Source organism: Fistularia commersonii, unplaced genomic scaffold, assembly GCF_037954325.1.
Source record: "Fistularia commersonii isolate RoL2024-O1a breed Wild unplaced genomic scaffold, RoL_Fcom_v1.0 HiC_scaffold_38, whole genome shotgun sequence".
Lineage (NCBI taxonomy): Eukaryota > Metazoa > Chordata > Actinopteri > Syngnathiformes > Fistulariidae > Fistularia > Fistularia commersonii.
The window spans coordinates 823,509-895,597 of record NW_028233996.1 but is presented as its reverse complement, the minus strand read 5'-3'; positions in this window follow the sequence as shown (position 1 = coordinate 895,597).

Genomic DNA, 72,089 nt, shown 5'->3' with positions numbered 1-72,089 from the left:
CTTTAATGGGATCAAACTGACTTTGACATATATTGTGCAGAATCATATCCTAAACAACATATTTCAGCAGCAGAAACCAGCTTGATGAAATTCATTAGTTATTTCCACTCATAATCAAAAATGCTTCAACTCGGTGAGATAAGCACTTTTTGAACGAATGGCTATATCTTTTGAACTTGTGAAGGGATTACACTGAATTTGACATATATTGTGCAGAATCCTGTCCTAAACAACATATTTCAACCGTAGAAATGTACTTGATGAAATTCATTAGTTATTGCCACTCCTAATCAAAATTGCTTCAACTCGGTGAGATAAGCACTTTTTGCACGAATGGCTATATCTTTTGATCTTGTCGCTGGATTACACTGAATTTGACATGTGTTCTGCAGAATCATGTCCTAAACAACATATTTCAACAGCAGAAACCAGCTTGATTAAATCCATTTGTTATTTCCACTCTCAATCAAAAACGCTTCAACCCGATAAGATAAGCAGTTTTTGAACGAATGGCTATGTCTTTTGAACCTGTAATGTGATTACACTAAATTTGACATATATTGTGCATAATCATATCCTAAAAAACATATTTCAACAGCAGAAACCAGCTTGATGAAATTCATTGATTATTTCCACTCCGAATCCAAAAACGCATCAACTCGGTGAGATAAGTACTTTTTGAACGACTGGCGATATCTTTTGAACCTATGAAGGGATTACACTGAATTTGACATATATTGTGCAGAATCATGTCCTAAACAACATATTTCAACAGCAGAAACCAGCGTGATGAAATTCAAAAGTTATTTCCACTCCTAATCAAAAACGCTTCAACTCGGTCTCATAAGCACGTTTTGAACGGATGGCTATATCCTTTCAACCTGTAATGGGCTCACAAGAATTTGACGTATATTGTGCAGAATCATGTCCTAAACAACATATTTCAACAGCAGAAACCAGCTTGATGAAATTCAATAGTTATTTCCGCTCCTAATCAAAAACTCTTCAACTTGGTGAGATAAGCAATTTTTGAACGAATGGCTATATCTTTTGAAACTGTGATGGGATTTCACTGAATTTGACATATATTGTTCAAAATCATATCCTAAACAACATATTTCAACAGCAGAAACCAGCTTGATGAAATTCATTGGTTATTTCCACTCAGAATCAAAAACGCCTCAACTCGGTGACATAAGTTCTTTTGGAATGACTGGCGATTTCTTTTGAACCTATGAAGGGATTACACTGAATTGGACATATATTGTGCAGAATCATGTTCTAAACAACATATTTCAACAGCAGAAACCAGCTTGATGAAATTCAAAAGTTATTTCCACTCCTAATCAAAAACGCTTCAACTCGGTGAGATAAGCACTTTTTGAACGAATGGCTATATCTTTTGAACCTGTGATGTGATTACACTAAATTTGACATATATTGTTCAAAATCATATCCTAAACAACATATTTCAACAGCAGAAACCAGCTTGATGAAATTCATTGGTTATTTCCACTCAGAATCAAAAACGCCTCAACTCGGTGACATAAGTTCTTTTGGAATGACTGGCGATTTCTTTTGAACCTATGAAGGGATTACACTGAATTCGACATATATTGTGCAGAATCATGTCCTAAACAACATATTTCAACAGCAGAAACCAGCTTGATGAAATTCATTAGTTATTTCCACTCCTAATCACAAACGCCTCAACTCGGTGAGATAAGTCCTTTTTGAACGAATGGCTATATCCTTTGAACCTGTAATGGGATCACACTGACTTTGACATATATTTTGCAGAATCATATCCTAAACAACATATTTCAACAGCAGAAACCAGCTTGATGAAATTCATTAGTTATTTCCACTCCTAATCAAAAACCCTTCAACCCGATAAGATAAGCAGTTTTTGAACGAATGGCTATATCTTTTGAACCTGTGATGTGATTACACTAAATTTGACATATATTGTGCAGAATCATATCCTAAACAACATATTTCAACAGCAGAAACCAGCTTGATGAAATTCATTAGTTATTTCCACTCCGAATCAAAAACGCCTCAACTCGGTGAAATAAGTTCTTTTGGAACGACTGGCGATATCTTTTGAACCTATGAAGGGATTACACTGAATTTGACATATATTGTGCAGAAATATGTTCTAAACAACATATTTCAACAGCAGAAACCAACTTGATGAAATTCAAAAGTTATTTCCACTCCTAATCAAAAACGCTTCAACTCGGTGAGATAAGTACTTTTTGAACAAATGGCTATATCTTTTGAACTTGTGAAGGAATTACACTGAATTTTACATATAGTGTGCAGAATCATGTCCTAAACAACATATTTCAACAGCAGAATCCAGCTTGTAGAAATTCATTAGTTATTTCCACTCCTAATCAAAAAAGCTTCAACTCGGTGAGATAAGTTCTTTTGGAACGACTGGCGATATCTTTTGAACCTATGAAGGGATTACACTGAATTTGACATATATTGTGCAAAAACATGTTCTAAACAACATATTTCAACAGCAGAAACCAGCTTGATGAAATTCAAAAGTTATTTCCACTCCTAATCAAAAACGCTTCAACTCGGTGAGATAAGCAATTTTTGAACGAATGGCTATATCTTTTGAAACTGTGATGGGATTTCACTGAATTTGACATATATTGTTCAAAATCATATCCTAAACAACATATTTCAACAGCAGAAACCAGCTTGATGAAATTCATTGGTTATTTCCACTCAGAATCAAAAACGCCTCAACTCGGTGACATAAGTTCTTTTGGAATGACTGGCGATTTCTTTTGAACCTATGAAGGGATTACACTGAATTTGAAATATATTGTCCAGAATCATGTCCTAAACAACAAATTTCAAGAGCAGAAACCAGCTTGATGAAATTCAAAAGTTATTTCCAATACTAATCAAAAACTCTTCAACTTGGTGAGATAAGCAATTTTTGAACGAATGGCTATATTTTTTGAACCTGTGATGGGATTTCACTGAAGTTGACATATATTGTGCAGAATCTTGTCCTAAACAACATATTTCAACAGCAGAAACCAGCTTGATGAAATTCATTAGTTATTTCCACTCCGAATCAAAAATGCTTCAACTCGGTGAGATAAGCACTTTTTGATCGAATGGCTATATCTTTTGAACTTGTCACTGGATTATACTGAATTTGACATATTTATTGCAGAATCTTGTCATAAACAACATATTTCAACAGCGGGAACCAGCTTGATGAAATTCATTAGTTATTTCCACTCCTAATCAGAAACATCTCAACTCGAAGAGATAAGCACTTTTTTCACGAATGGCTATATCTTTTGATCTTATCGCTGGATTACACTTAATTTGACATGTGTTTTGCAAAATCATGTCCTAAACAACATATTTCAACAGCAGAAACCAGCTTGACGAAATCCACCAGTTATTTCCACTTCTAATCAAAAACGCTTCAACCCGATAAGATAAGCAGTTTTTGAACGAATGGCTATATCTTTTGAACCGGTGATGTGATTACACTAAATTTGACATATATTGTTCAGAATCATATCCTAAAAAACATATTTAGACAGCAGAAACGAGCTTGATGAAATTCATTGGTTATTTCCACTCCGAATCAAAAACGCCTCAACTCGGTCAGATAAGTTCTTTTGGAACGACTGGCGATTTCTTTTGAACCTATGAAGGGATTACACTGAATTGGACATATATTGTGCAGAATCATGTTCTAAACAACATATTTCAACAGCAGAAACCAGCTTGATGAAATTCAAAAGTTATTTCCACTCCTAATCAAAAACGCTTCAACTCGGTGAGATAAGTCCTTTTTGAACGAATGGCTATATCCTTTGAACCTTTAATGGGATCACACTGAATTTGACATATATTGTGCAGAAACATGTCCTAAACAACATATTTCAAGAACAGAAACCAGCTTGATGAAATTCAAAAGTTATTTCCACTCCTAATCAAAAACGCTTCAACTCGGTGAGATAAGCATTATTTGCAAGAATGGCTATATCCTTTGATCTTGTTGCTGGATTACACTGAATTTGAAATATTTTCTGCAGAATCATGTCCTAAACAACATATTTCAACAGCAGAAACCAGCTTGATGAAATTCATTAGTTATTTCCACTCCGAATCAAAAATGCTTCAACTCGGTGAGATAAGCACTTTTTGATCGAATGGCTATATCTTTTGAACTTGTCACTGGATTATACTGAATTTGACATATTTTGTGCAGAATCTTGTTCTAAACAGCATATTTCAACAGCGGGAACCAGCTTGATGAAATTCATAAGTTATTTCCACTCCTAATCAGAAACGTCTCAACTCGGTGAGATAAGCACTTTTTTCAAGAATGGCTATATCTTTTTATCTTATCGCTGGATTACACTTAATTTGACATATGTTTTGCAGAATCATGTCCTTAACAACATATTTCAACAGCAGAAACCAGCTTGATGAAATTCATTAGTTATTTCCACTCCTAATCACAAACGCTTCAACTCGGTGAGATAAGTCCTTTTTGAACGAATGGCTATATCCTTTGAACCTGTAATGGGATCACACTGACTTTGACATATATTGTGCAGAATCATATCCTAAACAACATATTTCAACAGCAGAAACCAGCTTGATGAAATTCATTAGTTATTTCCACTCCTAATCAAAAACGCTTCAACTCGGTGAGATAAGGCCTTTTTGAACGAATGGCTATATCCTTTGAACCTGTATGGGATCACACTGACTTTGACATATATTGTGCAGAATCATATCCTAAACAACATATTTCAACAGCAGAAACCAGCTTGATGAAATTCATTAGTTATTGCCACTCCTAATCAAAAATGCTTCAACTCGGTGAGATAAGCACTTTTTGAACGAATGGCTATATCTTTTGAACTTGTGAAGGGATTACACTGAATTTGACATATATTGTGCAGAATCATGTCCTAAACAACATATTTCAACAGTAGAAATCTACTTGATGAAATTCATTAGTTATTTCCACTCCTAATCAAAATTGCTTCAACTCGGTGAGATAAGCACTTTTTGCACGAATGGCTATATCTTTTGATCTTGTCGCTGGATTACACTGAATTTGACATGTGTTCTGCAGAATCATGTCCTAAACAACATATTTCAACAGCAGAAACCAGCTTGATTAAATCCATTAGTTATTTCCACTCTCAATCAAAAACGCTTCAACTCGATAAGATAAGCAGTTTTTGAACGAATGGCTATGTCTTTTGAACCTGTAATGTGATTACACTAAATTTGACATATATTGTGCAGAATCATATCCTAAAAAACATATTTCAACAGCAGAAACGAGCTTGATGAAATTCATTGGTTATTTCCACTCCGAATCAAAAACGCCTCAACTCGGTCAGATAACTTCTTTTGGAACGACTGGCGATTTCTTTTGAACCTATGAAGGGATTACACTTAATTGGACATATATTGTGCAGAATCATGTTCTAAACAACATATTTCAACAGCAAAAACCAGCTTGATGAAATTCAAAAGTTATTTCCACTCCTAATCAAAAACGCTTCAACTCGGTGAGATAAGCACTTTTTGAACGAATGGCTATATCTTTTGAACCTGTGATGTGATTACACTAAATTTGACATATATTGTTCAAAATCATATCCTAAACAACATATTTCAACAGCAGAAACCAGCTTGATGAAATTCATTGATTATTTCCACTCCGAATCCAAAAACGCATCAACTCGGTGAGATAAGTACTTTTTGAACGAATGGCGATATCTTTTGAACCTATGAAGGGATTACACTGAATTTGACATATATTGTGCAGAATTATGTCCTAAACAACATATTTCAACAGCAGAAACCAACTTGATGAAATTCAAAAGTTATTTCCACTCAAAATCAAAAACGCTTCAACTCGGTGAGATAAGCACTTTTTGAACGAATGGCTATATCTTTTGAACCTGTGATGTGATTACACTAAATTTGACATATATTGTTCAGAATCATATCCTAAAAAACATATTTCAACAGCAGAAACGAGCTTGATGAAATTCATTGGTTATTTCCACTCCGAATCAAAAACGCCTCAACTCGGTCAGATAAGTTCTTTTGGAAGGACTGGCGATTTCTTTTGAACCCATGAAGGGATTACACTGAATTGGACATATATTGTGCAGTATCATGTTCTAAACAACATATTTCAACAGCAGAAACCAGCTTGATGAAATTCAAAAGTTATTTCCACTCCTAATCAAAAACGCTTCAACTCGGTGAGATAAGCACTTTTTGAACGAATGGCTATATCTTTTGAACTTGTGAAGGGATTACACTGAATTTGACATATATTGTGCAGAATCATGTCCTAAACAACATATTTCAAAAGCAGAAACCAGCTTGATGAAATTCATTAGTTATTTCCATTCCTAATCAAAAACGCTTCAACTCGGTGAGATAAGCACTTTTTGAACGAATGGCTATATCTTTTGAACTTGGGAAGGGATTACACTGAATTTGACATATATTGTGCAGAATCATGTCCTAAACAACATATTTCAACAGTAGAAATCTACTTGATGAAATTCATTAGTTATTGCCACTCCTAATCAAAATTGCTTCAACTCGGTGAGATAAGCACTTTTTGCACGAATGGCTATATCTTTTGATCTTGTCGCTGGATTACACTGAATTTGACATGTGTTCTGCAGAATCATGTCCTAAACAACATATTTCAACAGCAGAAACCAGCTTGATTAAATCTATTAGTTATTTCCACTCTCAATCAAAAACGCTTCAACTCGATAAGATAAGCAGTTTTTGAACGAATGGCTATGTCTTTTGAACCTGTAATGTGATTACACTAAATTTGACATATATTGTGCAGAATCATATCCTAAAAAACATATTTCAACAGCAGAAACCAGCTTGATGAAATTCATTGATTATTTCCACTCCGAATCCAAAAACGCATCAACTCGGTGAGATAAGTACTTTTTGAACGAATGGCGATATCTTTTGAACCTATGAAGGGATTACACTGAATTTGACATATATTGTGCAGAATTATGTCCTAAACAACATATTTCAACAGCAGAAACCAGCGTGATTAAATTCAAAAGTTGTTTCCACTCCTAATCAAAAACGCTTCAACTCGGTGATATAAGTACTTCTTGAACGAATGGCTATATCTTTTGAACTTGTGAAGGGGTTACGCTTAATTTGACATATATTGTGCAGAATTATGTCATAAACAACATATTTCAACAGCAGAAACCAGCTTGATGATATCCATTAGTTATTTCCACTCCGAATCAAAAACTCTTCAACTTGGTGAGATAAGTCCTTTTTGAAAGAATGGCTATATCCTTTGAACCTTTAATGGGATCACACTGAATTATACATATATTGTGCAGAATCATATCCCAAAAAACATATTTCAACAGCAGAAACCAGCTTGATGAAATTCATTAGTTATTGCCACTCCTAATCAAAAATGCTTCAACTAGGTGAGATAAGCACTTTTTGAACGAATGGCTATATCTTTTGAACTTGTGAAGGGATTACACTGAATTTGACATATATTGTGCAGAATCATGTCCTAAACAACATATTTCAACAGTAGAAATCTACTTGATGAAATTCATTAGTTATTTCCACTCCTAATCAAAATTGCTTCAACTCGGTGAGATAAGCACTTTTTGCACGAATGGCTATATCTTTTGATCTTGTCAATGGATTACACTGAATTTGACATGTGTTGTGCAGAATCATGTCCTAAAAAACATATTTCAACAGCAGAAACCAGCTTGATTAAATCCATTAGTTATTTCCACTCTCAATCAAAAACGCTTCAACTCGATAAGATAAGCAGTTTTTGAACGAATGGCTATGTCTTTTGAACCTGTAATGTGATTACACTAAATTTGACATATATTGTGCAGAATCATATCCTAAAAAACATATTTCAACAGCAGAAACCAGCTTGATGAAATTCATTGATTATTTCCACTCCGAATCCAAAAACGCATCAACTCGGTGAGATAAGTACTTTTTGAACGAATGGCGATATCTTTTGAACCTATGAAGGGATTACACTGAATTTGACATATATTGTGCAGAATTATGTCCTAAACAACATATTTCAACAGCAGAAACCAGCTTGATGAAATTCAAAAGTTATTTCCACTCAAAATCAAAAACGCTTCAACTCGGTGAGATAAGCACTTTTTGAACGAATGGCTATATCTTTTGAACCTGTGATGTGATTACACTAAATTTGACATATATTGTTCAGAATCATATCCTAAAAAACATATTTCAACAGCAGAAACGAGCTTGATGAAATTCATTGGTTATTTCCACTCCGAATCAAAAACGCCTCAACTCGGTCAGATAAGTTCTTTTGGAAGGACTGGCGATTTCTTTTGAACCCATGAAGGGATTACACTGAATTGGACATATATTGTGCAGTATCATGTTCTAAACAACATATTTCAACAGCAGAAACCAGCTTGATGAAATTCAAAAGTTATTTCCACTCCTAATCAAAAACGCTTCAACTCGGTGAGATAAGCACTTTTTGAACGAATGGCTATATCTTTTGAACTTGTGAAGGGATTACACTGAATTTGACATATATTGTGCAGAATCATGTCCTAAACAACATATTTCAAAAGCAGAAACCAGCTTGATGAAATTCATTAGTTATTTCCATTCCTAATCAAAAACGCTTCAACTCGGTGAGATAAGCACTTTTTGAACGAATGGCTATATCTTTTGAACTTGGGAAGGGATTACACTGAATTTGACATATATTGTGCAGAATCATGTCCTAAACAACATATTTCAACAGTAGAAATCTACTTGATGAAATTCATTAGTTATTGCCACTCCTAATCAAAATTGCTTCAACTCGGTGAGATAAGCACTTTTTCAACAAATGGCTATATCTTTTGATCTTGTCGCTGGATTACACTGAATTTGACATGTGTTCTGCAGAATCATGTCCTAAACAACATATTTCAACAGCAGAAACCAGCTTGATTAAATCTATTAGTTATTTCCACTCTCAATCAAAAACGCTTCAACTCGATAAGATAAGCAGTTTTTGAACGAATGGCTATGTCTTTTGAACCTGTAATGTGATTACACTAAATTTGACATATATTGTGCAGAATCATATCCTAAAAAACATATTTCAACAGCAGAAACCAGCTTGATGAAATTCATTGATTATTTCCACTCCGAATCCAAAAACGCATCAACTCGGTGAGATAAGTACTTTTTGAACGAATGGCGATATCTTTTGAACCTATGAAGGGATTACACTGAATTTGACATATATTGTGCAGAATTATGTCCTAAACAACATATTTCAACAGCAGAAACCAGCGTGATTAAATTCAAAAGTTGTTTCCACTCCTAATCAAAAACGCTTCAACTCGGTGATATAAGTACTTCTTGAACGAATGGCTATATCTTTTGAACTTGTGAAGGGGTTACGCTTAATTTGACATATATTGTGCAGAATTATGTCATAAACAACATATTTCAACAGCAGAAACCAGCTTGATGATATCCATTAGTTATTTCCACTCCGAATCAAAAACGCTTCAACTCGGTGAGATAAGTCCTTTTTGAAAGAATGGCTATATCCTTTGAACCTTTAATGGGATCACACTGAATTATACATATATTGTGCAGAATCATATCCCAAAAAACATATTTCAACAGCAGAAACCAGCTTGATGAAATTCATTAGTTATTTCCACTCCTAAACAAAAACGCTTCAACTCGATGAGATAAGCATTATTTGCAAGAATGGCTATATCTTTTGATCTTGTTGCTGGATTATACATAATTTGAAATATTTTGTGCAGAATCATGTCCTAAACAACATATTTCAACAGCAGAAACCAGCTTGATGAAATTCATTAGATATTTCTGCTCCGAATCAAAAACGCTCAACTCGGTGAGATAAGCACTTTTTGATCGAATGGCAATATCTTTTGAACTTGTCGCTGGATTATACAGAATTTGACATATTTTGTGCAAAATCTTGTCCTAAACAACATATTTCAACAGCAGGAACCAGCTTGATGAAATTCATTAGTTATATCCACTCCTAATCAAAAACGCTTAAACTCGGTCTCATAAGCGTGTCTTGAACGAATGGCTATATCCTTTGAACCTGTAATGGGCTCATAAGAATTTGACATATATTGTGCAGAATCATGTCCTAAACAACATATTTCAACAGCTGAAACCAGCTTGATGAAATTCAATAGTTATTTCCGCTCCTAATCAAAACCTCTTCAACTTGGTGAGATAAGCATTTTTTGAACGAATGGCTATATGTTTTGAACATGTGATGGGATTTCAATGAATTTGACATGTGTTTTGCAGAATCATGTCCTAAACAACATATTTCAACAGCAGCAACCAGCTTGATGAAATCCATCAGTTATTTCCACTCCTAATCAAAAACGCTTCAACCCGATAAGATAAGGAGTTTTTGAACGAATGGCTATATCTTTTGATCCTGTGATGTGATTACACTAAATTTGACATATATTGTGCAGATTCATATTCTAAAAAACATATTTCAACAGCAGAAACCAGCTTGATGAAATTCATTGATTATTTCCACTCTGAATCCAAAAACGCTTCAACTCGGTGATATAAGTACTTTTTGAACGAATGGCGATATCTTTTGAACCTATGAAGGGATTATACTGAATTTGACATATATTGTGCAGAATCATGTCCTAAACAACATATTTCAACAGCAGAAACCAGCTTGATGAAATTCATTAGTTATTTCCACTCCTAATCAGAAACGTCTCAACTCGGTGAGTTAAGCACTTTTTGAACGAATGGCTATATCTTTTGGACTTTTGATGGGATATCTCTGAATATGACATATATTGTGCAGAATCTTGACCTAACAACATATTTCAACAGCAGAAACCAGCTTGACGTAATTCATTGGTTATTTCCAATACTAATCAAAAATTCTTCAACTTGGTGACATAAGTACTTTTTGGACGAATGGCTATATCATTTGAACCTGTAATGGGATTTCACTAAATTTGACAAATATTGTGCAGAATCATGTCCTAAAAAACATATGTCAACAGCAGAAACCAGCTTGATGAAATTCAAAAGTTATTTCCACTCCTAATCAAAAACGCTTCAACCCGGTGAGATAAGTACTTTTTGAACGAATGGCTATATCTTTTTAACTTGTGAAGGGATTACACTGAATTTGACATATATTGTCCAGAATCTTGTCCTAAACAACATATTTCAACAGCAAAAACCAGCTTGATGAAATTCATTAGTTATTTCCAATATTAATCAAAAACTCTTCAACTTGGTGAGATAAGCAATTTTTGAACGAATGGCTATATTTTTTGAACCTGTGATGGGATTTCACTGAATTTGACATATATTGTGCAGAATCTTGTCCTAAACAACATATTTCAACAGCAGAAACCAGCTTGATAATATCCCTTTGTTATTTCCACTCCTAATCAAAAACGCTTCAACTCGGTCTAATAAGCACGTTTTGAACGGATGGCTATATCCTTTCAACCTGTAATGGGCTCACAAGAATTTGACGTATATTGTGCAGAATCATGTCCTAAACAACATATTTCAAAATCAGAAACCAGCTTGATGAAATTCAATAGTTATTTCCGCTCCTAATCAAAAACGCTTCAACTCGGTGAGATAAGTACTTTTTGAACGAATGGCTATATCTTTTGAACTTGTGAAGGGATTACACTGAATTTGAAATATATTGTCCAGAATCATGTCCTAAACAACAAATTTCAAGAGCAGAAACCAGCTTGATGAAATTCAAAAGTTATTTCCAATATTAATCAAAAACTCTTCAACCTGGTGAGATAAGCAATTTTTGAACGAATGGCTATATTTTTTGAACCTGTGATGGGATTTCACTGAATTTGACATATATTGTGCAGAATCTTGTCCTAGACAACATATTTCAACAGCAGAAACCAGCTTAATGAAATTCATTAGTTATTTCCACTCCGAATCAAAAATGCTTCAACTCGGTGAGATAAGCAGTTTTTGATCGAATGGCTATATCTTTTGAACTTGTCACTGGATTATACTGAATTTGACATATTTTGTGCAGAATCTTGTCCTAAATAACATATTTCAACAGCGGGAACCAGCTTGATGAAATTCATTAGTTATTTCCACTCCTAATCAGAAACGTCTAAACTCGGTGAGATAAGCACTTTTTTCACGAATGGCTATATCTTTTGATCTTATCGCTGAATTACACTTAATTTGACATATGTTTTGCAGAATCATGTCCTAAACAACATATTTCAACAGCAGAAACCAGCTTGACGAAATCCATCAGTTATTTCCACTCCTAATCAAAAACGCTTCAACCTGATAAGATAAGCAGTTTTTGAACGAATGGCTATATCTTTTGAACCTGTGATTTGATTACACTAAATTTGACATATATTGTTCAGAATCATATCCTAAAAAACATATTTCAACAGCAGAAACCAGCTTGATGAAATTCATTGGTTATTTCCACTCCGAATCAAAAACGCCTCAACTCGGTGAGATAAGTTCTTTTGGAACGACTGGTGATTTCTTTTGAACCTATGAAGGGATTACACTGAATTGGACATATATTGTGCAGAATCATGTCCTAAACAACATATTTCAACAGCAAAAACCAGTTTGATGAAATTCATTAGTTATTTCCTTTCCGAATCAAAAACGCTTCAACTCGGTGAGATAAGCACTTTTTGAACGAATGGCTATATCTTTTGAACTTGTGAAGGGATTACACTGAATTTGACATATATTGTGCATAATAATGTCCTAAACAACATATTTCAACAGCAGAAACCAGCTTGATGAAATTCATTAGTTATTTCCACTCCTAATCACAAACGCTTCAACTCGGTGAGATAAGTCCTTTTTGAACGAATGGCTATATCCTTTGAACCTGTAATGGGATCACACTGACTTTGACATATATTGTGCAGAATCATATCCTAAACAACATATTTCAACAACAGAAACCAGCTTGATGAAATTCATTAGTTAATTCCACTCCAAATCAAAAACGCTTCAACTCGGTGAGATGAGCAATTTTTGAACGAAATGCTATATCTTTTGAACTTGTGAAGGGATTACACTGAATTTGACATATATTGTGCAGAATCATGTCCTAAACAACATATTTCAACAGTAGAAATCTACTTGATGAAATTCATTAGTTATTGCCACTCCTAATCAAAATTGCTTCAACTCGGTGAGATAAGCACTTTTTGCACGAATGGTTATATCTTTTGATCTTGTCGCTGGATTACACTGAATTTGACATATGTTCTGCAGAATCATGTCCAAAACAACATATTTCAACAGCAGAAACCAGCTTGATTAAATCCATTAGTTATTTCCACTCTCAATCAAAAACGCTTCAACCCGATAAGATAAGTAGTTTTTAAACGAATGGCTATGTCTTTTGTACCTGTGATGTGATTACACTAAATTTGACATATATTGTGCAGAATCATATCCTAAAAAACATATTTCAAGAGCAGAAACCAGCTTGATGAAATTCATTGATTATTTCCACTCCGAATTCAAAAACGCTTCAACTCGGTGAGATAAGTACTTTTTGAACGTATGGCGATATCTTTTGAACCTTTAATGGGATCACACTGAATTTGACATATATTGTGCAGAATCATATCCCAAAAAACATATTTCAACAGCAGTAACCAGCTTGATGAAATTCAAAAGTTATTTCCACTCCTAATCAAAAACGCTTCAACACGGTGAGATAAGTCCTTTTTGAAAGAATGGTTATATCCTTTGAACCTTTAATGGGATCACACTGAATTTGACATATATTGTGCAGAATCATATCACAAAAAACATATTTCAACAGCAGAAACCAATTGATGAAATTCATTAGTTATTTCCACTCCTAAACAAAAACGCTTCAACTCGGTGAGATAAGCATTATTTGCAAGAATGGCTATATCTTTTGATCTTGTTGCTGGATTACACTGAATTTGACATATTTTGTGCAAAATCTTGTCCTAAACAACTTATTTAAACAGCAGGAACCAGCTTGATGAAATTCATTAGTTATTTCCACTCCTAATCAAAAACGCTTAAACTCGGTCTCATAAGCATGTTTTGAACGAATGTCTATATCCTTTGAACCTGTAATGGGCTCACAAGAATTTGTCATATATTGTGCAGAATCATGTCCTAAACAACATATTTCAACAGCAGAAACCAGCTTGATGAAATTCATTAGTTATTTCCACTCCTAATCAAAAACGCTTCAACTCGGTGAGATAAGGCCTTTTTGAACGAATGGCTATATCCTTTGAACCTGTAATGGGATCACACTGACTTTGACATATATTGTGCAGAATCATATCCTAAACAACATATTTCAACAGCAGAAACCAGCTTGATGAAATTCATTAGTTATTTCCACTCCGAATCAAAAACGCTTCAACTCGGTGAGATAAGCACTTTTTATCGAATAGCTATATCTTTTGAACTTGTAGCTGGATTACACTGAATTTGACATGTGTTTTGCAGAATCATGTCCTAAACAACATATTTCAACAGCAGTAACCAGCTTGATGAAATCCATCGGTTATTTCCACTCCGAATCAAAAACGCTTGAACTCGGTGAGATAAGCATTTTTTGAACGAATGGCTATATCTTTTGAACCTATGAAGGGATTACACTGAAGTTGACATATATTGTGCAGAATCATGTCCTGAACAACATATTTAGACAGCAGAAAGCATCTTGATTCTTTCATTAGTTATTTCCACTGCGAATCATAAACGCTTCAACTCGATGACATCAGCACTTTTTGATCGAATGGCTATATCTTTTGAACTTGTGTCTGGATTACACTAAATTTGATATATATTGTGCAGAATCACTTCCTAAACAACATATTTCAACAGCAGAAACCAGCTTGACGAAATCCATCATTTATTTCCACTCCTAATCAAAAACGCTTCAACCCGATAAGATAAGCAGTTTTTGAACGAATGGCTATATCTTTTGAACCTGTGATGTGATTACACTAAATTTGACATATATTGTGCAGAATCATATCCTAAACAACATATTTCAACAGCAGAAACCAGCTTGATGAAATTTACCTGTTAATTCAACTCTGAATAAAAAACACTTGAACTCGGTGAGATAAGTACTTTTTGAACGAATGGCTATATCTTTTGAACCTGTTAAGGGATTACACTGAATTTGACATATGTTGTGCAGAATCATGTCCTAAACAACATATTTCAACAGCAGAAACCAGCTTGATGAAATTCATTAGTTATTTCCACTCCTAATCACAAACGCCTCAACTCGGTGAGATAAGTCCTTTTTGAACGAATGGCTATATCCTTTGAACCTGTAATGGGATCACACTGACTTTGACATATATTGTGCAGAATCATGTCCTAAACAACATATTTCAACAGCAGAAACCAGCTTGATGAAATTCATTAGTTATTTCCACTCCTAATCAAAAACGCTTCAACTCGGTGAGATAAGGCCTTTTTGAACGAATGGCTATATCCTTTGAACCTGTAATGGGATCACACTGACTTTGACATATATTGTGCAGAATCATATCCTAAACAACATATTTCAACAGCAGAAACCAGCTTGATGAAATTCATTAGTTATTGCCACTCCTAATCAAAAATAGTTCAACTAGGTGAGATAAGCACTTTTTGAACGAATGGCTATATCTTTTGAACTTGTGAAGGGATTACACTGAATTTGACATATATTGTGCAGAATCCTGTCCTAAACAACATATTTCAACAGTAGAAATCTACTTGATGAAATTCATTAGTTATTTCCACTCCTAATCAAAATTGCTTCAACTCGGTGAGATAAGCACTTTTTGCACGAATGGCTATATCTTTTGATCTTTTCAATGGATTACACTGAATTTGACATGTGTTCTGCAGAATCATGTCCTAAAAAACATATTTCAACAGCAGAAACCAGCTTGATTAAATCCATTAGTTATTTCCACTCTCAATCAAAAACGCTTCAACTCGATAAGATAAGCAGTTTTTGAACGAATGGCTATGTCTTTTGAACCTGTAATGTGATTACACTAAATTTGACAAATATTGTGCAGAATCATATCCTAAAAAACATATTTCAACAGCAGAAACCAGCTTGATGAAATTCATTGATTATTTCCACTCCGAATCCAAAAACGCATCAACTCGGTGAGATAAGTACTTTTTGAACGAATGGCGATATCTTTTGAACCTATGAAGGGATTACACTGAATTTGACATATATTGTGCAGAATTATGTCCTAAACAACATATTTCAACAGCAGAAACCAGCTTGATGAAATTCAAAAGTTATTTCCACTCAAAATCAAAAACGCTTCAACTCGGTGAGATAAGCACTTTTTGAACGAATGGCTATATCTTTTGAACCTGTGGTGTGATTACACTAAATTTGACATATATTGTTCAGAATCATATCCTAAAAAACATATTTCAACAGCAGAAACGAGCTTGATGAAATTCATTGGTTATTTCCACTCCGAATCAAAAACGCCTCAACTCGGTCAGATAAGTTCTTTTGGAAGGACTGGCGATTTCTTTTGAACCTATGAAGGGATTACACTGAATTGGACATATATTGTGCAGTATCATGTTCTAAACAACATATTTCAACAGCAGAAACCAGCTTGATGAAATTCAAAAGTTATTTCCACTCCTAATCAAAAACGCTTCAACTCGGTGAGATAAGCACTTTTTGAACGAATGGCTATATCTTTTGAACTTGTGAAGGGATTACACTGAATTTGACATATATTGTGCAGAATCATGTCCTAAACAACATATTTCAAAAGCAGAAACCAGCTTGATGAAATTCATTAGTTATTTCCATTCCTAATCAAAAACGCTTCAACTCGGTGAGATAAGCACTTTTTGAACGAATGGCTATATCTTTTGAACTTGGGAAGGGATTACACTGAATTTGACATATATTGTGCAGAATCATGTCCTAAACAACATATTTCAACAGTAGAAATCTACTTGATGAAATTCATTAGTTATTGCCACTCCTAATCAAAATTGCTTCAACTCGGTGAGATAAGCACTTTTTGCACGAATGGCTATATCTTTTGATCTTGTCGCTGGATTACACTGAATTTGACATGTGTTCTGCAGAATCATGTCCTAAACAACATATTTCAACAGCAGAAACCAGCTTGATTAAATCTATTAGTTATTTCCACTCTCAATCAAAAACGCTTCAACTCGATAAGATAAGCAGTTTTTGAACGAATGGCTATGTCTTTTGAACCTGTAATGTGATTACACTAAATTTGACATATATTGTGCAGAATCATATCCTAAAAAACATATTTCAACAGCAGAAACCAGCTTGATGAAATTCATTGATTATTTCCACTCCGAATCCAAAAACGCATCAACTCGGTGAGATAAGTACTTTTTGAACGAATGGCGATATCTTTTGAACCTATGAAGGGATTACACTGAATTTGACATATATTGTGCAGAATTATGTCCTAAACAACATATTTCAACAGCAGAAACCAGCGTGATTAAATTCAAAAGTTGTTTCCACTCCTAATCAAAAACGCTTCAACTCGGTGATATAAGTACTTCTTGAACGAATGGCTATATCTTTTGAACTTGTGAAGGGGTTACGCTTAATTTGACATATATTGTGCAGAATTATGTCATAAACAACATATTTCAACAGCAGAAACCAGCTTGATGATATCCATTAGTTATTTCCACTCCGAATCAAAAACGCTTCAACTCGGTGAGATAAGTCCTTTTTGAAAGAATGGCTATATCCTTTGAACCTTTAATGGGATCACACTGAATTATACATATATTGTTCAGAATCATATCCCAAAAAACATATTTCAACAGCAGAAACCAGCTTGATGAAATTCATTAGTTATTTCCACTCCTAAACAAAAACGCTTCAACTCGATGAGATAAGCATTATTTGCAAGAATGGCTATATCTTTTGATCTTGTTGCTGGATTATACATAATTTGAAATATTTTGTGCAGAATCATGTCCTAAACAACATATTTCAAAAGCAGAAACCAGCTTGATGAAATTCAAAAGTTATTTCCACTCCTAATCAAAAACGCTTCAACTCGGTGAGATAAGCACTTTTTGAACGAATGGCTATATCTTTTGAACTTGTGAAGGGATTACACTGAATTTGACATATATTGTGCAGAATCATGTCCTAAACAACATATTTCAAAAGCAGAAACCAGCTTGATGAAATTCATTAGTTATTTCCATTCCTAATCAAAAACGCTTCAACTCGGTGAGATAAGCACTTTTTGAACGAATGGCTATATCTTTTGAACTTGGGAAGGGATTACACTGAATTTGACATATATTGTGCAGAATCATGTCCTAAACAACATATTTCAACAGTAGAAATCTACTTGATGAAATTCATTAGTTATTGCCACTCCTAATCAAAATTGCTTCAACTCGGTGAGATAAGCACTTTTTGCACGAATGGCTATATCTTTTGATCTTGTCGCTGGATTACACTGAATTTGACATGTGTTCTGCAGAATCATGTCCTAAACAACATATTTCAACAGCAGAAACCAGCTTGATTAAATCTATTAGTTATTTCCACTCTCAATCAAAAACGCTTCAACTCGATAAGATAAGCAGTTTTTGAACGAATGGCTATGTCTTTTGAACCTGTAATGTGATTACACTAAATTTGACATATATTGTGCAGAATCATATCCTAAAAAACATATTTCAACAGCAGAAACCAGCTTGATGAAATTCATTGATTATTTCCACTCCGAATCCAAAAACGCATCAACTCGGTGAGATAAGTACTTTTTGAACGAATGGCGATATCTTTTGAACCTATGAAGGGATTACACTGAATTTGACATATATTGTGCAGAATTATGTCCTAAACAACATATTTCAACAGCAGAAACCAGCGTGATTAAATTCAAAAGTTGTTTCCACTCCTAATCAAAAACGCTTCAACTCGGTGATATAAGTACTTCTTGAACGAATGGCTATATCTTTTGAACTTGTGAAGGGGTTACGCTTAATTTGACATATATTGTGCAGAATTATGTCATAAACAACATATTTCAACAGCAGAAACCAGCTTGATGATATCCATTAGTTATTTCCACTCCGAATCAAAAACGCTTCAACTCGGTGAGATAAGTCCTTTTTGAAAGAATGGCTATATCCTTTGAACCTTTAATGGGATCACACTGAATTATACATATATTGTTCAGAATCATATCCCAAAAAACATATTTCAACAGCAGAAACCAGCTTGATGAAATTCATTAGTTATTTCCACTCCTAAACAAAAACGCTTCAACTCGATGAGATAAGCATTATTTGCAAGAATGGCTATATCTTTTGATCTTGTTGCTGGATTATACATAATTTGAAATATTTTGTGCAGAATCATGTCCTAAACAACATATTTCAACAGCAGAAACCAGCTTGATGAAATTCATTAGATATTTCTGCTCCGAATCAAAAACGCTCAACTCGGTGAGATAAGCACTTTTTGATCGAATGGCAATATCTTTTGAACTTGTCGCTGGATTATACAGAATTTGACATATTTTGTGCAAAATCTTGTCCTAAACAACATATTTCAACAGCAGGAACCAGCTTGATGAAATTCATTAGTTATATCCACTCCTAATCAAAAACGCTTCAACTCGGTCTCATAAGCGTGTTTTGAACGAATGGCTATATCCTTTGAACCTGTAATGGGCTCATAAGAATTTGACATATATTGTGCAGAATCATGTCCTAAACAACATATTTCAACAGCTGAAACCAGCTTGATGAAATTCAATAGTTATTTCCGCTCCTAATCAAAACCTCTTCAACTTGGTGAGATAAGCATTTTTTGAACGAATGGCTATATGTTTTGAACATGTGATGGGATTTCAATGAATTTGACATGTGTTTTGCAGAATCATGTCCTAAACAACATATTTCAACAGCAGTAACCAGCTTGATGAAATCCATCAGTTATTTCCACTCCTAATCAAAAACGCTTCAACCCGATAAGATAAGGAGTTTTTGAACGAATGGCTATATCTTTTGATCCTGTGATGTGATTACACTAAATTTGACATATATTGTGCAGATTCATATTCTAAAAAACATATTTCAACAGCAGAAACCAGCTTGATGAAATTCATTGATTATTTCCACTCTGAATCCAAAAACGCTTCAACTCGGTGATATAAGTACTTTTTGAACGAATGGCGATATCTTTTGAACCTATGAAGGGATTATACTGAATTTGACATATATTGTGCAGAATCATGTCCTAAACAACATATTTCAACAGCAGAAACCAGCTTGATGAAATTCATTAGTTATTTCCACTCCTAATCAGAAACGTCTCAACTCGGTGAGTTAAGCACTTTTTGAACGAATGGCTATATCTTTTGGACTTTTGATGGGATATCTCTGAATATGACATATATTGTGCAGAATCTTGACCTAACAACATATTTCAACAGCAGAAACCAGCTTGACGTAATTCATTGGTTATTTCCAATACTAATCAAAAATTCTTCAACTTGGTGACATAAGTACTTTTTGGACGAATGGCTATATCATTTGAACCTGTAATGGGATTTCACTAAATTTGACAAATATTGTGCAGAATCATGTCCTAAAAAACATATGTCAACAGCAGAAACCAGCTTGATGAAATTCAAAAGTTATTTCCACTCCTAATCAAAAACGCTTCAACCCGGTGAGATAAGTACTTTTTGAACGAATGGCTATATCTTTTTAACTTGTGAAGGGATTACACTGAATTTGACATATATTGTCCAGAATCTTGTCCTAAACAACATATTTCAACAGCAAAAACCAGCTTGATGAAATTCATTAGTTATTTCCAATATTAATCAAAAACTCTTCAACTTGGTGAGATAAGCAATTTTTGAACGAATGGCTATATTTTTTGAACCTGTGATGGGATTTCACTGAATTTGACATATATTGTGCAGAATCTTGTCCTAAACAACATATTTCAACAGCAGAAACCAGCTTGATAATATCCCTTTGTTATTTCCACTCCTAATCAAAAACGCTTCAACTCGGTCTAATAAGCACGTTTTGAACGGATGGCTATATCCTTTCAACCTGTAATGGGCTCACAAGAATTTGACGTATATTGTGCAGAATCATGTCCTAAACAACATATTTCAAAATCAGAAACCAGCTTGATGAAATTCAATAGTTATTTCCGCTCCTAATCAAAAACGCTTCAACTCGGTGAGATAAGTACTTTTTGAACGAATGGCTATATCTTTTGAACTTGTGAAGGGATTACACTGAATTTGAAATATATTGTCCAGAATCATGTCCTAAACAACAAATTTCAAGAGCAGAAACCAGCTTGATGAAATTCAAAAGTTATTTCCAATATTAATCAAAAACTCTTCAACCTGGTGAGATAAGCAATTTTTGAACGAATGGCTATATTTTTTGAACCTGTGATGGGATTTCACTGAATTTGACATATATTGTGCAGAATCTTGTCCTAGACAACATATTTCAACAGCAGAAACCAGCTTAATGAAATTCATTAGTTATTTCCACTCCGAATCAAAAATGCTTCAACTCGGTGAGATAAGCAGTTTTTGATCGAATGGCTATATCTTTTGAACTTGTCACTGGATTATACTGAATTTGACATATTTTGTGCAGAATCTTGTCCTAAATAACATATTTCAACAGCGGGAACCAGCTTGATGAAATTCATTAGTTATTTCCACTCCTAATCAGAAACGTCTAAACTCGGTGAGATAAGCACTTTTTTCACGAATGGCTATATCTTTTGATCTTATCGCTGAATTACACTTAATTTGACATATGTTTTGCAGAATCATGTCCTAAACAACATATTTCAACAGCAGAAACCAGCTTGACGAAATCCATCAGTTATTTCAACTCCTAATCAAAAACGCTTCAACCTGATAAGATAAGCAGTTTTTGAACGAATGGCTATATCTTTTGAACCTGTGATTTGATTACACTAAATTTGACATATATTGTTCAGAATCATATCCTAAAAAACATATTTCAACAGCAGAAACCAGCTTGATGAAATTCATTGGTTATTTCCACTCCGAATCAAAAACGCCTCAACTCGGTGAGATAAGTTCTTTTGGAACGACTGGTGATTTCTTTTGAACCTATGAAGGGATTACACTGAATTGGACATATATTGTGCAGAATCATGTCCTAAACAACATATTTCAACAGCAAAAACCAGTTTGATGAAATTCATTAGTTATTTCCATTCCGAATCAAAAACGCTTCAACTCGGTGAGATAAGCACTTTTTGAACGAATGGCTATATCTTTTGAACTTGTGAAGGGATTACACTGAATTTGACATATATTGTGCATAATAATGTCCTAAACAACATATTTCAACAGCAGAAACCAGCTTGATGAAATTCATTAGTTATTTCCACTCCTAATCACAAACGCTTCAACTCGGTGAGATAAGTCCTTTTTGAACGAATGGCTATATCCTTTGAACCTGTAATGGGATCACACTGACTTTGACATATATTGTGCAGAATCATATCCTAAACAACATATTTCAACAACAGAAACCAGCTTGATGAAATTCATTAGTTAATTCCACTCCAAATCAAAAACGCTTCAACTCGGTGAGATGAGCAATTTTTGAACGAAATGCTATATCTTTTGAACTTGTGAAGGGATTACACTGAATTTGACATATATTGTGCAGAATCATGTCCTAAACAACATATTTCAACAGTAGAAATCTACTTGATGAAATTCATTAGTTATTGCCACTCCTAATCAAAATTGCTTCAACTCGGTGAGATAAGCACAATTGCACGAATGGTTATATCTTTTGATCTTGTCGCTGGATTACACTGAATTTGACATATGTTCTGCAGAATCATGTCCAAAACAACATATTTCAACAGCAGAAACCAGCTTGATTAAATCCATTAGTTATTTCCACTCTCAATCAAAAACGCTTCAACCCGATAAGATAAGTAGTTTTTAAACGAATGGCTATGTCTTTTGTACCTGTGATGTGATTACACTAAATTTGACATATATTGTGCAGAATCATATCCTAAAAAACATATTTCAAGAGCAGAAACCAGCTTGATGAAATTCATTGATTATTTCCACTCCGAATTCAAAAACGCTTCAACTCGGTGAGATAAGTACTTTTTGAACGTATGGCGATATCTTTTGAACCTTTAATGGGATCACACTGAATTTGACATATATTGTGCAGAATCATATCCCAAAAAACATATTTCAACAGCAGTAACCAGCTTGATGAAATTCAAAAGTTATTTCCACTCCTAATCAAAAACGCTTCAACACGGTGAGATAAGTCCTTTTTGAAAGAATGGTTATATCCTTTGAACCTTTAATGGGATCACACTGAATTTGACATATATTGTGCAGAATCATATCACAAAAAACATATTTCAACAGCAGAAACCAATTGATGAAATTCATTAGTTATTTCCACTCCTAAACAAAAACGCTTCAACTCGGTGAGATAAGCATTATTTGCAAGAATGGCTATATCTTTTGATCTTGTTGCTGGATTACACTGAATTTGACATATTTTGTGCAAAATCTTGTCCTAAACAACTTATTTAAACAGCAGGAACCAGCTTGATGAAATTCATTAGTTATTTCCACTCCTAATCAAAAACGCTTAAACTCGGTCTCATAAGCATGTTTTGAACGAATGTCTATATCCTTTGAACCTGTAATGGGCTCACAAGAATTTGTCATATATTGTGCAGAATCATGTCCTAAACAACATATTTCAACAGCTGAAACCAGCTTGATGAAATTCAATAGTTATTTCCGCTCCTAATCAAAAACTCTTCAACTTGGTGAGATAAGCAATTTTTGAACGAATGGCTATATCTTTTGAACCTGTGATGGGATTTCACTGAATTTGACATATATTGTGCAGAATCATGTCCTAAACAACATATTTCAACAGCAGAAACCAGTTTGATGAAATTCATTAGTTATTTCCACTCCGAATCAAAAACGCTTCAACTCGGTGAGATAAGCACTTTTTATCGAATAGCTATATCTTTTGAACTTGTAGCTGGATTACACTGAATTTGACATGTGTTTTGCAGAATCATGTCCTAAACAACATATTTCAACAGCAGTAACCAGCTTGATGAAATCCATCGGTTATTTCCACTCCTAATCAAAAACGCTTCAACCCGATAAGATAAGGAGTTTTTGAACGAATGGCTATATCTTTTGAACCTGTGTTGTGATTACACTAAATTTGACATATATTGTGCAGAATCATATCCTAAAAACATATTTCAACAGCAGAAACCAGCTTGATGAAATTCATTGGTTATTTCCACTCCGAATCAAAAACGCTTGAACTCGGTGAGATAAGCATTTTTTGAACGAATGGCTATATCTTTTGAACCTATGAAGGGATTACACTGAAGTTGACATATATTGTGCAGAATCATGTCCTGAACAACATATTTAGACAGCAGAAAGCATCTTGATTCTTTCATTAGTTATTTCCACTGCGAATCATAAACGCTTCAACTCGATGACATAAGCACTTTTTGATCGAATGGCTATATCTTTTGAACTTGTGTCTGGATTACACTAAATTTGATATATATTGTGCAGAATCACTTCCTAAACAACATATTTCAACAGCAGAAACCAGCTTGACGAAATCCATCATTTATTTCCACTCCTAATCAAAAACGCTTCAACCCGATAAGATAAGCAGTTTTTGAACGAATGGCTATATCTTTTGAACCTGTGATGTGATTACACTAAATTTGACATATATTGTGCAGAATCATATCCTAAACAACATATTTCAACAGCAGAAACCAGCTTGATGAAATTTACCTGTTAATTCAACTCTGAATAAAAAACACTTCAACTCGGTGAGATAAGTACTTTTTGAACGAATGGCTATATCTTTTGAACCTGTCAAGGGATTACACTGAATTTGACATATGTTGTGCAGAATCATATCCTAAACAACATATTTCAACAGCAGAAACCAGCTTGATGAAATTTACCTGTTAATTCAACTCTGAATAAAAAACACTTGAACTCGGTGAGATAAGTACTATTTGAACGAATTGCTATATCTTTTGAACCTGTTAAGGGATTACACTGAATTTGACATATGTTGTGCAGAATCATGTCCTAAACAACATATTTCAACAGCAGAAACCAGCTTGATGAAATTCATTAGATATTTCTGCTCCGAATCAAAAACGCTCAACTCGGTGAGATAAGCACTTTTTGATCGAATGGCAATATCTTTTGAACTTGTCGCTGGATTATACAGAATTTGACATATTTTGTGCAAAATCTTGTCCTAAACAACATATTTCAACAGCAGGAACCAGCTTGATGAAATTCATTAGTTATATCCACTCCTAATCAAAAACGCTTCAACTCGGTCTCATAAGCGTGTTTTGAACGAATGGCTATATCCTTTGAACCTGTAATGGGCTCATAAGAATTTGACATATATTGTGCAGAATCATGTCCTAAACAACATATTTCAACAGCTGAAACCAGCTTGATGAAATTCAATAGTTATTTCCGCTCCTAATCAAAACCTCTTCAACTTGGTGAGATAAGCATTTTTTGAACGAATGGCTATATGTTTTGAACATGTGATGGGATTTCACTGAATGTGACATGTGTTTTGCAGAATCATGTCCTAAACAACATATTTCAACAGCAGTAACCAGCTTGATGAAATCCATCAGTTATTTCCACTCTCAATCAAAAACGCTTCAACTCGATAAGATAAGCAGTTTTTGAACGAATGGCTATGTCTTTTGAACCTGTAATGTGATTACACTAAATTTGACATATATTGTGCAGAATCATATCCTAAAAAACATATTTCAACAGCAGAAACCAGCTTGATGAAATTCATTGATTATTTCCACTCCGAATCCAAAAACGCATCAACTCGGTGAGATAAGTACTTTTTGAACGAATGGCGATATCTTTTGAACCTATGAAGGGATTACACTGAATTTGACATATATTGTGCAGAATTATGTCCTAAACAACATATTTCAACAGCAGAAACCAGCTTGATGAAATTCAAAAGTTATTTCCACTCCTAATCAAAAACGCTTCAACTCGGTGAGATAAACACTTTTTGAACGAATGGCTATATCTTTTGAACCTGTGATGTGATTACACTAAATTTGACATATATTGTTCAGAATCATATCCTAAAAAACATATTTCAACAGCAGAAACGAGCTTGATGAAATTCATTGGTTATTTCCACTCCGAATCAAAAACGCCTCAACTCGGTCAGATAAGTTCTTTTGGAAGGACTGGCGATTTCTTTTGAACCTATGAAGGGATTACACTGAATTGGACATATATTGTGCAGTATCATGTTCTAAACAACATATTTCAACAACAGAAACCAGCTTGATGAAATTCAAAAGTTATTTCCACTCCTAATCAAAAACGCTTCAACTCGGTGAGATAAGCACTTTTTGAACGAATGGCTATATCTTTTGAACTTGTGAAGGGATTACACTGAATTTGACATATATTGTGCAGAATCATGTCCTAAACAACATATTTCAAAAGCAGAAACCAGCTTGATGAAATTCATTAGTTATTTCCATTCCTAATCAAAAACGCTTCAACTCGGTGAGATAAGCACTTTTTGAACGAATGGCTATATCTTTTGAACTTGGGAAGGGATTACACTGAATTTGACATATATTGTGCAGAATCATGTCCTAAACAACATATTTCAACAGTAGAAATCTACTTGATGAAATTCATTAGTTATTGCCACTCCTAATCAAAATTGCTTCAACTCGGTGAGATAAGCACTTTTTGCACGAATGGCTATATCTTTTGATCTTGTCGCTGGATTACACTGAATTTGACATGTGTTCTGCAGAATCATGTCCTAAACAACATATTTCAACAGCAGAAACCAGCTTGATTAAATCTATTATTTATTTCCACTCTCAATCAAAAACGCTTCAACTCGATAAGATAAGCAGTTTTTGAACGAATGGCTATGTCTTTTGAACCTGTAATGTGATTACACTAAATTTGACATATATTGTGCAGAATCATATCCTAAAAAACATATTTCAACAGCAGAAACCAGCTTGATGAAATTCATTGATTATTTCCACTCCGAATCCAAAAACGCATCAACTCGGTGAGATAAGTACTTTTTGAACGAATGGCGATATCTTTTGAACCTATGAAGGGATTACACTGAATTTGACATATATTGTGCAGAATTATGTCCTAAACAACATATTTCAACAGCAGAAACCAGCGTGATTAAATTCAAAAGTTGTTTCCACTCCTAATCAAAAACGCTTCAACTCGGTGATATAAGTACTTCTTGAACGAATGGCTATATCTTTTGAACTTGTGAAGGGGTTACGCTTAATTTGAAATATATTGTGCAGAATTATGTCATAAACAACATATTTCAACAGCAGAAACCAGCTTGATGATATCCATTAGTTATTTCCACTCCGAATCAAAAACGCTTCAACTCGGTGAGATAAGTCCTTTTTGAAAGAATGGCTATATCCTTTGAACCTTTAATGGGATCACACTGAATTATACATATATTGTGCAGAATCATATCCCAAAAAACATATTTCAACAGCAGAAACCAGCTTGATGAAATTCATTAGTTATTTCCACTCCTAAACAAAAACGCTTCAACTCGGTGAGATAAGCATTATTTGCAAGAATGGCTATATCTTTTGATCTTGTTGCTGGATTATACAGAATTTGACATATTTTGTGCAAAATCTTGTCCTAAACAACATATTTCAACAGCAGGAACCAGCTTGATGAAATTCATTAGTTATATCCACTCCTAATCAAAAACGCTTCAACTCGGTCTCATAAGCGTGTTTTGAACGAATGGCTATATCCTTTGAACCTGTAATGGGCTCATAAGAATTTGACATATATTGTGCAGAATCATGTCCTAAACAACATATTTCAACAGCTGAAACCAGCTTGATGAAATTCAATAGTTATTTCCGCTCCTAATCAAAACCTCTTCAACTTGGTGAGATAAGCATTTTTTGAACGAATGGCTATATGTTTTGAACATGTGATGGGATTTCACTGAATTTGACATGTGTTTTGCAGAATCATGTCCTAAACAACATATTTCAACAGCAGTAACCAGCTTGATGAAATCCATCAGTTATTTCCACTCCTAATCAAAAACGCTTCAACCCGATAAGATAAGGAGTTTTTGAACGAATGGCTATATCTTTTGATCCTGTGATGTGATTACACTAAATTTGACATATATTGTGCAGATTCATATTCTAAAAAACATATTTCAACAGCAAAAACCAGCTTGATGAAATTCATTAGTTATTTCCACTCCTAATCAGAAACGTCTCAACTCGGTGAGTTAAGCACTTTTTGAACGAATGGCTATATCTTTTGGACTTTTGATGGGATATCTCTGAATATGACATATATTGTGCAGAATCTTGACCTAACAACATATTTCAACAGCAGAAACCAGCTTGACGTAATTCATTGGTTATTTCCAATACTAATCAAAAATTCTTCAACTTGGTGACATAAGTACTTTTTGGACGAATGGCTATATCATTTGAACCTGTAATGGGATTTCACTAAATTTGACAAATATTGTGCAGAATCATGTCCTAAAAAACATATGTCAACAGCAGAAACCAGCTTGATGAAATTCAAAAGTTATTTCCACTCCTAATCAAAAACGCTTCAACCCGGTGAGATAAGTACTTTTTGAACGAATGGCTATATCTTTTTAACTTGTGAAGGGATTACACTGAATTTGACATATATTGTCCAGAATCTTGTCCTAAACAACATATTTCAACAGCAAAAACCAGCTTGATGAAATTCATTAGTTATTTCCAATATTAATCAAAAACTCTTCAACTTGGTGAGATAAGCAATCTTTGAACGAATGGCTATATTTTTTGAACCTGTGATGGGATTTCACTGAATTTGACATATATTGTGCAGAATCTTGTCCTAAACAACATATTTCAACAGCAGAAACCAGCTTGATAATATCCCTTTGTTATTTCCACTCCTAATCAAAAACGCTTCAACTCGGTCTAATAAGCACGTTTTGAACGGATGGCTATATCCTTTCAACCTGTAATGGGCTCACAAGAATTTGACGTATATTGTGCAGAATCATGTCCTAAACAACATATTTCAAAATCAGAAACCAGCTTGATGAAATTCAATAGTTATTTCCGCTCCTAATCAAAAACGCTTCAACTCGGTGAGATAAGTACTTTTTGAACGAATGGCTATATCTTTTGAACTTGTGAAGGGATTACACTGAATTTGAAATATATTGTCCAGAATCATGTCCTAAACAACAAATTTCAAGAGCAGAAACCAGCTTGATGAAATTCAAAACTTATTTCCAATATTAATCAAAAACTCTTCAACCTGGTGAGATAAGCAATTTTTGAACGAATGGCTATATTTTTTGAACCTGTGATGGGATTTCACTGAATTTGACATATATTGTGCAGAATCTTGTCCTAGACAACATATTTCAACAGCAGAAACCAGCTTAATGAAATTCATTAGTTATTTCCACTCCGAATCAAAAATGCTTCAACTCGGTGAGATAAGCAGTTTTTGATCGAATGGCTATATCTTTTGAACTTGTCACTGGATTATACTGAATTTGACATATTTTGTGCAGAATTTTGTCCTAAATAACATATTTCAACAGCGGGAACCAGCTTGATGAAATTCATTAGTTATTTCCACTCCTAATCAGAAACGTCTAAACTCGGTGAGATAAGCACTTTTTTCACGAATGGCTATATCTTTTGATCTTATCGCTGAATTACACTTAATTTGACATATGTTTTGCAGAATCATGTCCTAAACAACATATTTCAACAGCAGAAACCAGCTTGACGAAATCCATCAGTTATTTCCACTCCTAATCAAAAACGCTTCAACCTGATAAGATAAGCAGTTTTTGAACGAATGGCTATATCTTTTGAACCTGTGATTTGATTACACTAAATTTGACATATATTGTTCAGAATCATATCCTAAAAAACATATTTCAACAGCAGAAACCAGCTTGATGAAATTCATTGGTTATTTCCACTCCGAATCAAAAACGCCTCAACTCGGTGAGATAAGTTCTTTTGGAACGACTGGTGATTTCTTTTGAACCTATGAAGGGATTACACTGAATTGGACATATATTGTGCAGAATCATGTCCTAAACAACATATTTCAACAGCAAAAACCAGTTTGATGAAATTCATTAGTTATTTCCATTCCGAATCAAAAACGCTTCAACTCGGTGAGATAAGCACTTTTTGAACGAATGGCTATATCTTTTGAACTTGTGAAGGGATTACACTGAATTTGACATATATTGTGCATAATAATGTCCTAAACAACATATTTCAACAGCAGAAACCAGCTTGATGAAATTCATTAGTTATTTCCACTCCTAATCACAAACGCTTCAACTCGGTGAGATAAGTCCTTTTTGAACGAATGGCTATATCCTTTGAACCTGTAATGGGATCACACTGACTTTGACATATATTGTGCAGAATCATATCCTAAACAACATATTTCAACAACAGAAACCAGCTTGATGAAATTCATTAGTTAATTCCACTCCAAATCAAAAACGCTTCAACTCGGTGAGATGAGCAATTTTTGAACGAAATGCTATATCTTTTGAACTTGTGAAGGGATTACACTGAATTTGACATATATTGTGCAGAATCATGTCCTAAACAACATATTTCAACAGTAGAAATCTACTTGATGAAATTCATTAGTTATTGCCACTCCTAATCAAAATTGCTTCAACTCGGTGAGATAAGCACTTTTTGCACGAATGGTTATATCTTTTGATCTTGTCGCTGGATTACACTGAATTTGACATATGTTCTGCAGAATCATGTCCAAAACAACATATTTCAACAGCAGAAACCAGCTTGATTAAATCCATTAGTTATTTCCACTCTCAATCAAAAACGCTTCAACCCGATAAGATAAGTAGTTTTTAAACGAATGGCTATGTCTTTTGTACCTATGATGTGATTACACTAAATTTGACATATATTGTGCAGAATCATATCCTAAAAAACATATTTCAAGAGCAGAAACCAGCTTGATGAAATTCATTGATTATTTCCACTCCGAATTCAAAAACGCTTCAACTCGGTGAGATAAGTACTTTTTGAACGTATGGCGATATCTTTTGAACCTTTAATGGGATCACACTGAATTTGACATATATTGTGCAGAATCATATCCCAAAAAACATATTTCAACAGCAGTAACCAGCTTGATGAAATTCAAAAGTTATTTCCACTCCTAATCAAAAACGCTTCAACACGGTGAGATAATTCCTTTTTGAAAGAATGGTTATATCCTTTGAACCTTTAATGGGATCACACTGAATTTGACATATATTGTGCAGAATCATATCACAAAAAACATATTTCAACAGCAGAAACCAATTGATGAAATTCATTAGTTATTTCCACTCCTAAACAAAAACGCTTCAACTCGGTGAGATAAGCATTATATGCAAGAATGGCTATATCTTTTGATCTTGTTGCTGGATTACACTGAATTTGACATATTTTGTGCAAAATCTTGTCCTAAACAACTTATTTAAACAGCAGGAACCAGCTTGATGAAATTCATTAGTTATTTCCACTCCTAATCAAAAACGCTTAAACTCGGTCTCATAAGCATGTTTTGAACGAATGTCTATATCCTTTGAACCTGTAATGGGCTCACAAGAATTTGTCATATATTGTGCAGAATCATGTCCTAAACAACATATTTCAACAGCAGAAACCAGTTTGATGAAATTCATTAGTTATTTCCACTCCGAATCAAAAACGCTTCAACTCGGTGAGATAAGCACTTTTTATCGAATAGCTATATCTTTTGAACTTGTAGCTGGATTACACTGAATTTGACATGTGTTTTGCAGAATCATGTCCTAAACAACATATTTCAACAGCAGTAACCAGCTTGATGAAATCCATCGGTTATTTCCACTCCTAATCAAAAACGCTTCAACCCGATAAGATAAGGAGTTTTTGAACGAATGGCTATATCTTTTGAACCTGTGTTGTGATTACACTAAATTTGACATATATTGTGCAGAATCATATCCTAAAAACATATTTCAACAGCAGAAACCAGCTTGATGAAATTCATTGGTTATTTCCACTCCGAATCAAAAACGCTTGAACTCGGTGAGATAAGCATTTTTTGAACGAATGGCTATATCTTTTGAACCTATGAAGGGATTACACTGAAGTTGACATATATTGTGCAGAATCATGTCCTGAACAACATATTTAGACAGCAGAAAGCATCTTGATTCTTTCATTAGTTATTTCCACTACGAATCATAAACGCTTCAACTCGATGACATAAGCACTTTTTGATCGAATGGCTATATCTTTTGAACTTGTGTCTGGATTACACTAAATTTGATATATATTGTGCAGAATCACTTCCTAAACAACATATTTCAACAGCAGAAACCAGCTTGACGAAATCCATCATTTATTTCCACTCCTAATCAAAAACGCTTCAACCCGATAAGATAAGCAGTTTTTGAACGAATGGCTATATCTTTTGAACCTGTGATGTGATTACACTAAATTTGACATATATTGTGCAGAATCATATCCTAAACAACATATTTCAACAGCAGAAACCAGCTTGATGAAATTTACCTGTTAATTCAACTCTGAATAAAAAACACTTCAACTCGGTGAGATAAGTACTTTTTGAACGAATGGCTATATCTTTTGAACCTGTCAAGGGATTACACTGAATTTGACATATGTTGTGCAGAATCATATCCTAAACAACATATTTCAACAGCAGAAACCAGCTTGATGAAATTTACCTGTTAATTCAACTCTGAATAAAAAACACTTGAACTCGGTGAGATAAGTACTTTTTGAACGAATGGCTATATCTTTTGAACCTGTTAAGGGATTACACTGAATTTGACATATGTTGTGCAGAATCATGTCCTAAACAACATATTTCAACAGCAGAAACCAGCTTGATGAAATTCATTAGATATTTCTGCTCCGAATCAAAAACGCTCAACTCGGTGAGATAAGCACTTTTTGATCGAATGGCAATATCTTTTGAACTTGTCGCTGGATTATACAGAATTTGACATATTTTGTGCAAAATCTTGTCCTAAACAACATATTTCAACAGCAGGAACCAGCTTGATGAAATTCATTAGTTATATCCACTCCTAATCAAAAACGCTTCAACTCGGTCTCATAAGCGTGTTTTGAACGAATGGCTATATCCTTTGAACCTGTAATGGGCTCATAAGAATTTGACATATATTGTGCAGAATCATGTCCTAAACAACATATTTCAACAGCTGAAACCAGCTTGATGAAATTCAATAGTTATTTCCGCTCCTAATCAAAACCTCTTCAACTTGGTGAGATAAGCATTTTTTGAACGAATGGCTATATGTTTTGAACATGTGATGGGATTTCACTGAATTTGACATGTGTTTTGCAAAATCATGTCCTAAACAACATATTTCAACAGCAGTAACCAGCTTGATGAAATCCATCAGTTATTTCCACTCTCAATCAAAAACGCTTCAACTCGATAAGATAAGCAGTTTTTGAACGAATGGCTATGTCTTTTGAACCTGTAATGTGATTACACTAAATTTGACATATATTGTGCAGAATCATATCCTAAAAAACATATTTCAACAGCAGAAACCAGCTTGATGAAATTCATTGATTATTTCCACTCCGAATCCAAAAACGCATCAACTCGGTGAGATAAGTACTTTTTGAACGAATGGCGATATCTTTTGAACCTATGAAGGGATTACACTGAATTTGACATATATTGTGCAGAATTATGTCCTAAACAACATATTTCAACAGCAGAAACCAGCTTGATGAAATTCAAAAGTTATTTCCACTCCTAATCAAAAACGCTTCAACTCGGTGAGATAAGCACTTTTTGAACGAATGGCTATATCTTTTGAACCTGTGATGTGATTACACTAAATTTGACATATATTGTTCAGAATCATATCCTAAAAAACATATTTCAACAGCAGAAACGAGCTTGATGAAATTCATTGGTTATTTCCACTCCGAATCAAAAACGCCTCAACTCGGTCAGATAAGTTCTTTTGGAAGGACTGGCGATTTCTTTTGAACCTATGAAGGGATTACACTGAATTGGACATATATTGTGCAGTATCATGTTCTAAACAACCTATTTCAACAGCAGAAACCAGCTTGATGAAATTCAAAAGTTATTTCCACTCCTAATCAAAAACGCTTCAACTCGGTGAGATAAGCACTTTTTGAACGAATGGCTATATCTTTTGAACTTGTGAAGGGATTACACTGAATTTGACATATATTGTGCAGAATCATGTCCTAAACAACATATTTCAAAAGCAGAAACCAGCTTGATGAAATTCATTAGTTATTTCCATTCCTAATCAAAAACGCTTCAACTCGGTGAGATAAGCACTTTTTGAACGAATGGCTATATCTTTTGAACTTGGGAAGGGATTACACTGAATTTGACATATATTGTGCAGAATCATGTCCTAAACAACATATTTCAACAGTAGAAATCTACTTGATGAAATTCATTAGTTATTGCCACTCCTAATCAAAATTGCTTCAACTCGGTGAGATAAGCACTTTTTGCACGAATGGCTATATCTTTTGATCTTGTCGCTGGATTACACTGAATTTGACATGTGTTCTGCAGAATCATGTCCTAAACAACATATTTCAACAGCAGAAACCAGCTTGATTAAATCTATTAGTTATTTCCACTCTCAATCAAAAACGCTTCAACTCGATAAGATAAGCAGTTTTTGAACGAATGGCTATGTCTTTTGAACCTGTAATGTGATTACACTAAATTTGACATATATTGTGCAGAATCATATCCTAAAAAACATATTTCAACAGCAGAAACCAGCTTGATGAAATTCATTGATTATTTCCACTCCGAATCCAAAAACGCATCAACTCTGTGAGATAAGTACTTTTTGAACGAATGGCGATATCTTTTGAACCTATGAAGGGATTACACTGAATTTGACATATATTGTGCAGAATTATGTCCTAAACAACATATTTCAACAGCAGAAACCAGCGTGATTAAATTCAAAAGTTGTTTCCACTCCTAATCAAAAACGCTTCAACTCGGTGATATAAGTACTTCTTGAACGAATGGCTATATCTTTTGAACTTGTGAAGGGGTTACGCTTAATTTGACATATATTGTGCAGAATCATATCCCAAAAAACATATTTCAACAGCAGAAACCAGCTTGATGAAATTCATTAGTTATTTCCACTCCTAAACAAAAACGCTTCAACTCGGTGAGATAAGCATTATTTGCAAGAATGGCTATATCTTTTGATCTTGTTGCTGGATTATACATAATTTGAAATATTTTCTGCAGAATCATGTCCTAAACAACATATTTCAACAGCAGAAACCAGCTTGATGAAATTCATTAGATATTTCTGCTCCGAATCAAAAACGCTCAACTCGGTGAGATAAGCACTTTTTGATCGAATGGCAATATCTTTTGAACTTGTCGCTGGATTATACAGAATTTGACATATTTTGTGCAAAATCTTGTCCTAAACAACATATTTCAACAGCAGGAACCAGCTTGATGAAATTCATTAGTTATATCCACTCCTAATCAAAAACGCTTCAACTCGGTCTCATAAGCGTGTTTTGAACGAATGGCTATATCCTTTGAACCTGTAATGGGCTCATAAGAATTTGACATATATTGTGCAGAATCATGTCCTAAACAACATATTTCAACAGCTGAAACCAGCTTGATGAAATTCAATAGTTATTTCCGCTCCTAATCAAAACCTCTTCAACTTGGTGAGATAAGCATTTTTTGAACGAATGGCTATATGTTTTGAACATGTGATGGGATTTCACTGAATTTGACATGTGTTTTGCAGAATCATGTCCTAAACAACATATTTCAACAGCAGTAACCAGCTTGATGAAATCCATCAGTTATTTCCACTCCTAATCAAAAACGCTTCAACCCGATAAGATAAGGAGTTTTTGAACGAATGGCTATATCTTTTGAACTTGTGAAGGGATTACACTTAATTTGACATATATTGTGCAGAATTATGTCATAAACAACATATTTCAACAGCAGAAACCAGCTTGATAATATCCCTTTGTTATTTCCACTCCTAATCAAAAACGCTTCAACTCGGTCTCATAAGCACGTTTTGAACGGATGGCTATATCCTTTCAACCTGTAATGGGCTCACAAGAATTTGAAGTATATTGTGCAGAATCATGTCCTAAACAACATATTTCAAAATCAGAAACCAGCTTGATGAAATTCAATAGTTATTTCCGCTCCTAATCAAAAACGCTTCAACTCGGTGAGATAAGTACTTTTTGAACGAATGGCTATATCTTTTGAACTTGTGAAGGGATTACACTGAATTTGAAATATATTGTCCAGAATCATGTCCTAAACAACAAATTTCAAGAGCAGAAACCAGCTTGATGAAATTCAAAAGTTATTTCCAATATTAATCAAAAACTCTTCAACCTGGTGAGATAAGCAATTTTTGAACGGATGGCTATATTTTTTGAACCTGTGATGGGATTTCACTGAATTTGACATATATTGTGCAGAATCTTGTCCTAGACAACATATTTCAACAGCAGAAACCAGCTTAATGAAATTCATTAGTTATTTCCACTCCGAATCAAAAATGCTTCAACTCGGTGAGATAAGCAGTTTTTGATCGAATGGCTATATCTTTTGAACTTGTCACTGGATTATACTGAATTTGACATATTTTGTGCAGAATCTTGTCCTAAATAACATATTTCAACAGCGGGAACCAGCTTGATGAAATTCATTAGTTATTTCCACTCCTAATCAGAAACGTCTAAACTCGGTGAGATAAGCACTTTTTTCACGAATGGCTATATCTTTTGATCTTATCGCTGAATTACACTTAATTTGACATATGTTTTGCAGAATCATGTCCTAAACAACATATTTCAACAGCAGAAACCAGCTTGACGAAATCCATCAGTTATTTCCACTCCTAATCAAAAACGCTTCAACCTGATAAGATAAGCAGTTTTTGAACGAATGGCTATATCTTTTGAACCTGTGATTTGATTACACTAAATTTGACATATATTGTTCAGAATCATATCCTAAAAAACATATTTCAACAGCAGAAACCAGCTTGATGAAATTCATTGGTTATTTCCACTCCGAATCAAAAATGCCTCAACTCGGTGAGATAAGTTCTTTTGGAACGACTGGCGATTTCTTTTGAACCTATGAAGGGATTACACTGAATTGGACATATATTGTGCAGAATCATGTCCTAAACAACATATTTCAACAGCAAAAACCAGTTTGATGAAATTCATTAGTTATTTCCATTCCGAATCAAAAACGCTTCAACTCGGTGAGATAAGCACTTTTTGAACGAATGGCTATATCTTTTGAACTTGTGAAGGGATTACACTGAATTTGACATATATTGTGCATAATAATGTCCTAAAGAACATATTTCAACAGCAGAAACCAGCTTGATGAAATTCATTAGTTATTTCCACTCCTAATCACAAACGCTTCAACTCGGTGAGATAAGTCCTTTTTGAACGAATGGCTATATCCTTTGAACCTGTAATGGGATCACACTGACTTTGACATATATTGTGCAGAATCATATCCTAAACAACATATTTCAACAACAGAAACCAGCTTGATGAAATTCATTAGTTAATTCCACTCCAAATCAAAAACGCTTCAACTCGGTGAGATGAGCAATTTTTGAACGAAATGCTATATCTTTTGAACTTGTGAAGGGATTACACTGAATTTGACATATATTGTGCAGAATCATGTCCTAAACAACATATTTCAACAGTAGAAATCTACTTGATGAAATTCATTAGTTATTGCCACTCCTAATCAAAATTGCTTCAACTCGGTGAGATAAGCACTTTTTGCACGAATGGCTATATCTTTTGATCTTGTCGCTGGATTACACTGAATTTGACATATGTTCTGCAGAATCATGTCCAAAACAACATATTTCAACAGCAGAAACCAGCTTGATTAAATCCATTAGTTATTTCCACTCTCAATCAAAAACGCTTCAACCCGATAAGATAAGTAGTTTTTAAACGAATGGCTATGTCTTTTGTACCTGTGATGAGATCACACTGAATTTGACATATATTGTGCAGAATCATATCACAAAAAACATATTTCAACAGCAGAAACCAATTGATGAAATTCATTAGTTATTTCCACTCCCAAACAAAAACGCTTCAACTCGGTGAGATAAGCATTATTTGCAAGAATGGCTATATCTTTTGATCTTGTTGCTGGATTACACTGAATTTGACATATTTTGTGCAAAATCTTGTCCTAAACAACTTATTTCAACAGCAGGAACCAGCTTGATGAAATTCATTAGTTATTTCCACTCCTAATCAAAAACGCTTAAACTCGGTCTCATAAGCATGTTTTGAACGAATGTCTATAACCTTTGAACCTGTAATGGGCTCACAAGAATTTGTCATATATTGTGCAGAATCATGTCCTAAACAACATATTTCAACAGCTGAAACCAGCTTGATGAAATTCAATAGTTATTTCCGCTCCTAATCAAAAACTCTTCAACTTGGTGAGATAAGCAATTTTTGAACGAATGGCTATATCTTTTGAACCTGTGATGGGATTTCACTGAATTTGACATATATTGTGCAGAATCATGTCCTAAACAACATATTTCAACAGCAGAAACCAGTTTGATGAAATTCATTAGTTATTTCCACTCCGAATCAAAAACGCTTCAACTCGGTGAGATAAGCACTTTTTATCGAATAGCTATATCTTTTGAACTTGTAGCTGGATTACACTGAATTTGACATGTGTTTTGAAGAATCATGTCCTAAACAACATATTTCAACAGCAGTAACCAGCTTGATGAAATCCATCGGTTATTTCCACTCCTAATCAAAAACGCTTCAACCCGATAAGATAAGGAGTTTTTGAACGAATGGCTATATCTTTTGAACCTGTGTTGTGATTACACTAAATTTGACATATATTGTGCAGAATCATATCCTAAAAACATATTTCAACAGCAGAAACCAGCTTGATGAAATTCATTGGTTATTTCCACTCCGAATCAAAAACGCTTGAACTCGGTGAGATAAGCATTTTTTGAACGAATGGCTATATCTTTTGAACCTATGAAGGGATTACACTGAAGTTGACATATATTGTGCAGAATCATGTCCTGAACAACATATTTAGACAGCAGAAAGCATCTTGATTCTTTCATTAGTTATTTCCACTGCGAATCATAAACGCTTCAACTCGATGACATAAGCACTTTTTGATCGAATGGCTATATCTTTTGAACTTGTGTCTGGATTACACTAAATTTGATATATATTGTGCAGAATCACTTCCTAAACAACATATTTCAACAGCAGAAACCTGCTTGACGAAATCCATCATTTATTTCCACTCCTAATCAAAAACGCTTCAACCCGATAAGATAAGCAGTTTTTGAACGAATGGCTATATCTTTTGAACCTGTGATGTGATTACACTAAATTTGACATATATTGTGCAGAATCATATCCTAAACAACATATTTCAACAGCAGAAACCAGCTTGATGAAATTTACCTGTTAATTCAACTCTGAATAAAAAACACTTCAACTCGGTGAGATAAGTACTTTTTGAACGAATGGCTATATCTTTTGAACCTGTTAAGGGATTACACTGAATTTGACATATGTTGTGCAGAACCATATCCTAAACAACATATTTCAACAGCAGAAACCAGCTTGATGAAATTCATTAGTTATTTCCACTCCTAATCAAAATCGCTTCAAATCGGTAAGATAAGTACTTTTGGAACGAATGGCGACATCTTTTGAACCTGTGATGTGATTACACTGAATTTGACATATATTGTGCAGAATCATATCCTAAAAAACATATTTCAACAGCAGAAACCAGCTTGACGTAATTCATTGGTTATTTCCAATACTAATCAAAAACTCTTCAACTTGGTGACATAAGTACTTTTTGGACGAATGGCTATATCCTTTGAACCTGTAATGGGATTTCACTAAATTTGACAAACATTGTGCAGAATCATGTCCTAAAAAACATATTTCAACAGCAGAAACCAGCTTGATGAAATTCAAAAGTTATTTCCACTCCTAATCAAAAACGCTTCAACCCGGTGAGATAAGTACTTTTTGAACGAAAGGCTATATCTTTTTAACTTGTGAAGGGATTACACTGAATTTGACATATATTGTCTGGAATCATTTCCTAAATAACATATTTCAACAGCAGAAACCAGCTTGATGAAATTCATTAGTTATTTCCAATACTAATCAAAAACTCTTCAACTCGGTGAGATAAGTACTTTTTGAACGAATGGCTATATCTTTTGAACTTGTAAAGGGATTACACTGAATTTGACATATATTGTGCAGAATTATGTCATAAAAAAACATATTTCAACAGCAGAAACCAGCTTGATAATATCCCTTAGTTATTTCCACTCCTAATCAAAAACGCTTCAACTCGGTCTCATAAGCACGTTTTGAACGGATGGCTATATCCTTTCAACCTGTAATGGGCTCACAAGAATTTGACGTATATTGTGCAGAATCATGTCCTAAACAACATATTTCAACAGCAGAAACCAGCTTGATGAAATTCAATAGTTATTTCCGCTCCTAATCAAAAACTCTTCAACTTGGTGAGATAAGCAATTTTTGAACGAATGGCTATATCTTTTGAACCTGTGATGGGATTTCACTGAATTTGACATATATTGTGCAGAATCATGTCCTAAAGAACATATTTCAACAGCAGAAACCAGCTTGATGAAATTCAAAAGTTATTTCCACTCCTAATCAAAAACGCTTCAACTCGGTGAGATAAGCACTTTTTGAACGAATGGCTATATCTTTTGAACTTGTGAAGGGATTACACTGAATTTGACATATATTGTGCAGAATCATGTCCTAAACAACATATTTCAACAGCAGAAACCAGCTTGATGAAATTCATTAGTTATTTCCACTCCTAATCACAAACGCCTAAACTCGGTGAGATAAGTCCTTTTTGAACGAATGGCTATATCCTTTGAACCTGTAATGGGATCACACTGACTTTGACATATATTGTGCAGAATCATATCCTAAACAACATATTTCAACAGCAGAAACCAGCTTGATGAAATTCATTAGTTATTTCCACTCAGAATCAAAAATGCTTCAACTCGGTGAGATAAGGCCTTTTTGAACGAATGGCTATATCCTTTGAACCTGTAATGGGATCACACTGACTTTGACAAATATTGTGCAGAATCATATCCTAAACAACATATTTCAACAGCAGAAACCAGCTTGATGAAATTCATTAGTTATTTCCACTCCTAATCAAAAATGCTTCAACTCGGTGAGATAAGCACTTTTTGAACGAATGGCTATATCTTTTGAACTTGTGAAGGGATTACACTGAATTTGACATATATTGTGCAGAATCATGTCCTAAAGAACATATTTCAACAGTAGAAATCTACTTGATGAAATTCATTAGTTATTGCCACTCCTAATCAAAATTGCTTCAACTCGGTGAGATAAGCACTTTTTGCACGAATGGCTATATCTTTTGATCTTGTCGCTGGATTACACTGAATTTGACATGTGTTCTGCAGAATCATGTCCAAAACAACATATTTCAACAGCAGAAACCAGCGTGATGAAATTCAAAAGTTATTGCCACTCCTAATCAGAAACGTCTCAACTCGGTGAGATAAGCACTTTTTTCACGAATGGCTATATCTTTTGATCTTATCGCTGGATTACACTTAATTTGACATGTGTTTTGCAAAATCATGTCCTAAACAACATATTTCAACAGCAGAAACCAGCTTGACGAAATCCATCAGTTATTTCCACTCCTAATCAAAAACGCTTCAACCCGATAAGATAAGCAGTTTTTGAACGAATGGCTATATCTTTTGAACCTGTGATGTGATTACACTAAATTTGACATATATTGTTCAGAATCATATCCTAAAAAACATATTTCAACAGCAGAAACGAGCTTGATGAAATTCATTGGTTATTTCCACTCCGAATCAAAAACGCCTCAACTCGGTCAGATAAGTTCTTTTGGAACGACTGGCGATTTCTTTTGAACCTATGAAGGGATTACACTGAATTGGACATATATTGTGCAGAATCATGTTCTAAACAACATATTTCAACAACAGAAACCAGCTTGATGAAATTCAAAAGTTATTTCCACTCCTAATCAAAAACGCTTCAACTCGGTGAGATAAGCACTTTTTGAACGAATGGCTATATCTTTTGAACTTGGGAAGGGATTACACTGAATTTGACATATATTGTGCAGAATCATGTCCTAAACAACATATTTCAACAGTAGAAATCTACTTGATGAAATTCATTAGTTATTGCCACTCCTAATCAAAATTGCTTCAACTCGGTGAGATAAGCACTTTTTGCACGAATGGCTATATCGTTTGATCTTGTCGCTGGATTACACTGAATTTGACATGTGTTCTGCAGAATCATGTCCTAAACAACATATTTCAACAGCAGAAACCAGCTTGATTAAATCCATTAGTTATTTCCACTCTCAATCAAAAACGCTTCAACTCGATAAGATAAGCAGTTTTTGAACGAATGGCTATGTCTTTTGAACCTGTAATGTGATTACACTAAATTTGACATATATATTGCAGAATCATATCTTAAAAAACATATTTCAAGAGCAGAAACCAGCTTGATGAAATTCATTGATTATTTCCACTCCGAATCCAAAAACGCATCAACTCGGTGAGATAAGTACTTTTTGAACGAATGGCGATATCTTTTGAACCTATGAAGGGATTACACTGAATTTGACATATATTGTGCAGAATTATGTCCTAAACAACATATTTCAACAGCAGAAACCAGCGTGATGAAATTCAAAAGTTATTTCCACTCCTAATCAAAAACACTTCAACACGGTGATATAAGTACTTCTTGAACGAATGGCTATATCTTTTGAACTTGTGAAGGGGTTACACTTAATTTGACATATATTGTGCAGAATCATATCCTAAACAACATATTTCAACAGCAGAAACCAGCTTGATGAAATTTACCTGTTAATTCAACTCTGAATAAAAAACACTTCAACTCGGTGAGATAAGTACTTTTTGAACGAATGGCTATATCTTTTGAACCTGTGATGGGATTACACTGAATCTGACATATGTTGTGCAGAATCATATCCTAAACAACATATTTCAACAGCAGAAACCAGCTTGATGAAATTCATTAGTTATTTCCACTCCTAATCAAAATCGCTTCAAATCGGTAAGATAAGTACTTTTTGAACGAATGGCGACATCTTTTGAACCTGTTATGTGATTACACTGAATTTGACATATATTGTGCAGAATCATATCCTAAAAAACATATTTCAACAGCAGAAACCAGCTTGACGTAATTCATTGGTTATTTCCAATACTAATCAAAAACTCTTCAACTTGGTGACATAAGTACTTTTTTGACGAATGGCTATATCCTTTGAACCTGTAATGGGATTTCACTAAATTTGACAAACATTGTGCAGAATCATGTCCTAAAAAACATATTTCAACAGCAGAAACCAGCTTGATGAAATTCAAAAGTTATTTCCACTCCTAATCAAAAACGCTTCAACCCGGTGAGATAAGTACTTTTTGAACGAAAGGCTATATCTTTTTAACTTGTGAAGGGATTACACTGAATTTGACATATATTGTCCGGAATCATTTCCTAAATAACATATTTCAACAGCAGAAACCAGCTTGATGAAATTCATTAGTTATTTCCAATACTAATCAAAAACTCTTCAACTTGGTGAGATAAGCAATTTTTGAACGAATGGCTATATTTTTTGAACCTGTGATGGGATTTCACTGAATTTGACATATATTGTGCAGAATCTTGTCCTAAACAACATATTTCAACAGCAGAAACCAGCTTGATGAAATTCATTAGTTATTTCCACTCCGAATCAAAAACGCTTCAACTCGGTGAGATAAGTACTTTTTGAACGAATGGCTATATCTTTTGAACTTGTGAAGGGATTACACTTAGATTGACATATATTGTGCAGAATTATGTTATAAAAAACATATTTCAACAGCAGAAACCAGCTTGATAATATCCCTTAGTTATTTCCACTCCTAATCAAAAACGCTTCAACTCGGTCTCATAAGGACGTTTTGAACGGATGGCTATATCCTTTCAACCTGTAATGGGCTCACAAGAATTTGACGTATATTGTGCAGAATCATGTCCTAAAGAACATATTTCAACAGCAGAAACCAGCTTGATGAAATTCATTGGTTATTTCCACTCCTAATCAAAAACGCTTCAACTCGGTGAGATAAGCACTTTTTGAACGAATGGCTATATCCTTTGAACCTGTAATGGGATCACACTGACTTTGACATATATTGTGCAGAATCATATCCTGAACAACATATTTCAACAGCAGAAACCAGCTTGATGAAATTCATTAGTTATTTCCACTCCTAATCAAAAATGCTTCAACTCGGTGAGATAAGCACTTTTTGAACGAATGGCTATATCTTTTGAACTTGTGAAGGGATTACACTGAATTTGACATATATTGTGCAGAATCATGTCCTAAACAACATATTTCAACAGTAGAAATCTACTTGATGAAATTCATTAGTTATTGCCACTCCTAATCAAAATTGCTTCAACTCGGTGAGATAAGCACTTTTTGCACGAATGGCTATATCTTTTGATCTTGTCGCTGGATTACACTGAATTTGACATGTGTTCTGCAGAATCATGTCCTAAACAACATATTTCAACAGCAGAAACCAGCGTGATGAAATTCAAAAGTTATTGCCACTCCTAATCAGAAACGTCTCAACTCGGTGAGATAAGCACTTTTTTCACGAATGGCTATATCTTTTGATCTTATCGCTGGATTACACTTAATTTGACATGTGTTTTGCAAAATCATGTCCTAAACAACATATTTCAACAGCAGAAACCAGCTTGACGAAATCCATCAGTTATTTCCACTCCTAATCAAAAACGCTTCAACCCGATAAGATAAGCAGTTTTTGAACGAATGGCTATATCTTTTGAACCTGTGATGTGATTACACTAAATTTGACATATATTGTTCAGAATCATATCCTAAAAAACATATTTCAACATCAGAAACGAGCTTGATGAAATTCATTGGTTATTTCCACTCCGAATCAAAAACGCCTCAACTCGGTGAGATAAGTTCTTTTGGAACGACTGGCGATATCTTTTGAACCTATAAAGGGATTACACTGAATTGGACATATATTGTGCAGAATCATGTTCTAAACAACATATTTCAACAACAGAAACCAGCTTGATGAAATTCAAAAGTTATTTCCACTCCTAATCAAAAACGCTTCAACTCGGTGAGATAAGCACTTTTTGAACGAATGGCTATATCTTTTGAACTTGGGAAGGGATTACACTGAATTTGACATATATTGTGCAGAATCATGTCCTAAACAACATATTTCAACAGTAGAAATCTACTTGATGAAATTCATTAGTTATTGCCACTCCTAATCAAAATTGCTTCAACTCGGTGAGATAAGCACTTTTTGCACGAATGGCTATATCGTTTGATCTTGTCGCTGGATTACACTGAATTTGACATGTGTTCTGCAGAATCATGTCCTAAACAACATATTTCAACAGCAGAAACCAGCTTGATTAAATCCATTAGTTATTTCCACTCTCAATCAAAAACGCTTCAACTCGATAAGATAAGCAGTTTTTGAACGAATGGCTATGTCTTTTGAACCTGTAATGTGATTACACTAAATTTGACATATATTGTGCAGAATCATATCCTAAAAAACATATTTCAAGAGCAGAAACCAGCTTGATGAAATTCATTGATTATTTCCACTCCGAATCCAAAAACGCATCAACTCGGTGAGATAAGTACTTTTTAAACGAATGGCGATATCTTTTGAACCTATGAAGGGATTACACTGAATTTGACATATATTGTGCAGAATTATGTCCTAAACAACATATTTCAACAGCAGAAACCAGCGTGATGAAATTCAAAAGTTATTTCCACTCCTAATCAAAAACGCTTCAACTCGGTGATATAAGTACTTCTTGAACGAATGGCTATATCTTTTGAACTTGTGAAGGGGTTACACTTAATTTGACATATATTGTGCAGAATTATGTCATAAACAACATATTTCAACAGCAGAAACCAGCTTGATGATAACCATTAGTTATTTTCACTCCGAATCAAAAACGCTTCAACTCGGTGAGATAAGTCCTTTTTGAAAGAATGGCTATATCCTTTGAACCTTTAATGGGATCACACTGAATTATACATATATTGTGCAGAATCATATCCCAAAAAACATATTTCAACAGCAGAAACCAGCTTGATGAAATTCATTAGTTATTTCCACTCCTAAACAAAATCGCTTCAACTCGGTGAGATAAGCATTATTTGCAAGAACGGCTATATCTTTTGATCTTGTTGCTGGATTACACATAATTTGAAATATTTTCTGCAGAATCATGTCCTAAACAACATATTTCAACAGCAGAAACCAGCTTGATGAAATTCATTAGTTATTTCTACTCCGAATCAAAAACGCTCAACTCGGTGAGATAAGCACTTTTTGATCGAATGGCAATATCTTTTGAACTTGTCGCTGGATTATACAGAATTTGACATATTTTGTGCAAAATCTTGTCCTAAACAACATATTTCAACAGCAGGAACCAGCTTGATGAAATTCATTAGTTATATCCACTCCTAATCAAAAACGCTTCAACTCGGTCTCATAAGCGTGTTTTGAACAAATGGCTATATCCTTTGAACCTGTAATGGGCTCACATGAATTTGACATATATTGTGCAGAATCATGTCCTAAACAACATATTTCAACAGCAGAAACCAGCTTGATGAAATTCAATAGTTATTTCCGCTCCTAATCAAAACCTCTTCAACTTGGTGAGATAAGCAATTTTTGAACGAATGGCTATATGTTTTGAACATGTGATGGGATTTCACTGAATTTGACATATATTGTGCAGAATCTTGTCCTAAACAACATATTTCAACAGCAGTAACCAGCTTGATGAAATTCATTAGTTATTTCCACTCCGAATCAAAAACGCTTCAACTCGGTGAGATAAGCACTTTTTGATCGAATGGCTATATCTTTTGAACTTGTCGCTGGATTATACTGAATTTGACATATTTTGTGCAGAATCTTGTCCTAAACAACATATTTCGACAGCGGGAACCAGCTTGATGAAATTCATTAGTTATATCCACTCCTAATCAGAAACACTTTAACTCGGTCTCATGAGCACATTTTGAAAGAATGTCTATATCCTTTGAACCTGTAATGGGCTCACAAGAATTTGACATATATTGTGCAGAATCATGTCCTAAACAACATATTTCAACAGCAGAAACCAGTTTGATGAAATTCATTAGTTATTTCCACTCCGAATTAAAAACGCTTCAACTCGGTGAGATAAGCACTTTTGGATCGAATAGCTATATCTTTTGAACTTGTAGCTGGATTACACTGAATTTGACATGTGTTTTGCAGAATCATGTCCTAAACAACATATTTCAACAGCAGTAACCAGCTTGATGAAATCCATCAGTTATTTCCACTCCTAATCAAAAACGCTTTAACCCGATAAGATAAGGAGTTTTTGAACGAATGGCTATATCTTTGATCCTGTGATGTGATTACACTGAATTTGACATATATTGTGCAGTTTCATATCCTAAAAAACATATTTCAACAGCAGAAACCAGCTTGATGAAATTCATTAGTTATTTCCACTCCTAATCAGAAACGTCTCAACTCGGTGAGTGAAGCACTTTTTGAACGAATGGCTATATCTTTTGGACTTTTGATGGGATATCTCTGAATATGACATATATTGTGCAGAATCTTGACCTAACAACATATTTCAACAGCAGAAACCAGCTTGACGTAATTCATTGGTAATTTCCAATACTAATCAAAAACTCTTCAACTTGCTGACATAAGTACTTTTTGGACGAATGGCTATATCCTTTGAACCTGTAATGGGATTTCACTAAATTTGACAAATATTGTGTAGAATCATGTCCTAAAAAACATATTTCAACAGCAGAAACCAGCTTGATAAAATTTAAAAGTTATTTCCACTCCTAATCAAAAACGCTTCAACCCGGTGAGATAAGTACTTTTTGAACGAATGGCTATATCTTTTTAACTTGTGAAGGGATTACACTGAATTTGACATATATTGTCCAGAATCATGTCCTAAACAACATATTTCAACAGCAGAAACCAGCTTGATGAAATGCATTAGTTATTTCCAATACTAATCAAAAACTCTTCAACTTGGTGAGATAAGCAATTTTTGAACGAATGGCTATATTTTTTGAACCTGTGATGGGATTTCACTGAATTTGACATATATTGTGCAGAATCTTGTCCTAAACAACATATTTCAACAGCAGAAACCAGCTTGATGAAATTCATTAGTTATTTCCACTCCGAATCAAAAACGCTTCAACTCGGTGAGATAAGTACTTTTTGAACGAATGGCTATATCTTTTGAACTTGTGAAGAGATTACACTTAATTTGACATATATTGTGCAGAATTATGTCATAAACAACATATTTCAACAGCAGAAACCAGCTTGATAATATCCCTTAGTTATTTCCACTCCTAATCAAAAACGCTTCAACTCGGTCTCATAAGCACGTTTTGAACGGATGGCTATATCCTTTCAACCTGTAATGGGCTCACAAGAATTTGACGTATATTGTGCAGAATCATGTCCTAAACAACATATTTCAACAGCAGAAACCAGCTTGATGAAATTCAATAGTTATTTCCGCTCCTAATCAAAAACGCTTCAACTCGGTGAGATAAGTACTTTTTGAACGAATGGCTATATCTTTTGAACTTGTGAAGGGATTACACTGAATTTGAAATATATTGTCCAGAATCATGTCCTAAACAACAAATTTCAAGAGCAGAAACCAGCCTGATGAAATTCAAAAGTTATTTCCAATATTAATCAAAAACTCTTCAACTTGGTGAGATAAGCAATTTTTGAACGAATGGCTATATTTTTTGAACCTGTGATGGGATTTCACTGAATTTGACATATATTGTGCAGAATCTTGTCCTAGACAACATATTTCAACAGCAGAAACCAGCTTGATGAAATTCATTAGTTATTTCCACTCCGAATCAAAAATGCTTCAACTCGGTGAGATAAGCAGTTTTTGATCGAATGGCTATATCTTTTGAACTTGTCACTGGATTATACTGAATTTGACATATTTTGTGCAGAATCTTGTCCTAAACAACATATTTCAACAGCGGGAACCAGCTTGATGAAATTCATTAGTTATTTCCACTCCTAATCAGAAACGTCTAAACTCGGTGAGATAAGCACTTTTTTCACGAATGGCTATATATTTTGATCTTATCGCTGGATTACACTTAATTTGACATATGTTTTGCAGAATCATGTCCTAAACAACATATTTCAACAGCAGAAACCAGCTTGACGAAATCCATCAGTTATTTCCACTCCTAATCAAAAACGCTTCAACCCGATAAGATAAGCAGTTTTTGAACGAATGGCTATATCTTTTGAACCTGTGATGTGATTACACTAAATTTGACATATATTGTTCAGAATCATATCCTAAAAAACATATTTCAACAGCAGAAACCAGCTTGATGAAATTCATTGGTTATTTCCACTCCGAATCAAAAACGCCTCAATTCGGTGAGATAAGTTCTTTTGGAACGACTGGCGATTTCTTTTGAACCTATGAAGGGATTACACTGAATTGGACATATATTGTGCAGAATCATGTTCTAAACAACATATTTCAACAGCAAAAACCAGTTTGATGAAATTCATGAGTTATTTCCACTCCGAATCAAAAACGCTTCAACTCGGTGAGATAAGCACTTTTTGAACGAATGGCTATATCTTTTGAACTTGTGAAGGGATTACACTGAATTTGACATATATTGTGCATAATCATGTCCTAAACAACATATTTCAACAGCAGAAACCAGCTTGATGAAATTCAATAGTTATTTCCACTCCTAATCAAAAACGCTTCAACTCGGTGAGATAAGTCGTTTTTGAACGAATGGCTATATCCTTTGAACCTGTAATGGGATCACACTGACTTTGACATATATTGTGCAGAATCATATCCTAAACAACATATTTCAACAGCAGAAACCAGCTTGATGAAATTCATTAGTTAATTTCACTCCTAATCAAAAATGCTTCAACTCGGTGAGATGAGCAATTTTTGAACGAAATGCTATATCTTTTGAACTTGTGAAGGGATTACACTGAATTTGACATATATTGTGCAGAATCATGTCCTAAACAACATATTTCAACAGTAGAAATCTACTTGATGAAATTCATTAGTTATTGCCACTCCTAATCAAAATTGCTTCAACTCGGTGAGATAAACACTTTTTGCACGAATGGCTATATCTTTTGATCTTGTCGCTGGATTATACTTAATTTGACATGTGTTCTGCAGAATCATGTCCAAAACAACATATTTCAACGGCAGAAACCAGCTTGATTAAATCCATTAGTTAATTCCACTCTCAATCAAAAACACTTCAACCCGATAAGATAAGTAGTTTTTGAACGAATGGCTATGTCTTTTGTACCTGTGATGTGATTACACTTAATTGGACATATATTGTGCAGAATCATATCCCAAAAAAACATATTTCAACAGCAGTAACCAGCTTGATGAAATTCAAAAGTTATTTCCACTCCTAATCAAAAACGCTTCAACTCGGTGAGATAAGTCAATTTTGAAAGAATGGTTATATCCTTTGAACCTTTAATGGGATCACACTGAATTTGACATATATTGTGCAGAATCATATCACAAAAAACATATTTCAACAGCAGAAACCAATTGATGAAATTCATTAGTTATTTCCACTCCTAAACAAAAACGCTTCAACTCGGTGAGATAAGCATTATTTGCAAGAATGGCTATATCTTTTGATCTTGTTGCTGGATTACACTGAATTTGAAATATTTTCTGCAGAATCATGTCCTAAACAACATATTTCAACAGCAGAAACCAGCTTGATGAAATTCATTAGTTATTTCTACTCCGAATCAAAAACGCTCAACTCGGTGAGATAAGCACTTTTTGATCGAATGGCAATATCTTTTGAACTTGTCGCTGGATTGTACTGAATTTGACATATTTTGTGCAAAATCTTGTCCTAAACAACTTATTTCAACAGCAGCAACCAGCTTGATGAAATTCATTAGTTATATCCACTCCTAATCAAAAACGCTTCAACTCGGTCTCATAAGCATGTTTTGAACGAATGGCTATATCCTTTGAACCTGTAATGGGCTCACAATAATTTGACATATATTGTGCAGAATCATGTCCCAAACAACATATTTCAACAGCAGAAACCAGTTTGATGAAATTCATTAGTTATTTCCAATACTAATCAAAAACTCTTCAACTTGGTGAGATAAGCAATTTTTGAACGAATGGCTATATTTTTTGAACCTGTGATGGGATTTCACTGAATTTGACATATATTTTGCAGAATCTTGTCCTAAACAACATATTTCAACAGCAGAAACCAGCTTGATGAAATTCATTAGTTATTTGCACTCCGAATCAAAAACGCTTCAACTCGGTGAGATAAGTACTTTTTGAATGAATGGCTATATCTTTTGAACTTGTGAAGGGATTACACTTAATTTGACATATATTGTGCAGAATTATGTCATAAACAACATATTTCAACAGCAGAAACCAGCTTGATAATATCCATTAGTTATTTCCACTCCTAATCAAAAACGCTTCAACTCGGTCTCATAAGCACGTTTTGAACGGATGGCTATATCCTTTCAACCTGTAATGGGCTCACAAGAATTTGACGTATATTGTGCAGAATCATGTCCTAAACAACATATTTCAACAGCAGAAACCAGCTTGATGAAATTCAATAGTTATTTCCGCTCCTAATCAAAAACTCTTCAACTTGGTGAGATAAGCAATTTTTGAACGAATGGCTATATCTTTTGAACCTGTGATGGGATTTCACTGAATTTGACATATATTGTGCAGAATCATGTCCTAAAGAACATATTTCAACAGCAGAAACGAGCTTGATGAAATTCTTTGGTTATTTCCACTCCGAATCAAAAACGCCTCAACTCGGTCAGATAAGTTCTTTTGGAACGACTGGCGATTTCTTTTGAACCTATGAAGGGATTACACTGAATTGGACATATATTGTGCAGAATCATGTTCTAAACAACATATTTCAACAGCAGAAACCAGCTTGATGAAATTCAAAAGTTATTTCCACTCCTAATTAAAAACGCTTCAACTCGGTGAGATAAGCACTTTTTGAACGAATGGCTATATCTTTTGAACTTGTGAAGGGATTACACTTAATTTGACATATATTTTGCAGAATCATGTCCTAAACAACATATTTCAACAGCAGAAACCAGCTTGATGAAATTCATTAGTTATTTCCACTCCTAATCAAAAATGCTTCAACCCGATAAGATAAGCTTTTTTTGAACGAATGGCTATATCTTTTGAACTTGTGAAGGGGTTACACTTAATTTGACATATATTGTGCAGAATTATGTCATAATTAACATATTTCAACAGCAGAAACCAGCTTGATGATATCCCTTAGTTATTTCCACTCCGAATCAAAAACGCTTCAACTCGGTGAGATAAGTCCTTTTTGAAAGAATGGCTATATCCTTTGAACCTTTAATGGGATCACACTGAATTATACATATATTGTGCAGAATCATATCCCAAAAAACATATTTCAACAGCAGAAACCAGCTTGATGAAATCCATTAGTTATTTCCACTCCTATTCAAAAACGCTTCAAATCGGTGAGATAAGCACTTTTTTAATCGAAAACGCTTCAACCCGATAAGATAAGCACTTTTTGAACGAATGGCTATATCTTTTGATCTTGTCGCTGGATTACACTGAATTTGACATATTTTGTGCAAAATCATGTTCTAAACAACATAATTCAACGGCAAAAACCAGCTTGATGAAATCCATTAGGTATTTCCACTCCTAATCAAAAACGCGTCAACTAGGTGAGAGAAGCACTTTTTGAACAAATGGCTATATCTTTTGAACATGTACCTGGATGCCACTGAATTTGACATACATTGTGCAGAATCATGTCCTAAACAACATATATCAACAGCAGAAACCAGCATGATGAAATTCATTAGTTATTTCCACTCCAACTCAAAAAAGATTTAACCTCGGGAAGATAAGCACTTTTTAACCTTATGGCTATATCTTTTGAACTTGTAGCTGGATTACACTGAATTTGACATATAATGTGCAGAATCATGTCCTAAACAAGATATTTCAACGGCAGAAACAAGCTTGATGAAATTCATTAGTTATTTCCACTCCTAATCAAAAACGCTTCAACTCGGTGAGATAAGTACTTTTTGAACGAAAGGCTTTATCTTTTGATCTTGACGCTGGATTACACTGAATTTGACATATTTTTTATAGAATCATGTCCTAAACAACATATTTCAACAGCAGAAACCAGCTTGATGAAATTCATTAGTTATTTCCTCTCCTAATCAAAAACGCTTCAACCCGATAAGATAAACAGTTTTTGAATGAATGGCTATATCTTTTGAACCTGTGATGGGATTACACTGAATTTGACATATTTTGTGCAGAATCATGTCCTAAAAAACATATTTCAACAGTAGAAACCAGCTCGATGAAATTCATTAGTTATTTCCACTCCTAATCAAAAACGCTTCAACTCAGTGAGATGAAGACTTTTTGAACGAATGGCGATATGTTTTTAACTTGTAATGGGATTACACTGAATTTGACATATATTGTGTAGGATCATGTCCTAAACAACATATATCAACAGCAAAAACCAGCATATTGAAATTCATTAGTTATTTCCACTCCAACTCAAAAACGCTTCAACTCGGTGAGATAAGCAGTTTTTGAACGAATGGCTATATCTTTTGATCTTGTCGCTGGATTATACTGATATTGACATATATTGTGCAGAATCATGTCCTAAACAACATATATCAACAGCAAAAACCAGCATATTGAAATTCATTAGTTATTTCCACTCCAACTCAAAAACGCTTATACTCGGTGACATAAGCAGTTTTTGAACGAATGGCTAAATCTTTTGAACATGTGATGGGATCACACTGAATTTGACATATATTTTTCAGAATCATGTCCTAAACAACATATATCAACAGCAAAAACCAGCTTGATGGAATTCATGAGTTATTTCCACTCCAAATCAAAAACGCTTCAACTCCGTGAGATAAGCACTTTTTGCACGAATGGCTATATCTTTTGATCTTGTCGCTGGATTACACTGAATTTGAAATATTTAGTGCAAAATCATGTCCTAAACAACATATTTCAACAGCAGAAACCAGTTTGTTGAAATCCATTAGTTGTTTCCAATCCTAATCAAAAACGCTTCAACTCGGTGAGATAAGTCCTTTTTGAACCAAGGGCTATATCTTTTGAACTTGTCATGGGATCCCACTGAATTTGACATATATTGTGCAGAATCATGTCCTAAACAAGATATTTCAACGGCAGAAACAAGCTTGATGAAATTCATTAGTTATTTCCACTCCTAATCAAAAACGCTTCAACTCGGTGAGATAAGTACTTTTTGAACGAAAGGCTTCATCTTTTGATCTTGACGCTGGATAACACTGAATTTGACATATTTTGTGCAGAATCATGTCCTAAAAAACATATTTCAACAGCAGAAACCAGCTTGATGAAATTCATTAGTTATTTCCACTCCTAATCAAAAACGCTTCAACTCGGTGAGAAAAGCACTTTTTGAACGAATGGCTATAAATTTTGATCCTGTAGCTGGGTTACACTGAATTTGACATATATATTGCAGAATCATGTCCTAAACAACATATTTCAACAGTAGAAACCAGCTCGATGAAATTAATTTGTTATTTTCACTCCTAATCAAAAACGCTTCAACTCGGTGAGATGAAGACTTTTTGAATGAATGGCTATATGTTTTTAACATGTGATGGGATTACACTGAAATTGACATATATCGTGCAGAATCATGTCCTAGACAACATATATCAACAGCAGAAACCAGCTTGATGAAATTCATTAGTTATTTCCACTCCAACTCAAAAACAATTTAACTCGATAAGATAAGCAGTTTTTGACCTTATAGATATATCTTTTTAACTTGTAGCTGGATAACACTGAAGTTGACATATATTGTGCAGAATCATTTTCTAAACAACATATTTCAACAGGAGAAACCAGCTTGATGAAAATCATTAGTTATGTCCATCCCTAATAAAAACGCTTCAACTCGGTGAGATAAGCACTTTTTTAACGAATGGCTATATCTTTTGAACTTGTAGCTGGATTACACTGAATTTGACATTAATTGTGCAGAATCATTTTCAAAACAACATATTTCAACAGGAGAAACCAGCTTGATGAAATTCATTAGTTATTTCCATCCCTAATAAAAAACGCTTCAACTCGGTGAGAGAAGCACTTTCTGAACGAATGGCTATATATTTTGATCCTGTAGCTGGGTTTCACTGAATTTGACATATATATTGCAGAATCATGTCCTAAACAACATATTTCAAAAGCAGAAACCAGCTTGATGAAATTCATTAGTTATTTTCACTCTTAATCAAAAAACGCTTCAACCCGATAAGATACTCACTCTTTGAACGAATGGCTATATCTTTTGAACCTGTGATGTGATTACACTAAATTTGACATATATTGTGTAAAATCATGTCCTAAACAACATATATCAACAGTAAAAACCAGCAAATTGAAATTCATTAGTTATTTCCACTCCAACTAAAAAACGCTTCAACTCGGTGAGATAAGCAGTTTTTGAACGAATGGCTATATCTTTTGATCTTTTCGCTGGATTACACTGAATTTGACATATATTGTGCAGAATCATGTCCTATATAACATATTTCAACAGCAGAAACCAGCTTGATGAAATCCATTAGTTTTTTCCACTCCTAATCAAAAACGCTTCAACTCGGTTAGATAAGACGTTTTTGAACGAATGGCTATATCTTTTGAACATGTGATGGGTTTAAGCTGAATTTGACATATTTTTTGCAGAATCATGTCCTAAACAACATATTTCAACAGCAGAAACCAGATTAATGAAATTCATTAGTTATTTCCACTCCTAATCAATAACGCTTCAACTCGTTGAGAAAAGCACTTTTTTAACGAATGGGTATATCTTTTGAAAATGTACCTGGATTACACTGAATTTGACATAAATTGTACAAAATCTTGTCCTAAACAACATATTTCAACCCGAAAAGATAAACACTTTTTGAACGAATGGCTATATATTTTGATCTTGACGCTGGATTACACTGAATTTGACATATTTTGTGCAGAATCATGTCCTAAAAAACATATTTCAACAGCAGAAACCAGCTTGATGAAATTCATTAGTTATTTCCTCTACTAGTCAAAAACGCTTCAAGTCAGTGATATAAGAACTTTTTGAACGAATGGCTATATCTTTTGAATTTGTAGCTGGATTACACTGATTTTGACATATATTGTGCAGAATCATGTCCTAAATAACATATATCAACAGCAGAAACCAGCATGAATAAATTTATTAGTTATTTCCACTCCAATTTAAAAACAATTTAACCCGGTAAGATAAGCACTTTTTGACCTTAAGGCTATATCTTTTGATTTTGACGCTGGATTACACTGAATTTGACATATTTTGTGTAGAATCATGTGCTAAACAACATATTTCAACAGCAGAAACCAGCTTGATTAAATTCATTAGTTATTTCCACTCCGAATCAAATACGCTTTAAGTCGGTGAGATCTAGACTTTTTGAACGAATGGCTATATCTTTTGAACTTGTAGCTGGATTACACTGAATTTGACATATATTGTGCAAAATCATGTCCTAAACAACACATATCAACAGCAAAAACCAGCATATTGCAAATCATTAGTAATTTCCACTCCAACTCAAAAACGCTTCAACTCGGTGTGATAAGCACTTTTTGAACGAATGGCTATATCTTTTGATCTTGTCGCTGGATTACACTGAATTTGACATATATTGTGCAGAATCATGTCCTACACAACATCTATCAACACCAGAAACAGGCTTGGTGAAATTCAATAGTTATTTCCTTTCTTAATCAAAAACGCGTTAACTCGGTGAGATAAGCACTTTTTGAACGATTGGCTATATCTTTTGAACCTGTGATGGGATTACAATGAATTTGATATATATTGTAAAAAATCATGTTCTAAACAGCATATTTCAACAGTAGAAACCAACTTGATGAAATACATTAGATATTTCCAATCCTAATCAAAAACGCTTCAACTCCGTGAGATAAGCACTTTTTGCATGAATGGCTATATCTTTTGATCTTGTCGTTGGATTACACTGAATTTGACATATATTGTGCAGAATCATGTCCTGAACAACATATATCAACAGCAGAAACCAGCATGACTAGATTCATTAGTCATTTCCACTCCAACTCAAAAAAGATTTAACCTCGGTAAGATAAGCACTTTTTAACCTTATGGCTATATCTTTTGAACTTGTAGCTGGATTACACTGAATTTGACATATATTGTGCAGAATCATGTCCTAAACAACATATTTCAACAGCAGAAGCCAGCATGATGAAATTCATTAGTTATTTCCACTCAAACTCAAAAACAATTTAACTCGGTGTAGATAAGCACTTTTTGACCTTATGGCTATATCTTTTGAACTTGTAGCTGGATTACACTGAATTTGACATATATTGTGCAGAATCTTGTCCTAAACAACATATATCAACAGCAAAAACCAGCATATTGAATTCATAAGTCATTTCCACTCAAAATCAAAAATGCTTCAACTCGGTGAGATTAGCAGTTTTTGCACGAATGGCTATATCTTTTGATCTGGTCACTGGATTACACTGAATTTGACATATATTGGACAGAATCATGTTCGATACAACATCTATCACCAGCAGAAACTGGCTTGGTGTATTTCAATAGTTATTTCCTCTCTTAATCAAAAGCGCTTCAACTAGTTGTGATAAGCATTTTTTTAACGAATGGCTACATGTTTTGAACCGGTGATGGGATTACACTGAATTTGACATGTGTTCTGCAGAATCAAGTCCTAAACAACATATTTCAACAGCAGAAACCAGCATGATGAAATTAATGAGTTATTCCACTCCAACTCAAATAGGATTTATCTCGATAAGATAAGCAGTTTTTGACCTTTTGGCTATATCTTTTGAACTTGTGGCTGGATTACACTGAATTTGATATATATTGTGCAGAATCATGTCCTAAACAACATATATCAACAGCAAAAACCAACTTGGTGAAATTTATTAGTTATTTCCACTCCTAATCCAAAATGCTTCAACTCGGTGAGATAAGCAATTTTTGCACGAATGGCTATATCTTTTGATCTTGTGGCTGGATTACACTGAATTTGACATATTTTGTGCAAAAACATGTCCTAAACAACATATATCAACAGTAAAAACCAACTTGGTGAAATTCATTAGTTATTTCCATCCCTAATAAAAAACGCTTCAACTCGGTGAGAGAAGCACTTTTTGAACAAATGGCTATTTCTTTTGAACTTGTACCTGGATGACACTGAATTTGACATATATTGCACAGAATCATGTCCTAAACAACATATATCAACAGCAGAAACCAGCATGATGAAATTCATTAGTTATTTCCACTCCAACTCAAAAAAGATTTAACCTCGGGCAGATAAGCACTTTTTAACCTTATGGCTAATCTTTTGAACTTGTTGCAGGATTACACTGAATTTGACATATATTGTGCAGAATCATGTTCTAAACAACATATATCCAGCAGAAGTCAGCTTGAAGAAATTAATGAGTTATTTCCAATCCAACTCAAAAACGATTAACTCGATAAGATAAGCACTTTTTGACCTTAAGGCTATATCTTTTGAACATGTAGCTGGATTACACTGAATTTGACATATATTGTGCAGAATCATGTCCTAAACAACATATTTCAAAAGCAGAAACCAGCTTGATGATATTCAATAGTTATTTCCTCTCTTAATCAAAAACGCTTCAACTCGGTGACATAAGCACTTTTTGAACGCATGGCTATATCTTTTGAACTTTTGGCTGGATTACACTGAATTTGACATATATTGTGCAAAATCATGTCCTAAACAACACATATCAACAGCAAAAACCAGCATATTGCAAATCATTAGTAATTTCGACTCCAACTCAATAACGCTTCAACTCGGTGAGAAAAGCACTTTTTTAACGCATGGGTATAGCTTTTGAAAATGTGCCTGGATTACACTGAATTTGACATAAATTGTACAAAATCTTTTCCTAAACAATTTTTCAACCCGATAAGATAAACACTTTTTGAACGAATGGCTATATCTTTTGATTTTGTCGCTGAATTACACTGAATTTGACATATTTTATGCAGAATCATGTCCTAAACAACATATTTCAACAACAGAAACCAGATTAATGAAATTCTTTTTTTTTTTTCCACTCCTAATCAAAAACGCTTCAACTCAGTGAGATGAAGACTTTTTGAACGAATGGATATATCTTTTGAACCTGTGATGGGATCACACTGAATTTGACATATATTGTGCAGAATCTTGTCCTAAACAACATATATCAACAGCAAAAACCAGCATATTGAAATTCATTAGTTATTTCAACTCCAACTCAAAAACGCTTCAACTCGGTGAGATGAGCAGATTTCGAACGAATGGTTATATCTTTTGATCTTGTCGCTGGATTACTATGAATTTGACATATATTGTACAGAATCATGTCCTATACAACATCTATCAGCAGCAGAAAAAGGCTTGGTGAAATTCAATAGTTATTTCCTCTCTTAATCAAAAACGCTTCAACTCGATAAGATAAGAACTTTTTGAACGAATGGCTATATCTTTTGAACCTTCGATGGGATTACACAGAATTTGACATATATTGTGCAGAATCTTGTCCTAAACAACATATTTCAACAGTAGAAACTAACTTGATGAAATTCATTAGTTATTTCCACTCCTAATCAAAAACGCTTCAACTCGGTGAGATAAGCACTTTTTGAACTAATGGCTGTATCTTTTGAACTGGTAGCTGGATTACACTGAATTTTACATTTTTTGTGCTGAATCATGTCCTGTACAACATATTTCGACAACAGAAACCAGCTTGATGAAATTGATTAGTTATTTCCACTCCTAATCAAAAACTCTTCAACTCCGAGAGATAAGCACTTTTTGAACGAAAGGCTATATCTTTTGATCTTGACGCTGGATTACACTGAATTTGACATATTTTGCGTAGAATCATGTCCTAAAAAACATATTTCAACAGCAGAAACCAGTTTGATGAAATTCATTAGTTATTTCCACTTCTAATCAAAAACGCTTCAACCCAATAAGATAAACACTTTTTGAACGAATGGCTATATCTTTTGAACCTGTGATGGGATTACGCTGAATTTGACATATTTTGTGCAGAATCATGTCCTAAAAAACATATTTCAACATCAGAAACAAGCTAGATGAAATTCATTAGTTATTTCCACTCCTAATCAAAAACGCTTCAACTCGGTGAGATAAGTTCTTTTTGAACGAATGGCTTTTTTTTTTGAACCTGTGATGGGATTACACTTAAGTTGACATATTTTGTGCAGAATGATGTCCTACACAACATTTTTCAACGGCAGAAACCAGCTTGATGAAATTCATTTGTTATTTCCAGTCCGAAATAAATACGCTTCAAGTCGGTGAGATAAAGTCTTTTTGAACGAATGGCTATATCTTTTGATCTTGACGCTGGATTACACTGAATTTGACATATATTGTGCAGAATCATGTCCTAAACAACATATCTTAACAGCAGAAACCAGCTTGATGAAATTCATTAGTCATTTCCACTCAATATCAAAAACGCTTCAACTCAGTGAGATAAGCACTTTTTGACCTTATGGATACATCTTTTGAACTTGTGGCTGGATTAACATGAATTTGACATATATTGTGCAGAATCATGTTCTAAACAAGATATTTCAACAGTAGAAACCAGCTTAATGGAATTCGTTAGTTATTTCCACTCCTAATCAAAAACGCTTCAACTCGGTGAGATGAAGACTTTTTGAACGAATGGCTATATCTTTTTAACCTGTGATGGGATTACACTGAATTTGACATATATTGTGCAGAATCATGTCCTAAACAACATATATCAACAGCAGAAACCAGCATGATGAAATTCATTAGTTATTTCCACTCCTAATAAAAAACGATTTAACTCGATAAGATATGCAGTTTTTGACCTTATGGCTATATCTTTTGAACTTGTGGCTGGATTACACTGAATTTGACATATATTGTACAAAATCATGTTCTATACAACATCTATCAACAGCAGAAACAGGCTTGGTCAAAATCATTAGTCATTTCCACTCAAAAACAAAAAAGCTTCAACTCAGTGAGATAATTACTTTTTTACCTTATGGCTATATCTTTTGAACTTATAGCTGAATTACACTGAATTTGACATATATTATGCAGAATCATGTCCTAAAAAACATATATCAACGGCAAAAACCAGCATATTTTAATTCATTAGTAATTTGCACTCCAACTCAAAAACGCTTCAACTCGGTGAGATAAGCAGTTTTTGAACTAATGGCTATATCTTTTGATCTTGTTGCTGGATTACACTGAATTTGACATATATTGTGCAGAATCATGTCCTAAACAACGTATATCAACAGCAGAAACCAGGTTAGTGAAATTCATTAGTTATTTCCACTCTTAATCAAAAACGCTTCAACCCGATAAGATAAGCACTTTTTGAACGAATGGCTATATCTTTTGAACCTGTGATGGGATTACACAGAATTTGACATATATTGTGCAGAATCATGTCCTAAACAACATATATCCAGAAGAAACCAGCTTGATGAAATTCATGAGTTATTTCCTGTCCAACTCAAAAACGCTTCAACTCGGTGTGATAAGCACTTTTTGAACGAATGGCTATATCTTTTGAACTTGTACTGGATTAAACTGAATTTGACATTAATTGTGCAGAATCATGTTCTATAAAACATATTTCAACGGCAGTAACCAGCTTGATGAAATCCATTAGTTATTTCCACTCCTAATCAAAAACGCTTCAACTCGGTGAAGGAAGCACTTTTTGAACGAATGGCTATATCTTTTGAACTTGTAGCTGGATTACTCTGAATTTGACATATATTGTGCAGAATCATGTACTGAACAACATATTTGAACAGTAGAAACCAGCTCGTTGAAATTCATTAGTTATTTCCACTCTTAATCAAAAACGCTTCAACACAATTAGGTAATCACTTTTTGAACGAATGGCTATATCTTTTGAACTTGTAGCTGGATTACACTGAATTTGACATATATTGTGCAAAATCATGTCCTAAACAACACATATCAACAGCAAAAACCAGCATATTGCAAATCATTAGTAATTTCCACTCCAACTCAAAAACGCTTCAACTCGGTGAGAAAAGCACTTTTTGAACGAATGGCTATAAATTTTGATCCTGTAGCTGGGTTACACTGAATTTGACATATATATTGCAGAATCAATTCCTAAACAACATATTTCAACAGTAGAAACCAGCTCGATGAAATTCATTAGTTATTTTCACTCCTAATCAAAAACGCTTCAACTCGGTGAGATGAAGACTTTTTGAATGAATGGCTATATGTTTTTAACATGTGATGGGATTACACTGAAATTGACATATATCGTGCAGAATCATGTCCTAGACAACATATATCAACAGCAGAAACCAGCTTGATGAAATTCATTAGTTATTTCCACTCACACTCAAAAACAATTTAACTCGATTAGATAAGCAGTTTTTGACCTTATAGATATATCTTTTTAACTTGTAGCTGGATAACACTGAAGTTGACATATATTGTGCAGAATCATTTTCTAAACAACATATTTCAACAGGAGAAACCAGCTTGATGAAATTCATTAGTTATTTCCATCCCTAATAAAAAACGCTTCAACTCGGTGAGATAAGCACTTTTTTAACGAATGGCGATATCTTTTGAACTTGTAGCTGGATTACACTGAATTTGACATTAATTGTGCAGAATCATTTTCTAAACAACATATTTCAACAGGAGAAACCAGCTTGATGAAATTCATTAGTTATTTCCATCCCTAATAAAAAACGCTTCAACTCGGTGAGAGAAGCACTTTCTGAACAAATGGCTATATATTTTGATCCTGTAGCTGGGTTTCACTGAATTTGACATATATATTGCAGAATCATGTCCTAAACAACATATTTCAAAATCAGAAACCAGCTTAATGAAATTCATTAGTTATTTTCACTCTTAATCAAAAACGCTTCAACCCGATAAGATACGCACTTTTTGAACGAATGGCTATATCTTTTGAACCTGTGATGTGATTACACTAAATTTGACATATATTGTGCAAAATCATGTCCTAAACAACATATATCAACAGCAAAAACCAGCATATTGAAATTCATTAGTTATTTCCAGTCCAACTAAAAAACGCTTCAACTCGGTGAGATAAGCAGTTTTTTAACGAATGGCTATATCTTTTGATCTTGTCGCTGGATTACACTGAATTTGACATATATTGTGCAGAATCATGTCCTATACAACATATTTCAACAGCAGAAACCAGCTTGATGAAATCCATTAGTTTTTTCCACTCCTAATCAAAAACGCTTCAACTCGGTTAGATAAGACGTTTTTGAACGAATGGCTATATCTTTTTAACCTGTGATGGGATTACACTGAAATTGACATATATTGTGCAGAATCATGTCCTAGACAACATATTTCAACAGTAGAAACCAGCTTAATGGAATTCGTTAGTTATTTCCACTCCTAATCAAAAACGCTTCAACTCGGTGAGATGAAGACTTTTTGAACGAATGGCTTTATCTTTTTAACCTGTGATGGGATTACACTGAAATTGACATATATCGTGCAGAATCGTGTCCTAAACAACATATATCAACAGCAGAAACCAGCATGATGAAATTCATTAGTTATTTCCACTCCTAATCAAAAACGATTTAACTCGATAAGATATGCAGTTTTTGACCTTATGGCTTTATCTTTTGAACTTGTGGCTGGATTACACTGAATTTGACATATATTGTACAAAATCATGTCCTATACAACATCTATCAACAGCAGAAACAGGCTTGGTGGAAATCATTAGTCATTTCCACTCAAAAACAAAAAAGCTTCAACTCAGTGAGATAATTACTTTTTTACCTTATGGCTATATCTTTTGAACTTATAGCTGGATTACACTGAATTTGACATATTGTGTGCAGAATATTGTCCTAAACAACATATTTCAACAGCAGAAACCAGATTAATGAAATTCATTAGTTATTTCATCTCCTAATCAATAACGCTTCAACTCAGTGAGAAAAGCACTTTTTTAACGAATGGCTATATATTTTGATCTTGTAGCTGGGTTACACTGAATTTGACATATATTGTGCAGAATCATGTTCTAAACAAGATATTTCAACAGCAGAAACCGGCTTGATGAAATTCATTAGTTATTTCCACTACTAGTCAAAAACGCTTCAAGTCAGTGATATAAGAACTTTTTGAACGAATGGCTATATCTTTTGAATTTGTACCTGGATTACACTGAATTTGACATATTTTGTGCAGAATCATGTCCGAAACAACATATTTCCACAGCAAAAACCAGCTTAATGAAATTCTTTTTTTTTTTTCCACTCCTAATCAAAAACGCTTCAACTCAGTGAGATTAAGACTTTTTGAACGAATGGATATATCTTTTGAACCTGCGATGGGATCACACTGAATTTGACATATATTGTGCAGAATCTTGTCCTAAAAAACATATATCAACAGCAAAAACCAGCATATTGAAATTCATTAGTTATTTCAACTCCAACTCAAAAACGCTTCAACTCGGTGAGATGAGCAGTTTTCGAACGAATGGCTATATCTTTTGATCTTGTCGCTGGATTACACTGAATTTGACATATATTGTACAGAATCATGTCCTATACAACATCTATCAACAGCAGAAAAAGGCTTGGTGAAATTCAATAGTTATTTCCTCTCTTAATCAAAAACGCTTCAACTCGATAAGATAAGAACTTTTTGAACGAATGGCTATACCTTTTGAACCTTCGATGGGATTACACAGAATTTGACATATATTGTGCAGAATCTTGTCCTAAACAACATATTTCAACAGTAGAAACCAGCTTGATGAAATTCATTAGTTATTTCCACTCCTAATCAAAAACGCTTCAACTCGGTGAGATAAGCACTTTTTGAACTAATGGCTGTATCTTTTGAACTTGTAGCTGGATTACCCTGAATTTTACATTTTTTGTGCTGAATCATGTCCTGTACAACATATTTCAACAACAGAAACCAGCTTGATGAAATTAATTATTTATTTCCACTCCTAATCAAAAACTCTTCAACTCCGTGAGATAAGCACTTTTTGAACGAAAGGCTATATCTTTTGATCTTGACGCTGGATTACACTGAATTTGACATATTTTGCGTAGAATCATGTCCTAAAAAACATATTTCAACAGCAGAAACCAGCTTGATGAAATTCATTAGTTATTTCCACTTCTAATCAAAAACGCTTCAACCCGATAAGATAAACACTTTTTGAACGAATGGCTATCTGTTTTTAACCTGTGATGGGATTACACTGAATTTGACATATTTTGTGCAGAATCATGTCCTAAAAAACATATTTCAACATCAGAAACCAGCTAGATGAAATTCAAAAGTTATTTCCACTCCTAATCAAAAACGCTTCAACTCGGTGAGATAAGTCCTTTATGAACGAATGGCTATATCTTTTGAACCTGTGATGGGATTACACTGAAGTTGACATATTTTGTGCAGAATGATGTCCTACACAACATTTTTCAACGGCAGAAACCAGCTTGATGAAATTCATTTGTTATTTCCACTCCGAATCAAATACGCTTCAAGTTGGTGAGATAAAGTCTTTTTGAACGAATGGCTATATCTTTTGATCTTGACGCTGGATTACACTGAATTTGACATATATTGTGCTGAATCATGTCCTAAACAACATATCTTAACAGCAGAAACCAGCTTGATGAAATTCATGAGTCATTTCCACTCAACATCAAAAACCCTTCAACTCAGTGAGATAAGCACTTTTTGACCTTATGGATACATCTTTTGAACTTGTGGCTGGATTAACATGAATTTGACATATATTGTGCAGAATCATGTTCTAAACAAGATATTTCAACAGCAGAAACCGGCTTGATGAAATTCATTAGTTATTTCCACTCCTAATCAAAAACGGTTCAACTCGGTGTGAAGACTTTTTGAACGAATGGCTATACCTTTTGAACGTTCGATGGGATTACACAGAATTTGACATATATTGTGCAGAATCTTGTCCTAAACAACATATTTCAACAGTAGAAACCAGCTTGATGAAATTCATTAGTTATTTCCACTCCTAATCAAAAACGCTTCAACTCGGTGAGATAAGCACTTTTTGAACTAATGGCTGTATCTTTTGAACTTGTAGCTGGATTACCCTGAATTTTACATTTTTTGTGCTGAATCATGTCCTGTACAACATATTTCAACAACAGAAACCAGCTTGATGAAATTAATTATTTATTTCCACTCCTAATCAAAAACTCTTCAACTCCGTGAGATAAGCACTTTTTGAACGAAAGGCTATATCTTTTGATCTTGACGCTGGATTACACTGAATTTGACATATTTTGCGTAGAATCATGTCCTAAAAAACATATTTCAACAGCAGAAACCAGCTTGATGAAATTCATTAGTTATTTCCACTTCTAATCAAAAACGCTTCAACCCGATAAGATAAACACTTTTTGAACGAATGGCTATATGTTTTTAACCTGTGATGGGATTACACTGAATTTGACATATTTTGTGCAGAATCATGTCCTAAAAAACATATTTCAACATCAGAAACCAGCTAGATGAAATTCATTAGTTATTTCCACTCCTAATCAAAAACGCTTCAACTCGGTGAGATAAGTCCTTTATGAACGAATGGCTATATCTTTTGAACCTGTGATGGGATTACACTGAAGTTGACATATTTTGTGCAGAATGATGTCCTACACAACATTTTTCAACGGCAGAAACCAGCTTGATGAAATTCATTCGTTATTTCCACTCCGAATCAAATACGCTTCAAGTTGGTGAGATAAAGTCTTTTTGAACGAATGGCTATATCTTTTGATCTTGACGCTGGATTACACTGAATTTGACATATATTGTGCAGAATCATGTTCTAAACAAGATATTTCAACAGCAGAAACCGGCTTGATGAAATTCATTAGTTATTTCCACTCCTAATCAAAAACGGTTCAACTCGGTGTGAAGACTTTTTGAACGAATGGCTATATCTTTTTAACCTGTGATGGGATTACACTGAAATTGACATATATTGTGCAGAATCATGTCCTAGACAATATATTTCAACAGTAGAAACCAGCTTAATGGAATTCGTTAGTTATTTCCACTCCTAATCAAAAACGCTTCAACTCGGTGAGATGAAGACTTTTTGAACGAATGGCTTTATCTTTTTAACCTGTGATGGGATTACACTGAAATTGACATATATCGTGCAGAATCGTGTCCTAAACAACATATATCAACAGCAGAAACCAGCATGATGAAATTCATTAGTTATTTCCACTCCTAATCAAAAACGATTTAACTCGATAAGATATGCAGTTTTTGACCTTATGGCTTTATCTTTTGAACTTGTGGCTGGATTACACTGAATTTGACATATATTGTACAAAATCATGTCCTATACAACATCTATCAACAGCAGAAACAGGCTTGGTGGAAATCATTAGTCATTTCCACTCAAAAACAAAAAAGCTTCAACTCAGTGAGATAATTACTTTTTTACCTTATGGCTATATCTTTTGAACTTATAGCTGAATTACACTGAATTTCACATATATTGTGCAGAATCATGTCCTAAACAACATATATCAACAGCAAAAACCAGCATATTGAAATTCATTAGTTATTTCCACTCCAACTCAAAAACGATTTAACTCAATAATATAAGTAGTTTTTGACCTTATGGCTATATCTTTTGAACTTGTAGTTGGATTACACTGAATTTGACATATTTTGTGCAGAATATTGTCCTAAACAACATATTTCAACAGCAGAAACCAGATTAATGAAATTCATTAGTTATTTCCACTCCTAATCAATAACGCTTCAACTCGGTGAGAAAAGCACTTTTTTTCCGAATGGCTATATATTTTGATCTTGTAGCTGGGTTACACTGAATTTGACATATATTATGCAGAATCATGTTCTAAACAAGATATTTCAACAGCAGAAACCGGCTTAATGAAATTCATTAGTTATTTCCACTACTAGTCAAAAACGCTTCAAGTCAGTGATATAAGAACTTTTTGAACGAATGGCTATATCTTTTGAATTTGTACCTGGATTACACTGAATTTGACATATTTTGTGCAGAATCATGTCCGAAACAACATATTTCCACAGCAGAAACCAGCTTAATGAAATTCTTTTTTTTTTTTCCACTCCTAATCAAAAACGCTTCAACTCAGTGAGATGATGATTTTTTGAACGAATGGATATATCTTTTGAACCTGTGATGCGATCACATTGAATTTGACATATATTGTGCAGAATCTTGTCCTAAACAACATATATCAACAGCAGAAACCAGCATGATGAAATTGATTAGTTATTTCCACTCCAACTCAAAAAAGATTTAACTCTGTAAGATAAGCACTTTTTGACCTTATGGCTATATCTTTTGAACTTGTAGCTGGATTACACAGAATTTGACATGTATTGTGCAGAATCATGTTCTAAACAACATATGTCAACAGCAAAAACCAACTTGGTGAAATTCATTAGTTATTTCCACTCTTAATCAAAAACGCTTCAACCCGATAAGATAAGCACTTTTTGAATGAATGGCTATATCTTTTGAACCCGTGATGTGATTACACTAAATTTGACATATATTGTGCATAATCATGTCCGAAACAACATATATAAACAGCAGAAACCAGAATGATGAAATTCATTAGTTATTTCCTTTCCAACTCAAAAAAGATTTAACCTCGGTAAGATAAGCACTCTTTGACCCTATGGCTATATCTTTTGAACTTGTAGGTGGATTACACTGAATTTGACATATATGTTGCAGAATCATGTCCTAAACAACATATCTCACCAGCAGAAACCAGCTAGATGAAATTCATTAGTCATTTCCACTCAAAAACAAAAAAAGTTTCAACTCAGCGAGATAAGCACTTTTTGACCTTATGGCTATATCTTTTGAACTTATAGCTGGATTACACTGAATTTGATATATTGTGCAGAATCATGTCCTAAACAACATATATCAACAGCAAAAACCAGCATATTGAAATTCATTAGTTATTTCAACTCCAACTCAAAAACGCTTCAACTCGGTGAGATGAGCAGTTTTCGAACGAATGGCTATATCTTTTGATCTTGTCGCTGGATTACACTGAATTTGACATATATTGTACAGAATCATGTCCTTTACAACATCTATCAATAGCAGAAAAAAGCTTGGTGAAATTCAATAGTTATTTCCTCTCTTAATCAAAAACGCTTCAACTCGATAAGATAAGAACTTTTTGAACGAATGGCTATATCTTTTGAACCTGTGATGGGATTACACTGAATTTGACATATATTGTGCAGAATCATGTCCTAAACAACATATATCAACAGCAGAAACCAGCTTGATGAAATTCATTAGTCATTTCCACTCAACATCAAAAACGCTTCAACTCAGTGAGATAAGCACTTTTTGACCTAATGGATACATCTTTTGAACTTGTGGCTGGATTAACATGAATTTGACATATATTGTGCAGAATCATGTTCTAAACAAGATATTTCAACAGCAGAAACCGGCTTGATGAAATTCATTAGTTATTTCCACTCCTAATCAAAAACGGTTCAACTCGGTGTGAAGACTTTTTGAACGAATGGCTATATCTTTTTAACCTGTAATGGGATTACACTGAAATTGACATATATTGTGCAGAATCATGTCCTTAACAACATATATCAACAGCAGAAACCAGCATGATGAAATTCATTTGTTATTTCCACTCCTAATCCAAAACGATTTAACTCGATAAGATATGCAGTTTTTGACCTTATGGCTATATCTTTTGAACTTGTGGCTGGATTACACTGAATTTGACTTATATTGTACAGAATCATGTCTTTAACAACATCTATCAACAGCAGAAACAGGCTTGGTGGAAATCATTAGTCATTTCCACTCAAAAACAAAAAAGCTTCAATTCAGTGACATAATTACTTTTTTACCTTATGGCTATATCTTTTGAATTTATAGCTGGATTACACTGAATTTGACATATATTGTGCAGAATCATGTCCTAAACAACATATATCAACAGCAAAAACCAGCATATTGAAATTCATTAGTTATTTCAACTCCAACTAGAAAAAACTACAACTCGGTGAGAAAAGCAGTTTTTTAACGAATGGCTATATCTTTTGATCTTGTCGCTGGATTACACTGAATTTGACATATATTGTGCAGAATCATGTCCTACACAACATCTATCAACACCAGAAACAGGCTTGGTGAAATTCAATAGTTGTTTCCTTTCTTAATCAAAAACGCGTTAACTCGGTGAGATAAGCACTTTTTGAACGAATGGCTACATCTTTTGAACCTGTGATGGAATTACAATGAATTTGACATATATTGTACAAAATCATGTCTTAAACAGCATATTTCAACAGTAGAAACCAACTTGATGAAATACATTAGTTACTTCCACTCCTAATCAAAAACGCTTCAACTCCGTGAGATAAGCAATTTTTGCATGAATGGCTATATCTTTTGATCTTGTCGCTGGATTACACTGAATTTGACATATATTGTGCAGAATCATGTCCTGAACAACAAATATAAAACAGCAGAAACCAGCATGACTAAATTCATTAGTCATTTCAACTCCAACTCAAAAAAGATTTAACCTCGGTAAGATATGCACTTTTTAACCTCATGGCTATATCTTTTGAACTTGTAGCTGGATTACAATGAATTTGACATATATTGTGCTGAATCATGTCCTAAACAACATATTTCAACAGCAGAAACCAGCATGATGAAATTCATTAGCTATTTCCACTCAAACTCAAAAACGATTTAACTCGATAAGATAAGCACTTTTTGAACGAATGGCTTTATCTTTTGAACTTGTGGCTGGATTACACTGAATTTGACATATATTGTGCAAAATCATGTCCTATAG